This window comes from Haliotis rubra, unplaced genomic scaffold (assembly GCF_003918875.1).
Source record: "Haliotis rubra isolate DU_JTF1 unplaced genomic scaffold, ASM391887v1 Scf314, whole genome shotgun sequence".
Taxonomy (NCBI): Eukaryota; Metazoa; Mollusca; class Gastropoda; order Lepetellida; family Haliotidae; genus Haliotis; species Haliotis rubra.
In genome coordinates, this window is record NW_025766985.1 from 71,263 (window position 1) to 132,500 (window position 61,238).

General features: G+C 40.2%; 5 protein-coding genes, 1 long non-coding RNA gene and 1 pseudogene across 7 annotated transcripts in view; 2 read left to right on the forward strand and 5 right to left on the reverse strand.

Annotated features, from left to right (window-relative positions):
* LOC124283390 overlaps positions 1-261 on the forward strand; it is an 860-nt gene extending 599 nt beyond the window's left edge. The window contains exon 3 of the mRNA XM_046719442.1: positions 1-261. This exon is cut by the window's left edge and continues 128 nt beyond it. Coding sequence (XP_046575398.1) covers positions 1-123 — 123 coding nt within the window. The 3' untranslated portion in view covers positions 124-261.
* Positions 262-295: 34 nt separating this feature from the next.
* Positions 296-2,169, reverse strand: LOC124283396 (annotated as a pseudogene).
* Positions 2,170-22,459: 20,290 nt separating this feature from the next.
* On the reverse strand, positions 22,460-23,287 carry LOC124283397 (sporozoite surface protein 2-like). The gene has a single exon (XM_046719448.1). It carries the CDS (start codon positions 23,285-23,287, stop codon positions 22,460-22,462), a length of 828 nt encoding a protein of 275 aa, XP_046575404.1.
* An 8,808-nt stretch (positions 23,288-32,095) lies between these two features.
* On the reverse strand, positions 32,096-48,231 carry LOC124283364 (kyphoscoliosis peptidase-like). The gene is given in 5 exon segments (XM_046719399.1): positions 32,096-33,977; positions 34,423-34,539; positions 37,356-37,471; positions 38,648-38,823; positions 48,096-48,231. Coding segments are annotated over 5 exon segments (1,851 nt in total). The 5' UTR covers positions 48,226-48,231; the 3' UTR covers positions 32,096-32,665.
* On the forward strand, positions 40,861-43,428 carry LOC124283365. 2 transcript variants are annotated; one of them, XM_046719401.1, is made up of 3 exons: positions 40,861-41,004; positions 41,288-41,403; positions 42,423-43,428. In XM_046719401.1, the coding sequence occupies exons 1-3, from the start codon at positions 40,875-40,877 to the stop codon at positions 42,579-42,581; spliced, it is 405 nt and encodes a 134-aa protein (XP_046575357.1). In that variant the 5' UTR covers positions 40,861-40,874; the 3' UTR covers positions 42,582-43,428. The 2 variants fall into 2 exon arrangements, with proteins under 2 accessions (XP_046575357.1, XP_046575358.1); XM_046719402.1 differs by lacking the exon at positions 42,423-43,428 and adding an exon at positions 41,568-41,941.
* LOC124283367 lies at positions 41,955-44,752 on the reverse strand. The gene is made up of 3 exons (XR_006900334.1): positions 44,625-44,752; positions 43,435-43,623; positions 41,955-42,341 (listed from the first exon to the last, which is right to left on the reverse strand). It is a non-coding gene; the product is annotated as an uncharacterized LOC124283367 (long non-coding RNA).
* Positions 48,232-50,994: 2,763 nt separating the features above from the next.
* Positions 50,995-56,767, reverse strand: LOC124283398 (kyphoscoliosis peptidase-like). Its single transcript, XM_046719449.1, has 4 exons — positions 56,456-56,767; positions 55,122-55,237; positions 54,461-54,577; positions 50,995-53,875 (listed from the first exon to the last, which is right to left on the reverse strand). The coding sequence occupies exons 1-4, from the start codon at positions 56,765-56,767 to the stop codon at positions 51,829-51,831; spliced, it is 2,592 nt and encodes an 863-aa protein (XP_046575405.1). The 3' UTR covers positions 50,995-51,828.
* Between the last annotated feature and the right edge of the window lie 4,471 nt (positions 56,768-61,238).

The following is a 61,238-nucleotide window of genomic DNA, read 5'->3' on the forward strand; positions in this document are numbered from 1 at the left end:
GAGGAGAGAAGACAGGCTGTCGAAGAAAAGAGACTGGCTCTCGATGAGGAAATTTTGAGTTTGCTAAGAAGTAAATCTATAAGTTCTCCTTTCAGCCTGTCCCCCATGATAAAATTCACTTAGATTGCACATGTATTAAATGTAATTTATGACATTTTCATTCATAGGGAATTGTTAACTGTATCTTTTAAGAAATAACATCATAATCAAGTGGTTTTAGATGATTTGGACACAGTCAAATTCACTGTCATGTATACAATGAAAATTTAGAAACATAAATTATTACATGTAGGATTTAGGAAAATTTATTCTGAATTAATTCCTTCCTCATCCTGTGGCCACCATTCTGAGGTCCCTGATAAACATAGTCAATTTCTGGGGCACTTTCCTCTTCAAGAGCAAGGGGATTGTCCAGCCTTGAATCTATGCAGAAATTATGCAGCTTAAATGCTATGATAATAATCTGGGCACATTTTGTGGGGGTAAATTGAAGGCACCCTGATGACTTGTGTAAGCATCTGAAAATAATTCATGTATGGTAATTAATGCATTATTTTCTAACTATAGAATTCAGATATTAAAAGACTTTACAAAGAAGGGTATTTTAGTATTTATATTAACCATACATTAATTTTTATTTTGTCTTAATAATAACATATAATTTTAATTGTCTCTTCATGTATCATATGAGGTACCTTAATGAGTCTCAAAGTCTCATTGTTTCAAAGACATCGAAACGTCTAGATTTACTAGATCTTTTCAGACAAGCTTAGGAATTTTTTATATTTGTTTACCCAAAATTTCTCACCTGAACCTTGATTTCAGAACACCAAATGCCCTTTCAATGGTGTTTCTAGTCTTCATGTGGGCTCCATTATATCTTTCTTCTTGCCTTGTCTGAGGATTATCTATTGGTGTTAGGAGCCAGGGCCTGCATGCATATCTACATAAAGATAACATACAGTCAATAAATTTTTCATTTAGGTATTAATGTCTGTTTAAAATCTGTTTCATATGTGCAGTTACTTAGTGAAATAAGTAGCCTTGTTGTGACTTCTAAGCTTGACACTGATGTGACATGTGTATTTGGTGGTTGTGGCATTCGTAAATATTTATAATAAAAATTAGACAAACCCTGAATCTCCCAACAGCCATCCATCTGGAGGAGAGAACTCGAACGACTGTCCCAACAGGCTGTTCTAAGGATCAATGAGTCATGACTCGCTCCAGGCCACCTTGCAACAACATTGCTGAACCTGAAGGAAATAATCGAGGATGTACTTAGTTTTATGAACATCACTAATAACATTACTATAAGTATACACTGCTTAACATAATTTTATCTCACTCAATGCTAAGATTTTACTGCAACAAATTCTTATTTAAGAATATCTCCCTGTTGTACTCTATTTTCTACTGATGTGTGTGTGTGTGTGTGTATCTATACTAGTATTTTACAATTGATTGCAAATATGTTTACCTATTCATCTTGTTATATGCAATTCAGACATATTGTAATGAGATTACTGTATCTCAAAATAAACAAAAGAAATTCGTTAAAGACTCCTGGTGTGATGTTTTTAATTACCAAAATGCAGCATAAAACGTATACTGTTAATTTTACAGGCGCTTCAAAATATTTCGGTCTCCCATAATATATTGTGAAATAGAGTCGTAAACTGAGAAATACATGAGTGCAAACGAGTTATGACGTTTTGTTATTTTCCAGAGAAATCGTTATGGTCATGTCATAGACATAAGCAATGACTTTAGTTACTTTATTCATCAAAATCTTGGTACGCTGAAACCTTATTCATCCCCAATCGTGCCTCTTGTTGTAACCCATTGAAGGCTGCTGACTTGTGATTGGTCAGTCCCAAGGTAAACACTGATCAGCTGTGCAATTCACCGTAGTAAATTAAGCATGGTGGCCCATTTTCATGCACATACGCTTTAGTGGTATCATTTGATAACAAGTGCAAGCAAAAGACGTATTTGTCGTCATTTTGTTTCAATAATAATGTGTTCTTACCTAAGGTTTGAATCACAAACGGCTTGTACATTGATGGCGTGGAACCCCTTCCTGCACACGTACGCCGATTCATCGTCACCGCTTGGTCGTTTGATAGGTATAAGTGTGCCATCAATGGCACCAATCACTCGGGGCATCTCAGCGATTTGGTGGAAATCTGACATTATGTGCCGAAAGGACGCTGGGTCAGGAAAGTTTATGTTGTCGAGCATACTGCTCATTGCAGACACTGTTCTATGAAAACACCTCGATACACTAGACTTGTGTACTCCGTGGAGATCGCCTATTTCGAGCAAAAAGCCACCCTCACTTAAAAAGCGCCTTGTTAAAAGAAACTGTGTCTCTGGGGTATGGGCATGTGATCTTTTTGTGGGGTGCTCGATTAATGGACGTACTTTGTGCAGTAACTGGAACAACGACAAACGAGGCATTCTGTATCGAGCATACAGCTCCTCGTCACTCAGAATGTCGAGCTTCTTAGTTCTGTCTCTGAAAACCCGTTCTCTAAAAATCTGTCGTATTCTTTACAAAATAGAACAGTACTCGTGTAACACTATGGATGGAGGCTGTGTAGACAGGCAGGCTTGTTTTCCATGGAAGATAAAAGTCGGTCAGTGCTGGTCAACAGTGGGTGATGATAAGGGCAAATGGACCAGGGCCCACTTGCACAGAACGATCTTAGCGCTACAATTATTGTAAATCCTTAAGATCGCGATCTTAGGCTTCGGCTGCAATCGCCATCCACTTGCACAAAGCGATTGTAGGCTAAGATCATTGTAAGTTACAATCGAAACTTAGAATTGGTCCGGACCAATTGTAAGGAGCTAAGATCATTGTAGTCAAGTTAGTGACTGTTTCACGCAAATAATCAGCTTTACGTTTGGAGATTGCTTTTATATTGCATAAAACTGTATGATTCGCCTCAACACTTCAACAACACGGAGAATGCACCACCGATTTAACATCAGAAACATCATTATTTGCGGTAGTGAACTACATAACTATCGAGTCGATATCATAAAGGACTATTCCCACCCGGTTCTGTGTTGGAAGATGTGTGAAACAGCATACCTTTTTGATAATCAAGGAAAGGATAGAAACGAAAGGTGCCTGCATGCGAATAGCAATGGCCGTGACCTTTTCAATAACTCAAGGGCAGCTAATCTTACTGTTTACGCAAGATGGGAGTGGTTTCCCTTGGCATGTTATGTCGCTGCCGTAGACTCTGCCATGCCCAATGCATTTAATGTTGTGACGTCGGAGATCTCCACATATATTTTTTTCCGGTCACATTCGTGTCTTTGAATTTGTCTTAGTTTATAATTAAAATAATCTACAATGAGATAACGTGCAAAATCAAGTTTCTTTCTCATTTTTAAATATACAATTAAGTCAGACGAGAGACGAGGGTTTTTAATCTATGCATTTTAGATATAATACAAGTATTCATCAAACAGGAAATGACACTTGCTAATGCATTTGAAATTTGTGTAAAAAGGAATTTCACAATAAGAAAAATAATTATTAAGTCACTAAATCTAGACCCAAATATATTACTGTATTATTTCGTAATTCAATATTTTCAAAAATCACGGGTAGGTATTTCTGGAGTTGCAATGTCTTTGTTCATAAATCAAGACAGTTAGAATGTAGAAAAATGTGTGTTATCTTCACGTAGTCGTTTCCTTCAAAGACTTGTGGGATTTTTTTTCATGAAAATTCTGCAAGGTGCGATTGAGGGAGGTATGTGTTGTGTGCAGTAACCAGTTCCACTCTTTATTTGCGCAGTATGCTATGCGCACTTGCAGACAACTGTACACAGGAGTCGAGTTCAAGAAATTCCTACCTCCACCGTTGAAGAGTTCGATCTTGGTTAAGATCGCGATCTTAAATCCATGCTGTCTTACAATCGCGTTAAGATCGGCTTTGTGCAGATCTACACGTTCCTCGAAACTGTGTGCAGTACCAGATCTCCTACATTAACCTCCGTAGTGAATGCAATCTCTGATCTCCTACTAGTACCTCAATACTGGATGTAGTACCAGATCTTCTACACGTTCCTCCATATTGGATGTAGTACAATATCTCCTATATTAACCTCCGTATTGAATGCAATACCAGATTTCTTACACGTTCCTCCATACTTGATGCAGTACCAGATCTCATTCACGTTTGGCGTGGCTGCCACGTACCCCAGAAATATTTATTACTGTCACAATAACAGGAAAGAACATACCAGACCATCTTCTTTAGACGCCATTTTATTCAAGCCCACCAAACGCTCCTTCCTACAACGGAGGTAATAAGACTATAAGTTACGTTAAATAAAGAGTTGTCTCCCTTAGACTACTAAACTATCTAATTTAGAAATGTGTTTGAAATATGATAAATATATCTACGCCACACACGTTTCCCCATACTGGAGGTAGTACCAGATCTTCTACACGTTCCTCCATACCGGATGTAGTACCAGATCTCCTACACTTTCTTCCATACTAGATGCAGTACCAAATCAACCATGCTTTCCTCCATTGCAAATGGGGCGGTGGGTTAGCCTAATGGTTAAAGCGTTGGCTCGTCACGCCGAAGACCCGGGTTCGAATCCCCACATGGGTACAATGTGTGAAGCCCATTTCTGGTGTTCCCCGCCGTGATGTTGCTGGAGTATTGCTAAAAGCGGCCTAAACCCAAACTCAGTCAGTCAGCCCATTGCAAATGTACTGTAAGTCCCCATGGTCCCTAGTATGGTGATCTACATTCAGTCGTTGGCAATTTATAGCCTGTTGTTATATTGCATTGTCATTTATAGTTGAATTTTTTTAGATTTAGTCACTAGTATTAGACACGTGAAGATCCGTGGTAGAATAGGTCTTCAGCAACCCATGCTTGTCACAAAAGGCGACTATGCTTGTCGTAAGAGCTGACTAACGGGATCGGGTGGTCAGGCTCCTGACACATGTCATCGGTTCCCAATTACGCTGATCGATGATCGTGCTGTTGATCACTGGATTGTCTGGTCCAGACTCGATTATTTACAGACCGCCGCCATATAGCTGGAATATTGCTGAGTACGGCGTAAAGGTAAACTCACTCACTCACTATTTTTAAATGGATATCCGTGATACACTAGTAATTTTACTGTTCTTCGTCAACAGGTTTTAAAATTTTTAACTTTATTGATCTTTCATATAATTATAAATTGTTCTTGTCACAATATGGCTGAAATATTGCCGATGTGACGATAAATAATAACTCACTCACTCACTCACTTTCCTCCATTAGTTGTTTTTTTATTAATCGTCATATTATGAAAGGTAAGTTCGATTGTACCCGCCATAAGATGGGAATACATTATTGGTGCGACGGATCAACACCAAGTTAACAAAAATGATGAATGGAAATAAAGAAAGCATTCCATTCATTTGTCTGTTATGTTCAGTCTCCTTATTCCAGCTATATGACGGTGGTCTGTATATGGCAGCGGTTTGTAAAATAACCAAGTCTGGATCAGACAATCCAGTGATCAACAACATCGATCTACGCAATTGGGTTATGCGGATATGTGTCAACCAAGACAGCTGGCCTGACCACCCGAACCCACTAGTCGACTTTTAGGATAATGATGGGTTCCTAGGCACCAACTGTAACCCGGATCTTAACGAGAAGCAGTATTAGTAAACCTGCCAGTCTGATCGTGACAGTATCTCACGAACACAAACATGCTCATAGCCGGATCTTCACCGATAGGCTCACATTCAAACATTCGAGCCCACTATACACCGTGTCGCCTCCCTACACAGCAGCTCGTTGTATCGAGCTTCGGGACACTGCTACTATTGAAAAGGCTTTGACTACGACATACGCGCAGGCAGAAATACCTCCTTTACTGTTCATTTCTGTCCATTCACTGCATAAGCGGCCTATCGAAGTGTATACCTTTCACGTCCAAGCAACAACTGAATATGTCCCGGTGTTCAGGCTACACTAGTGTGTGGTTGCAATTATGTGTGTCTTTGAGCGCGTTTGTACCTAAGTACAACAGAGTCGCTTATACTGTTTTAGTCCAGCCATAGGATATATAGTTATATATACCCAGTGCCTAACAACAATGGATGTCTTTCCTTCATAGGGGCAATGTAGCTCAGGACGAAACCAAACAAGGTAAGGCTATATTTTACTGTTAGGATATATCATATCCTTTAATGCTGACATGTCGCCATGTTTATCAGTGTTAGTGCTAGTTGAGCGTGGACGACACATTTCACTCGTCATGTCTGGAATGTGTCAGACTGACAAAGCTTCATGTGTTGCCCATCAGACAAGGTAACATGCTTGTTTCTATTCGCGTTGTTGTTTCATTCGGCAATATTCTTCACACTCTGTTTAGTTGTTGCAATTGCCATATACAATTATAACAAATGTTCTTTATCAATAAACAGTCCATTTATTATAAATACATAATAATACATTTGCGCATTCAGGCCAGTTACAATAAATCATGTGAACATCCGTTTCTAGTCACAATATTTGGATTATATAATGCTCTTGCTATGGGCCACTCGCCTTCTTCTGTTGGTTACCCAGTCGCATTGGAATTTGTGGTAACACAAGGGCTGATTCTGCTGTTAGCACCAAGTCTGTGACAACACTTCTTATATCATACTCCGATTGCAACCCGGTCATTAGATGTCACATCATTGATACAACGCAAAAGAAGTGGAACACCCAAGTAGGTATCAATAAGCTACATGTCATTAATCGAACTATTAGACATGCTTAATAGGCTGTCAGTCCAGATTGGACGAAGTCATTTTGAAATGATGCAGTATGGGCCATTGCAAATACATTCATGAAATAAATATTCGAGGACCCTCCATTTATATCCCCTGTGAAGTACGAATCAAGCTAAAGCATGTCGAGTTTATTGAATGTCCCAGCACAGAGGATAACTATTTCAAGGATCTTATTAGCTTTGCGTTTTTAAGGAAATTGATTTAATTCATAACTTTTAGTGGTATGCATTTTAATCAGTAAGTGGGTTTCAGTTTGGTGGAATAAACATGACTGTTATTTTCGCTACCGTAGCATAAGATTATTGCCTCTGGGAGGGTATTTTGGTGCCATTTATGCCAGTGATTCTAATCGCAACATATCTGTTAGTTTTAACCGTTTGTCTACACTGTGTACTAATCGCTCGTTGATAGACAGATGGGGTAAATGCGGCTGGGTAACGTGATGGTAGTAGCTTTTCGGTATGTCTCCATGGTCCTCTGTGTTGTGATCTATAGACCTATGGCTGCTGGTGATCTATAGCCCAGGGTTAAACTGTATTGTTAATAGTCATATTTTAAAGCTTTGTTTTATATTAGTATGAGTGATTTTCTAGTTTTACAGTTCTTCGTACAGTCCTTTATTACCCAACTCTCATAGTCAGGATACGGCTAAAATATTGTAGTTTTAAAGATATACTCACCTGCCCATTGAATTGGTGCTAACAAAGTTCAAAACGTTACCTTGTAAATTGTGTTTTTTGCTTCCAAATATTTAAAAGGTTCAATACAAATGTCTTTAAATGTGTGGTTGTATTATTTGCTCTGTTTTCTTACAGGATGCATCATGATCCTGACCAGATAGTCCTGTCTTCATTGTCTGTAGAGTCAGGTTTCCTATGTACAAGTAAACTATCAAGGTGGCTACCATCAGTATTAACTGACACTGTCTCTCTGCTGAAGTATACGTACAATCTAAGGTACTGATAAGTGACTGTGTTGGAACTGTTGTCAGAAGTTTGTAACATCTTTGGTTTGAAATGTACGGTATGAACTCGATCAAGTCACAATATGGCTGAAATACAGCCGACGTGACTTAACTCAAACTCACTCACTCATTTATGTGAAATACAATGTGTGACTGTAACATCACAGATTTGGGAACATGTGAGACCATTTAGTCTGATTATTGATAACTGATATCTTCTCTCCGCAGAATTGATAACACTGTTCTTGTTGTAAAATATATTATATTTGGGATTGCACTTTCTCAGCAAAGCTCAACAGCATGAGAATCGCAGTTGGGATACGATGACATGTGACAACCAAGTCAGCGATTCTAACCAGCCGATCCAGTTAGTCGTCTCTTACGACAAGCATGGGTTACTGAACTCTAACCCGTATGTTTATAGGGAAGGGCTATACTAACCATGTGTAATACAAATAACACCATATGTTACACTGCAATAAATACAATCAGTATTAACGATACTGAAATACGATGACGTGAATTTCACCAAGTCAGCGAATCTGACCACTCAATCCCTTTAGTCGCCTCTTACAACAATGGTTCTTGGATCTTCACAGGGGATAAGTGACGCGTGACGGTTATATCAACTGACGTTCATTCAAGAAAACTTCACTTTATTTACACATGAGCATTAATTAAAGACCCAATTTTAAAATGTTGGTCCAGATAGTTGGATAGTAATATAGTACCCTTGCCTACTTGAAAGCACGTGTAAAGCACCACACAATATCTCAAAGCCATTGCTATTGCTTTTTTTTTCATAATTGGTATATGCGCAATATTTGCACTACAGCTAAACCCATAGTGGTGGCGCAGTGATTGTTGTGTTTCGTATGATATCAAGATGGAAGTGCTGGATACCACCGTGTGCCACATTTTGACAACCATCAATTTGCCGGTCGTCCGGAATCAATGGATGACAACGCTTAACCTCATCGTTCTCGACCCGTCATTGCGCATTTGCAAAGCAACGCCATAGACGGATATAAACCCCATCGAACATCTTAGGCACTATCTTAGACGCCTAGAGATAGAGATCCTCCTTTTCAAAACTCTTGATCTGCAGGAATTTTTGCCTGAAGAATGGCAGGGATTCCGATGCTGAGAATTCGACGCTTAATTGCCAGTCTGAGGGGGATGTCTACACCAGGTACTGATGTGGTCGCCACTGGTGGTTCATACACAACACGTGATCAACAGCATGTGCATCGATCTACGCAACTGGGATACGATGACATGTGTCAACAAAGTCAGCGAGCCTGACCACGCGATTCCGTCAGCCGTCTCTTACGACAAGCATGGGCTGCTGACGATCAAACTCAACCTGAATTTCCATGGGTCCTCCAGTTGGGTATGTGCAGTCTAAGCTGTCTATGAAAACAGGAATATTCCGAACAAAATCTGTATCACGAGTGGGACGAGTGGGAATCTCGGAAGAATGTAATCAAATATACAACAACGTTGCTTGACTTCATCTGAACTGTGACAAGTGTGCTTTATCCAAGGAGGTTGGGCCGCCACATTCTTGATATGCATTGTAGTGCTGATGTTAACAGGGTGTTTTAGAAAGGACTTGATGACAGGCTGCACGGTAAATGTATTCCCTTTGTTTCAGTAGACTGTAGACGTTGGCGGTCATCTCAGTAGGAAGAATGGATCCACCCGATCAAACTATCTACATTGAGGAGTAACTATGAATTCATTTGTGATGATTATTTAAATACATTCAGTTCAAAACATTAACCTGTCTGACGATCATATGAAAGTTCCATTTGCAAACAAAAAGTGATATTTTATATGAATAACTCACTGAAAGTCGATGATGACACCAGCTGATCGCGAATGAACATTTATTCCTCCAAGTGATTGGCAACGTAAAGAAATATTTCTGTATTACATGTCGGAAATGGACATTCATACCATACTTGACCTAAACTGAATATTCTAAAATTGTTGTACGAGGTTATTAGGAACTTGGTATGTCTTTAATAACAGAAACATGTGTGAGGTGACTGTGTCTTGGTTTGGCAGGTTGGAGACGTCCGAAAGAAACACGATACAATTTGCAGGTGTGTATATAGCCCTGGCTGAAATTAGTAAAGGAAATTTTAAACTGTTTATTTACCTTTATCATGATCTGTCTGGGAACAGTCTTGTCACTGGCCTTGTGAAATTTGTCCTCGACAGGAATATATCCGTTCCATATCTTTCCTTAAGCTTATAATTTTAAACAGCCTTTTACCTGTAATAGGAGCATACTGACCAAGAAGACTGATTTAAATTATAAATGAACTTAACATTTTTACTTTCCCAATGTATTCATCTTGGAAAACGGAGCGACAGAAAGCATTGATTCAGACTGTGTTTGAATTTTGCCATTTATGCTGTCCTGGATTCGTTCCAAATTATTTTCTTGAAGGTGAAATACAGATGTGTCCTTTATCAACACCCGGAACTGTGCCTAACACAGACGTTCTTTTCCAACGAATCGAAGAACTTTCCAGAAACGGCTTAGCCTATATTACTAGCCGACCATTTGACGATGCCACTGGAATAAAGCCTGCTGATGCAGTAATGAATGTGTTCCTGATAATACGGGGCATGCCGGTTCTTGTGTTGACATTGCCCATGAACAAGGATATAGATCTGGACAAAGTAAGCGCGTATAACAAAACTCTCACTGACAGAACAACCAAAGCCTTAACAGATGCCTACCCCGAACGTTTCAGTGTAATGAATGGAGTCCTGTCAGAATTGGACATAGCTTCAGCGATACATTTTGAGGACTTCATTGACAACATTCTCAGAGACACTTCTGAGTATTTGGATCAAGGACATGTTGTTTCGGAAGAAACGGGGATGCATATCGTAACTATGTTTTTATCATCTATTGCTCTAACGTCTTCCATTGTCAGTAAGGACAATAATGATGCTCTGTGGTTTCTAAAACAACAGCAGTTTTGTTTGGTAACTGAAACCATTGAGAACCAGGCTGTCATTGTGAAAATGCGTCCACCTAATGGCACTAGGGCGCTCTTGAGGGACGTTGTCGGAACGTTGAAGACTTTGGGGTCAACATTTGTGGTCATGGAATCCGAGGGAGACCCAGCAGAGTGGAAACTGACCCAGGCATCTAGGTAACATGAACTGTTATATGTGTGATGGGGTTAGTGAACACTGTAGTGAGTGGAAGTTTAGCAATATCTAGCAACCAGTGATTGATAACATGAGCAGCGACCGACCCTGTCGGGGCATGGTGGCACACATTCAGTCACAACAACATATCCGATCAAGTCTTTTTTTCTCAGACGATCAGTTGTCTTAACAAGTGTAGGGTACACCCAGTTATCTTTTCACCAACCTATTGCGATTCGTTTCTGAAAAGAGACTCTTCACCATGATGGGGGACAATTTAAAAGTAAATTAACTTTTCACTGAAAGGAAACAATATATTGGTATATCTTGTCAGAGAGACTACTGTCCTCGGTCTGTGGACAGTTGTCCATAATTACACTTTCTCAGTAAAGTAAGAGTAAACTAGAGTAAGACCGGGTTCGAACCCGGATGAGAAAATGTAAACTCAGAAATGTAAACTCAGAAAATGTAAACCCAAATAACATATCTTACGCGAACCAATCTATGTATGTTCCTTAACGTGGACTGATCGGATGCCCGCTTGTGGGAATGCCTTGTAACATTCTGCTCCAGCAGACAGACATGCTAGTATTTCGCGGTCCTTACCTGGACTGAGACTGACCCAGGCTTAAACTCTTTCCTCTGGACAAAGCTCATGTTGGGAATGCTTCTTGTGGTAGTCTAGTGCGGGTTTGAGCTGAAATTAGATGACACCATGGAACTTATTGGTGGCGTTAGTGTCAAGGTAACTCTGGCCGAGACTAGGTGTCTGGGAAATTGTGTATACACTTTCCAAAAATGGTTCGTCCCTTCTATTTAATGCCATGGTGCATTAAAGATTCATTGGAATTGTATCATCTAAACTATATTTTATTTTTAACTGTTGAGGGATTAGCCCACAGGTTAAAGGGCAAGTGTACACGAAAATTATCCTTTTTGTCTTGCACTTTTTCCTCATAAAAAGTGTTTATCAAGTAGTTTTATATCCAAACCTGTATATATTTCAGAAGTAACTAATTTATTTTTTGCGTTATATCAATTCATATTTTCAACATTTACTGAGAGTTCTATGTCCACAATAAACACACCATGGCTTATGTCCCTTGGAAATGACGTCATTGGTGCCCGAACGATAAACAAATGACGTCGTTAGACCTTATTAGACCCATTTCACGTGGTGCAGGTATAGACGTGGTTCTTGTGTCTCGATGCGCAGGCTACTGTTTTAATCCACCTGTTGCCTAGCCGTCAGCTGTCTATGGGGTCAGTTGTACACTGTAATGACGTTGCTGTTTTGAAAACGTATACATTGTACTAAATGTGTTACCACGTAACCAAATTGTATAACATTCAACCTGAGTCGGTCGCCTTTTCAACAGTATCATTTTTCACAAACATTAAAACGTGCACTACATCTAGCTTGCCATCTGTGAATGTGCCGGCATTCAACGTTTGTTACTAAAATTCCTACTTAATCGTACAATATGTCCCTCCTCTTCCACCTTCACTTTGATATCGATACCATATCCAAATACATCACGAAGATAAATGCAATTTGCAGTTTTGAACTCTGTTTGAAATTCGTTTTTCTATGATAGATCTATCATCCGCTCATTGTAGATCAAATATACTGAAAATTACATGCATCGTAAATCTCGCCAGTTTTGACACATTACTAAATCACCATTAACTGCGTTTTGCGTAATTTATTGTATGTCTTAATTCAAATGTCAAATTTTACTGGGAGAATCGAATTTAAAAGAAAAAGACGTATCATTGTGAAAAGCGGTAGTTTTGTTGTATGATCAAATCACCAATGCTCGTTCTGAAACATTGTCGATGAACCGAGAATCGCTGAGAATGTTTTGGAAAATACGCAAAAACCAAAGCCATATTACAGAGTGTTTATAAAATCACGTCACATGTATGTTGGTTATGTTTCGCCCATAAAATCAATAAAATTGTATAGTTCAACACCATCTTCCTGACACGAATCCCTGAATTCCTCATATATTTCAAAATAAACTGGCAAGTGGACTTTGTCACCAGTTCGAAGTGTTTCATTGAAATCGAACGAAATATATCTGATACAGCGCTGGGAAAGCACCACATGTTTGAAATGTAAACAAAGCCAATAAGATTTTACACTGTGTATCCGTATGCCTACTTGTTGCATAGACCAGGGGCCCGTTTCACAAAGCCCTCTTACCGGTACGACCTCCTAAAATTAGGAGGCTTTTGTGAAACGCGGGCCTGCTTATTAGTTTTAGAACATGTATGGGAAAGGTATCGTAACAAGCGATATTTAATTAAAATAGGTGTATTCTTGTGATTTTCTAGATTCATCACAACATATTACAGTTTCTGAAAGCGTGACGCCATGACTGACACAAACTCACGCACAACGATGACGGTACTTCTCTTAATTTCTGACTGTTTCCCTTGGTCACAATGAAAACAAACAAAATAACAACCAGCAGACTGACATAATTTTCGGACTACTTACATGTCACATTTATGCATATACGTTGCTTGAAACAACGAAAATGTCTTCGAAAACTCCGGCGTACTCGTGTCAGTGAACACGCCATTTTGAAAAAAGTCGCTTCCCGATAGTGATGTCATACGGACGTCAACATTGTTATACACATTTGTTATTTTCACTGAGGTGAGGTTATGAATGAAAATACACACGATCAATCTGTCCTGCTGCTTACACTTTCTGTTCTTATGCTTCTTTCGAATTTTCACAAACTTTTCTCACGTGATTAATTTCAGTATAATTTATCTTTTGATTTGGGTCTAGACAGGAGACCAGTTTAAAATCAAGTGGCACCAATTACGTCATAATCAAAGGGCGGTAACTCTGGTCTGTTTTAGCTCTGCAAACAAAGGCCTCATATTGGCGTAACATATCAGCACTTATTTTGAAGGTTATACTTACATTGTAAGAAAAATGAGTGTATTTTTTTTTAAACACTGGTATTAACTAATTAAAACAGTTCAGTTTGATTCACATAAGAATAAATGTGATTTATTCGTGTACACTTCCCCTTTAAATTGTTCGCGTGATTAGATTCCTCACACAGATACAAGACTGATGTGTGTTAGGTTCATTTGTGTAGTTCCCCGTCACGATATTGCTGGATAGTGCTGAATGAGGCGTAAAACTACATGCACTCACTTTCAACTACCATCATATATTCTCAGACTGAAGAGCGTTTGTTCCTTCATCATGCCGCTAGCAGAATGGAGGATGAGACTCACAGATGCAAACCATTTCCCTGGAATCATTCATTTAGAAGTCGACTTGTGTGAGCCTTCTTCTGTGTTAACCAACAATGTCAAATCATGGATATTCATTTCAGGTTTGTCCATAACCCTTTTTTCATTCATAGATTGTATGTTACGATGTGTTCATATCAACGAAAGGGGATAATGTGTCTATGTATCCTTCCGTTGGGTACATGTCTCTTCTTCAGTTTTCAGATACTGTTACCACATTCATTCCCTGTGGAAATTTGTCATAATCCCATGAGAGGCGGCTAACAGGGTCTGGTGGTCTGGATTGCTGACTTGCTAGACACATGTCATTGTATCCCATTTGAATTGACCCATGCAGGTCCGGGTTAGAATGTGCCTTTAGTAACCCATGCTTGTCGTAAGAGGCGACTAACGGGATCGGGTGGTCAGACTCGCTGGCTTGGTTTACACATGTCATTGTATCCCAGTTGCATAGATCGATGCTTATGCTGTTGATCACTGGATTGTCTGGTCCAGACTCGATTATCTACAGACCGCCGCCATATATCTGGAATATTACTGAGTTCGGCGTAAACCTAAACTCTATCACTCACCCATTTTAATTTGAACGATGCCAACCATGCCAAACACTGCTTTGTCTGGTCCAGACACGTTGTTTTACAGAAAGTCGTCGTATAGCAAGGACAGTGCAGAAACTGGCGTTAATCACCACACAAACAACAATATTAACAAGCAGAGGCTGGAAAGAGTGACGTACTTGCCCTCATATCGTTACTTTCAAAGACATGACGTTGGCCCCATGTGTGATACATATTCACATGCATCATTTGAGTATATTTACGACTGTTTCAGATGGAGCTGTGCAATATGGCGATGACCCTCAGAACTATTTTGAAGAAACCGGTGAAACAACTGAGAACGAAAGTTTCAATTCCCACAGGCAGATGCAGTATGATGCTAGTGTATGTAAATTGCTTTCTTAAGGTTCCTTAAATTGACTGTCATTGGAACATATGACATAAGGATGATTGTTTTACAATGCCTGTTTTACCTCCTTGTGATGAGTGGTTAGGCGTAATACTAGTGCAGGTAAAACGTGATGACAACTCAGAACATAAAGTGATTAACACAGTCTGAATCATAATGAGGCATGACAAGTGTTTCACTATTGGCACTGTTATCCAGAGACATTTCAGTGTGATTTCTTGTTAATCATATATGTTAACTTTGTTATGCATCAACATCTTAACAGATGGAATCTAAAATCACATCTAGAGTTTCAACTCCTGAAGTGCTTGTATCAGTTAGTCACAGTGTGAGCATGGACATCTGTGCAAAAATAGCATTTGCCTGTCAGCACAACTATTGTTATTTGAACAAATAATTATCTCGAGACGCTGTTTTAATAGATCCATAGATCTCTCAGCTGTTCATTATGTTTCAGTCGCTCGTGTGGTCCTCCCGAGAATGGTCTAAGGAAGATCTTCTTGAAACCATTGATGAAGAAGAGGAAGATGGTAAGTCGTAAACAGACTATGTCTCTCAACATGATATCCATTACTTACTTCTGGTTTCTGTAGACGTGAATGAATGTTGTGTGATGCCACTCACCAGCACTACCACAGTAGGACAATAAGGGTCACCGTCAAAGGAAGGTAGTATTGTGAAATACCACGGCACGCAGCAAGTACACACAGAACCTTCTGAAACACATGCAACCATACCAGGTACTGTTGTAACAAGCTGCTAATTTGTCAAGCCTCTCATCATCATTATGGTGAATTATTCCCATAAGACGATGACATTATCACATTCACTTATTTGGAAACGAAACCCCACACTCGTGCCTTTTGATATGACATGTATATCGATATTCGAAAACCCAAAGGAAATCTAGACTATCATTCAATGTAACCTTGTTCGTGGTTTATGCAATATACAGTTGAATATTTTAGACTTGTCTGTGTTCTATTTTGCTGGTTCAAGAGGGAACTCTTAAACATTTTGTCACATCAAATTATTAACCGTAAGATGTTATTCACTGTGTCACGGTAACCAAGCACTTTGTTCAACTTTCCTTCTACTTTTAGACGTAACGATGGCAAGTGGAAACGTGTGACATGCAGCACCATCCAGATCCCCATGTCCCGTATGAGCCTTATTATCGCCACATCCTCTGCTCTTCACACTACTCGGATCCCCGGCCGTCGTACAGGTTGAGAACTGGGATGGTTTCACGATGACGTTGACGGAGGTAGGGGGCACCGAACAGATTTAGCAGCACAATCTGCAAATCCTGCTCTGGATATATGCTGCATCCGGGTCTTAATAGCTCTTTCACAAGGCCATCTTGTTTAGTTCGGATATAGTGTGTTCTTCACAGAGGCAGGGCTGCGTTTACTGACTTGTGATGTACAGATGAGACATTGAAACAGAATAACTTATTCATCTGATGTTCCGTCTCCCAGGTTCTCAGGTGTTGACCATGTGGCTGATGCGTGGCGAGAAGATCAGCAGGTGGAAGAAGAAGAGCAACCTCTTATTCTCTGTTCGCACATGATGGAGGAAGAGATGGATAGTGAAATCACCTTGAAGATTACAGTGGCAGTTGTACAAGGCTTTCTCGATACAAACTTAACGGCAGGAAGATCTACGTTTGGATCAAATACCGTTGTCTCGGACTTTGATGTCTCGAATGTAATGTGGTCTCTGAGTAAACGTTTGGCCCCTGTGATCACTTTGCGGTTGTGTCGAACATCATCTACCTCGAAGGTCTCTTCTACTTCGAGCACTATCTAGAGCATAAGTGGGATGTCATCAACATCCTGGCAGTGGGAGGCATAAAATATAAAGTGTTGAAATGCATTCACCGAGAACGAGTTAACTAGGACAGAGGCGATTGGACGATGGGTAGAATCAATATATAACAACTTCTAAAATGCCACTCAAACAAGGGTAGAATCAAGTGACACATCAGATGTTATCGCTACAGATATAGGAAGGAACACAAAATACACGAGAGACACAGCCATAATAGCCATACTGGCAGGGGACAGACTGAAGTGTGTTGACAGAGGAACATACAATCACTGTAAACGTGTTGACACGAGAAGGAAGGGGGTAATCTGTAGCACATATGTAAGATATGACACATACAGATATTGGACAGGACACAATGGACGGCTAGGTGTCGGCAGAGACTCTGCATCCTGTCAAAGGACAACAGAAAATAATATGTGTTCATGTGATAGAGAAAACATAACAAATGACGGACTCTGGGCAGTATACTGGATGCCACAGATGCCACACATTATTACACACGCATCTGTCACCCGTTTATGTGAAAACATGACATAGGAAGGTCGCGAAGTCTGTTATATGATATAATAAGTGACTCAAAAACAACATACACAGGACTGATTAGTTTGTTTTCATGTTGTTTGTGTGATTGTTTACACTAATGTCTTCTTGTATATTTTTACACATTGTAGTTGTAAAACATAACACTTCACATGTTTTATTCCTTTCATGTAGTCATTACAACATCATCAATTGTGAACAACGGTGTCGAAGGATTGCAAGTCTTGCTTTAAGTTTTTCCATCAGTATGGCAAAACTCAAGGCCTCAGTAAAGTTTGCAAGTCCTTCTTAATTAATCCTGATTAGATAACAAACAATTGCAAGTGACACCTTCAACTCAATAAACCCTAATTAGTTTACACTACGATTCATGCCGCATCGTGTGGAAACGTGTGGAAAAAAAACCCAGTGGGAGAGATACTTGCCAATGAAAGGTAGGTGAATATCGAGTTTCTCTGCAAATATCGAGTTAAAAGGGTAATTTTGCTTGTTGGGCCATGAAACTGTTATCGAGATATCCGAAATATCGAGACATCCGTATCGAGTTAAAAGAGCTTGAATAATGATACATTATGAAGGCTTTTGCGGGGACCGAGATGTTATATCGAGACAACCGAGACATTGAGTTATCAGAGTTCAACACAACGGTGCTCGACTGTAAATGATTTATGGTAAACATGTGGCTGACATTTCCAAATCGATGCAATTAGCAGGTTTGACCTGCCCCTCTGTTTTATCAGGTACACAATTGACCTGCCTCTGTGTGTGTTTCGTCAGATGCCATCAGTTTGGGAAGTATCGGTCCACATGTTTGCAAGCACCTGGTATTACCACTATTCGATGATGATTGATTGAATTGTTAGAATCGTACAGATGACTCTTGTTCAAGACGAGATCCTTTGTGTCCTGTGGGAGCCGTCTCTTGCACACTTTGTAGTTCTTGTAGTGTGGACACTGGTTGGAACAGGGAGTAAGTCAGCAGTTTATCTGTGTGTAAATATTGTCACGGATTTCGATTGTAAAACGGATACGTCAGTACTGACTTTGAAATAGCCGCACATTTCAGGTATACACAGAATCGTGACAACTAACTGCCATTATTTCTTCACATGTGTGATGATTGTTGGTTATGATTATACACCACTGACATCACCAATATGGTATGAGAGACGACTAATAGGACGGGGTGGTCAAGCACAATTTTATGCTACTGTATCCCACTGATGCGGGTCAGTGCTCACTGTGTCAATCACTGGTTCGTATGGTCCAGACTTGATTCTTTTACGATTCATTTTCCTGTAACTGGAATATTGCTGAATTTGTAAACCAGAACAACAAAATATGCTTTGACAAGACAATTAGTTGTCTTTTATAATTGCCTAATCTAAATCTCCGCGATATAGCTGGAATATTGCTGAGTGCGGCGTTAAACAACAAATAACAGCAACTAATCTAATCTACTCTCACATGATCTTTACCTCTAACACAGACCCTTAACCCTACCTTAAATGAAATGAATTAATGGGCTCCAATTTCTTAAACTATGAACGGACGTGGTCCTCGCTGTTTGCTATAAGGATTTGTTTGTTATAGGTAATAGTGTGAAAGGAAAGCCCGCAAATGCATATCGCCAGTACGAAAAGACGCCCGGTTGCAACTACTCACAAAAGCAGACTAGTTAGTTAAACAGGTACCAGAATTCATACATGTCTGAAACCATTTTATCATTTATTTCCCTTGCCACTGCATAGCACACCACTGACAAAGGCTTACCAACAGTAAGGTATCTTATCCATTCTTCAATACCTATACTCAATATTTCTGTTTACTGTTCAAAGAAATGGTATGACGGAATACATTGTGGTTCAGATTCAGAAATAAGAAATGATCAATTCAGAAATTCTTCATTTGCGTTTATCGGAAACAGAATACGACTTCAGTCCAACACCATATGTGTTCGTAATGTTTATGAGTTGACATTTCATTGCGTTTAACATTCCTATGCAATAGCACATTCGGGGCCCTATAGTCGACTCCTCTGCTGAACAGACCTACCGACGACCGAAACAAATGTCAGTTTGTACGAAAACACATGAAAATACATCAAATCATCTGGACGGACTGTCTGTAATTTCAACAAGATTTTCGTCATTATCTATGGATATATTTAAATAATCACTTGATGAAAACATCCAAACAGTTCGTGTCTTGCTGACCAAAGTGACGACACTTTCTTAACTTTCGCAAAGGCAAGTCCCTAGCATGGTGATCTACCTTCGGTTGTCGGTAATCTATAGCCTGTTTCTATATTGCATAGTCATTTATAGTTAAAATGTTTTAGATTTAATTACTAGTTCTAAATTTATGTCTGTGATAATCTAGTTGTTTTACTGGCCTTCGTTAACAGAAATGACATGTGTGATGATACAGTTTTGTTTTGTAAATACGTTTTGGTCTCCAATATGAATGGGACTTGTGGAAACGTTCCTGCTCAGTAACTCATAATAACTCTTGACTTGTAACCATTGAGAAAATGTAATCCCAACTATAATGTGTGTTACACTTGCAACCATTAGTACACAAACTGTCACCACCTTCTGTCACTTTGTTCCTGTTTGTTACTTATTTGTATAATTGTTTCTTTGCATAAAAAAATACTTTAAACCAGTGACAATCGAAATTACAATTTTACATTTATGATTAGTTATTGAGGTTGTTTTCTTGTCCAGTATCCCCATAGAGTATATATATGTAAACCTTGAGATGCTAACAATGAAACGCACCCAGGATCATAGCTAATATTGTCATCAACAAGAAAGGTATGATACTTCTTGTATGTCAACTTCTTTATTTAATGTCAAGCAACGGTATGAGAACCTATACGTCGCATCAAAATACATTAACGAAGTTGTCATCCGTAAACTATCATACCTATCTTAACATTCATTAATTTTTAAAATGCCAATGAAACAGATCAGGCGGAAAACTTCTGATCGGTTTGTAAAACGTTTCACATCGCGGTAATTGCCTGTGAATGAAAGACATGGCAACTTCAAACTGGTAATTTGTAGAAAGGTGTTTCGGACATTGTTGGTTTGAATTATCCAATAAAGACATTTATAACTGAAGAATTTAAGGAGGGTTGCTGTCAGTACCATGTTAAGAAAATACAATTTTAGTTGAATGCGCGATAAAAACCGACAAAAAAAGAATGACTCATGATTAATAATGTCAGAGTTTCTTATCCATGACAATAAAGCAGGATGGGGGCTGCTTACACTTTCAGTAAATGCATTTATCGATATGTGCTTAACAAGGAACACATAAACTCTCAAAGCATAGAAATCATCCAATCACTGCACTTATATTATTGCGTCAAGCTTATCTCGGGCAGCGTGTTTTGTCTCAAATTCATTTCAGCGCCGCCACAGTGAACGTTGTATGTTTACAAAGTTGACCTACTCGCAGAGCGATTGAAAGAGTGAGGCGAATCCTTCACAGACACTGGATCCTCGTTTCAGCACAGTTTCAGCATCCTGAGGACCAGAGTTGCCGTTAAACAACCCGGATACGTCGTAACTGTCAACGAAATTAGCATTTGAGATGATGAATAAGGAAGAATGTGGGTTTAGTTTGCCAACAAGCTTAAGAAATAAAGCAAACAAGCATTTTTTTTATTTTGGGTAAGTTATACCTTAGGTAGGATCCCCAGTTACACTAGATTCCTATGCAATGCAACATATAGGATGCTCTGTGAAAATTCAAAATAGAATTTTTGGTTTTCCATGCTTATCGTGAGGGGGGACTAACGGAATCGGATGATTGGGCTCGCTGACTTGCTTGGCGTCATCCTTACATCGTTGCTTAATCACCTGTTTGGTCCAGACCGAATTAATATTATAGGCCGCTGTCATTTAGCTGGGGTATTGCTGAGTTGTTTAACACTAAATATCACAATAAACTACAACTACACACACCAATCCTCTGTCAAACACACCTGATATTGTCAGCAATCCATCTGTAGAAGGCCCGGACTTTTTCCTTGTCATTTGAAGCTGGTTTCACCAGGTACTGTGCTAGAGAGGTCACGGATGTGCGGACATTGGCTGTAGCCTGGACAAAGTCGATCCATTACATTACGGTAACCCGCAACAGATCAACACATTTTTAGATTGGCGTCTGTAACTAACTCACGGCCTTCCTTGAAACCAGCCTCCTCGGACAAACGGGGTCCGGTGTTGTAATTTTACTGTACCGATATTCGGTAATCAGGGCTTCTATTAATTCTGCAGTTCGTGGGTGGTGTTTTGCATGATTTCTTCGTATGCAGTGTTACCCTCTAACGTCACCAGATAAGTAGTACATTGAACTGGCAACATTCTGTACCTGCATTTCTGGGTTTGGATAAAAATATTGTAAAGATCGTGGTCCCTAATCCTTTCACTCATGCACGTGTTGATGTTAGCGCGTTTCCTATACCTATAATAGTCAAACAACTAAAAGAATGCTGAAACTCGCTATAAACAAAAGTTTACCCAGAATCTGTATGGTTTTGTTTCAAGTATCTCATGCCTAAATTGACAGATTTGAACCTGCTAATAGACGCAACTGTCGGACCCTGCTCCTGGGTGTCTGCTACAAGTATATCTCCCGCTACCAACAGTGCACACAATATTCTTGACAGAAGTCTACCCGGTAGGGCTATGGTACAATTGTCAATATTATCCAAGCCGCAAGGAGTGAGGACATTTAGCCTAGCAAATTAATGTTGCACATCAGGACCCCAAGCAGTGCATAAAGCAGTGATCACTATATGTTTCAACACATGAATACACCCTGAAATACTTACAACACAGAAAGTATGTACACTCACCGACATATGCTATGACACATCAGCTGGCACACAGTCATTTCAACAGACCTTCTGTTCATTCTCACCTTCAACGTATGGGCATCGATAGCAGCAAATGCTTCCGGTGAAGGTACAGCGTCTATCTTCTTCGTATTAGGGGGTTTTAATGGGGGGTTAATAGTCTTGCCCGTGGAGTCTTCTGGAGAACGCGCTGGGCGTTTATTCAACATTTTATTGGGGTTAAATGGAATGTAAGGGTCGTTGCTTGTGGGTTCTGCTGCGGGTTCTTCCGGAGAAGGTAATGCGTCTTCCTTCATATTAGGGGGACTAACTGGAATGTAAGGGTCGTTGCTTTTGGATTCTTCTATGGGTTCTTCCGGAGAAGGTAGCATGTCTTCCTTCACCATATTAGGATGACTAACTGGAATGCAAAGGTCGTTGCTTTTGGATTCTTCTGCGAGTTCTTCCAGAGAAGGTAACATGTCTTCCTGCTCCATATTAGAGGGACTAACTGGAATGCAAGGGTCGTTGCTTGTGGATTTTTCTGTGAGTTCTTCATGTGAAGGTAGCTTTGCTTCCTTCTCCGTATTAGGGAGGCTAACTGGAATGTAAGGGTCGTTGCTTGAGGATGTTTCTGTGAGTTCTTCCGGTGAAGGTAACATGTCGTCCCTCTCCGTATGAGGGAGGATAACTGGAATATAAGGGTCGTTGCTTGTGGATTGTTCTGTTTGTTCTTCCAAGGGATTAGGGGGATTAATTCGGGCGTTAGGGTCGTTGCTTGCGGGTTCCGCTCGACCAGAGGCTGGTTCAAGCACGCCGACTTGTTTTGATTTTATGCATCCCATTATGAAACCTGAAACGAACGAATATATTCGAGCTTAGTCAAGTAGTAATATGCAATGAATAGTTTGAAAACTGATTGACACCATCGGGATATGATAACAGAAACATACAGCCGAGGGGTTGCACATAACCGTAAGTCAGCACAAGCAGATGAGTCCCTACCACATCCTACAGTCAGTACAACCAGCTGGGACAGCCTCAACGGTGAAGTGGTTAGAGCGTCCGCCCAGATAGCGAAAGGTCGCGGGTTCGATCCCCGGCCAAGTCATACCAAAAGACGTTATTATTTGGTACTTGTTGGTCCCTGCCTGGCGCTAGGCATTAATGGGTGCAACAAGGACTGGTCTGCTCGGAGTCGACGCGTCTGAGTAGGGTATGGTATCTCAGTGAGCCAACAATATAAAGCCAGCTTAAGTCTGGGCTAGTACATACACACGCATGCACTTCGTCATATGAGCGAACTATTCTTAAGTGCGACGTTATATCCCATTTCACCTCACCTCGAAACCTGGAATGCCAGTTTTCGATAAGTTGCAAGAACAATACTAAGCAAACGTGATATTATCTGTACCTCGCAGTTACCTATCGAAGTTCATTGATTCCATCCACTGATCTTATCATACCAAAATACATTAAATGAATGCACTTGCGTCAATCCGGCAGTCAGTTCAAATCATTAGAATGTCCCAGTGGGATATCCATGTTCATCCAGCCTCATGTAAGAATGTTGAGTTTTGATTGGTTCACGTGACTCTCATAAAATACCATGTACACCCGCCACGATCCGCGATCAGGGAGTACAAAAGTCATATTATCCCGCCACGCCTCGGTGACCACGCGAAATGAGAAAAACGTGCATCGCTAAGCCTTTAGTAACGTGCGCTGCATTGAGGCCAATCGATCAGCTGGTGTCAACATGGCAGCAAGGAAACGTTTTGCCACATCAACTGAGAATGAAATTAGAGCAAAACATTCGGCTAGATAAATGCGTTATCACATCGTGTCGAGGGGAAATACGGGGTTTTATCAGTCCCTCGTACTCGGGGAATACAACCATACTCGGGACTGATAATACCCCGTATTTCCCTCGACACGATGTGATAACTTATATAATCTACGCATGGTATCTCAGTATGTTAGCTCAATAAGATCCGAATGATCCATTGAATGATGGAGCCTAGACGCAATTTTAATCTCCATTTTACCTCACGTAGTCTTGGTTGCAAAGATTATCTTCTTTGCCAAATCATATTATTACGAAAATCTCCGTTTAGCTCTTCCCTTCAATATAACAACAGATAATCAGTGTCAAAATACTTTATTTTCCTCATGTTGGTTCTTTGTAAGAACATGCAACCCGGAAACAAACTAAAATTCAAACAGAAACAAGGATACCCTTGCGATTAGACGTATGTGGGTTGCTGTTAAGAAGAGGTTTACAGCAACCCATGCTTGTCGTGATCAGATCCCTAACGGGATCGGGAGGTTTGTTGGTGTTGCTTGCTGACCGCCGTCCATGTTACTGCCGTCCAACTGCATACATCGATGCTCATGATCACTATAACTGTTTTATCTCGTCCACTCAACCATTAACAGACGGCAGACACATTGATGTAATATAATTGAATTCACATTGCATGATGAGTTTCACATATCCATTGTAGGTTGTCACGGGAATCGAACGTGAATTGCCTGTGTGTAGTTCCGATAACCTTCAAGTGCGAAATTGATACCACATAATATTTTCTGTCAACGCCAACACAGTTGGTGACACGAACAAAACTTGCTTATCGATTATCCCAAAATACTTCGATATACATTACATTATGTTTACATTATGTTTACTTGGCTCGTGTAGACTAAGATGTTTATGAAATAATTCTCAATGAGAAGGCTCAGCGTGGAGGAAGTGTTGTCATGATAGGGAAGACACACACTCACGCACATCGTGTTACGTCCACTGGAGTGGAAGTCGACCTAATGCAGCTTAGACATATACTCAAAGGCAAAAGTTAGTGTGATTTACCTAAAGTTGGATATGTGAACCTATGCTTGACACCTGTGCAGGTGTGCTGGACACCTGTGCGGGTTCGACCATTAGCGCAGTGCAAGAGGAATCAGGACTAGTCTGTGAAGAGAACATGTCCGTGTGCAGCCAGACCTTGGCGAATCGTCCTTGGCGATAGCCTGTTGACAGCGGGAACTGTTCGGGCAGTCATTGTGGCTGGGTGGACAGTTCGAATCCAACGATCGTTGTGTGGCATGGTTACAGGTGGGTGGCCACTTCTGGGACGGTCTGCAACGTCGTTTTGTTAATAACGTCTCCACAAGCAGCATGTGGTGTTCCTGTGCACGTTAAACTGCTGTTTCGCCATCTTTCATTTTCAGTTATCCGTGGCATAGAGAAATGCAAGCAGATTCTTGCAAAGATTAGAGCCACACTTTTTAAAAAGGGAAGTTTTATGCCTATTTCTGTGGAATCTTGAAAGCACCATAAACGAATGAAAACAAAGACTACCTACAGGACCCTGTTTGGGTTATGAATTAAGAGTATCATAAAGAATATGAAAATGCGTCATAAAAGATTTCTCATTTATATGAACAAATGTTTTGATCACACTAACTTTTACTTTTGATCATAAAATCTGTAACAACAGTGAAAAAAATACACTGGTTCATGTTGACACGGCAATAAATATATTGCTATGACAATTATGGTTACAGGTAGGAAATATTAAATATATAATCGAGTATTAGTTTTGATGCAGGAATATGATGTTTTTGCTTTAAATAAAATCACATATTGGTTTATACTTGCATTATTGTATTCAGACAAATACTTCACATTTACGAAACTGTTGTTGGGAGCGACAGAATTCACACTCATCAAGTAAAATTAAGCTTTTCTAAACAGTCTCGACTGGAGAAATGAATGTGAATTTTACGGTTTATTACGAAGTAGTTTCAACAAAATAACAAAAGTTAACAATCGATATACACAACATAAATAGCCACCTGTTTTTGTTTTGTTTTTTTATGAATGATCATCGTGCAGCAAAAATATGTACAATTTATGTTCAGCTAATATACAGTTTATGTACGGCCTCCTCTTTGTGAACGCTTCGCCAGGCACAAGAAGTTATCGCCTGATCATTGCTCCGTCACTTGCAAAACCCCTTTCTATTTTGCAGAGCGACAGATATTGATACAGTGATTGCATTAATTTTTGTCACATAAAGCTGGAAGGGAAACGTACATCTGCAAGTTAAGATAACTCCTGTAGGTCAAGAATCACTTTTCGTACCTTCAGAAACAAACGTCTTTCACAATTTAGTACATGTAAATAAAATATTATAGTAGCCGGTTGTGTACATACCTGATGATTGTGTGTATTTCCGACTTAATGCAGAATATATTTTAAAGTATACATATCCAAAGGAGTTTCTCATGTGCAGTGATTGGCCAGTTGCATGCTGAGTTGACACCAGTAACCAACAAACAGACGCCTATCCAACCGGTGGTTGACGTTGTTATCTATAGACATGTTGCATATGTCATGATCTGCCCTTAGATGTTATCATGAAAATCTGTTACAGCAAGACATCTACAAGTCTTGACATTCGAAAATCTGAGTATGGGAGGGAGCTAGAGGTGACGGAGGGTGGGCGATCTTTGTTGGAGTAAATGGGATTGTGTGTAACAATGTAAGCGATATCCCGATATGGCCCGATTGGTTCACCCGTTTATCAAGCAAGTACAAAATAATGCTTTAATCGTTAGTAACGGATCGAGCCGATGATTAATAGGAAATAATATCAAGCCGACATTATAGGACGACATTTACGATACTAATATCCCGCTGATTACTTGTTGATAATAATTGATCACAAGCAGTGGAAAATAGTTCTTAATCACACCGTACGAGGAAATGGATTAACAGTGAATAGACTACGCTCCAAAAACACGCAGGGATTTACTTGAACATGTCAGTTTGCATTTACATCTATACGCTGACAGTATTAACCGCCTTCTACATTGCATAGATTGTACATTCACATTTGCAAGTAACCTAATCTTAATTTATTTGAAAAACAATTAATATCTTTGTGTTTGTTTACTTTTATGAGAAATAAAGAAATAAATAGTCATTTAGGTCGTATCTTACCACTTTAGGTCAGAACGCGTTGGGAAAAACACTTTGTCTCCAACATGGAGAACGTGCATACGACCGGGTCACTCATGACATGGGGTCCTTGTCAGTAGTTTATATTGCAACGTCTCGACCAGGAAGTGTTGGTAATGAAACGTTTATGTTATCATAAGGTCAGTACTGGTTGTACGTTTTGCAGACGCTTTCCAAAGCTTATCACTAAGTAGTTTGTCAGTTGTCAGTCAGTAACTAGAGACGAAGTACTATGCATTCGTGGGAGGTTTGTTGGAGACAGATATACCAGGTACTCCATACTAGATGCAGTACCAAATCGCATACACGTTTCCCCATACTAAGTGCTGTACCCGATCTCCTGCACTTCCTCCATACTGGATGCAGTATCAGATCTGCTACACGTTTCTCCATACTAAATGCAGTATCTGATCTCCTGCACTTCCTCCATACTGGATGCATTATCAGATCTGCTACACGTTCCTCCATACTGGACGCAGTGCCCGATTTCCTACACGTTCCTCCATACTGGATCCCAGAGCTCCTACACGTTAATAAATACTGAATGAAGTACCCGATCTCCTGCACTTCCTCCATACTGGATGCAGGACCAGATCTCCTACACTTACCTCCGTACTGGATGCAGTACCAGATGTACTGCACTTACCTCCATACTGGATACAGTACCAAATCTCCTACACTTCCTCCATACTAGATGCAGTACCAGATCTCCTACACTTACCTCCATACTGGATGCAGGACCAGATCTTCTGCACTTACCTCCGTACTGGATGCAGTAGCAGATCTCCTACACTGACCTCCATAGTGAATGCAGTACCAGATCTCCTACACTTTCCTCCATACTGGATGCAGTATCAGATCTGCTACACGTTCCTCCATACTGGATGCAGGACCAGATTTCCTACACATTTCTCCGTACTGGATGCAGTACCAGATCTCCTACACTTTCCTCCATATCGGACGCAGTACCCAATTTCCTAGACGATCCTCCATACTGGATCCCAGATCTCCTACACGTTAATCCATACTGGATGAAGTACCTGATCTCCTGCACTTCCTCCATATTGGATGCAGTACCAGGCTAGCTATTGTCGAAACCTTCGTAGCCTTACGAACGTCTTAAGCCCATTCTTAACACATTGGCTACGATAAAAGTTAAGAATTCTTAAGGCTACGAAAAAGGGCCCATATCTCCTACACTTACCTCCGTACTGGATGCAGTACCAGATGTCCTACACTTTCCTCCATACTGGATGCAGTACCCGATCTCCTACACTTACTCCATACTGGATGCAGTACCCGATCTCCTACACTTCCTCCATACTGGATGGAGTAGCAGATCTCCTACACTTACCTCCATACTGGATGCAGTACCAGATCTCCTACATTTATCTCCATACTGGATGCAGTAGCAGATCTCCTACACTTACCTCCATACTGGATGAAGTACCCGATCTCCTACTCTTCCTCCATACTGGATGCAGTACCAGATCTCCTACACTTACCTCCATACTGGATGCAGTACCAAATCTCCTGCACTTACCTCCATACTGGATGCAGTACCAGATCTCCTACATTTATCTCCATACTGGATGCAGTAGCAGATCTCCTACACTTACCTCCATACTGGATGAAGTACCCAATCTCCTGCACTTCCTCCATACTGGATGCAGTACCAGATCTCCTACACTTACCTCCATACTGGATGCAGTACCAAATCTCCTAGACATTCCTCCATACTGGATGCAGTACCCGATCTCCTACATTTACCTCCATACTGTCTGCAGTACCAGATTTCCTACACATTCCTCCATACTGGATGCAGTACCAGATCTCCTACACTTACCCCCATACTGGATGTAGTACCGGATCTCCTACACTTACCTCCATACTGGACACAGTACCAGATTTCCTACACACTCCTCCATACTGCCTGCAGTGCCAGATCTCCTACACATTCCTCCATACTGGATGCAGTACCAGATCTCCTACACCTACCTCAATACTGGATGCAGTACTAGATTTCCTACACATTACTCCGTACTGTATGCAGTACTAGATCTCCTAAATTATATCAATACATTACAAGTGATAAATATTTCAGTGCAAACACAGTTAAGGATCTTTTTAGCAGTATTAATTAAGTATTTAAGTTTAAGAAACTAATTGATACATTGTCATGGATATGTTTTGTATATAGAAATATATTTTATCATTGGTAGTTAAATTAGCATCTTCGATTGTTAGGGGCGGTATCCTCAAAGGAGGTTGGCATAACGTAAAATCATCAACCATTACTGGGGCACGATAACGTGGATTATGCAATGTCAGTTTTTTTTGTGTGTTTGTTTGTTTGTTGTTTAAAGCCACACTCAGGTTATATTACTGCGGTCTGTAGATAACCAAGTCTGGACCAGACAATCCAGTGATGAAAACCATATGCATAAATCTACGTAATTAGGTTACGCTGATATGTGCCAACCAAGACAGATAGCCTGACCACCCGATCTCGATAGTCGCTTTTTACGATAAGCATGGGTTGTAACCCTGATCTTCATGAGAAGCAATATTAGTGAGCCTGCCAGCCTGATCGTGTCACTATCACCCGACCACAAACATGCACATAGCCGGATCTTCACCGATAGGATCACATTCAAGTATTCGAGTCTATTATACAACGTGTCGCTCCTTTCACTGTAGCTCGTTGTATCGACCTTCTAGACAATATTACTATTGAAAACGTTTTGTCCATGACATACGCGCAGGCAGAAATAGTTCTTTTATCGTAGTGACATAAACATAGTTGGTGTATTGTTCACTTTTGTCCATTCACTGTATAAGAGGTTTATGGATGAGTGTAACTTTCACGTCCAAGAAACACATAAATATGTCCCGGTGAATATGTTGAGGCTAAACCACAGCGCGTGGTTGCGACTTTGTGTGAGTCTTTTACACCTTTTTAGTCCAACCATAGTATATATAGTTAAATATACCCCTTGCCCAACAGGTTAGTGATTGAAATGGATTTCTTTAATTCATAGGGGCAATTTAGTGTAATGTTGTATCAGGGCAAAACCAAAGGAGGTAAGGTTATATTCTATTTTACTGTTAAAATATATCAGATCATTTAATGCTGGCATGTTTTTTTATCGGTATCGGTGGTAGCTGATCCTGAGGACGACACATTTCGCTCGTCATGTCTGGAATGTGCCCGAGTGAAAATGCTTCATGTGTAGCCCGTCGGACAGGGCGGCATGCTTGATTCTATTCGCTTTGTTGTGTCATTCGGCATATTCCTCACAATGTGTTTAAGTGAGAAAATGAAATAGGAATGTCGCGTTATTTGTTATATGACTCCAGAACAACATACATAGGACTGATTAGTGTGATTTCTTTTCTTTGTTTGATTGTTTACACTAACGTCTTCTTGTAAGTTTTTTACACATTGTTGTTTTAAAACGTAAAAGATTACATGTTTTATTCCTTTTAGTTTAGTCATTACAACATCATCAACTGTGAATAACTGTGTCGCAGGATTGTAAGTCTTGCTTTAAGATTTTCCATAAGTGTGGCAAAACTCAAGGCCATAGTAACGTTTTCAAGTAAATGTTTCATGGTAAACATGTGGCGGACATTTCCACTGTTTTATCAGGTGCACAAGTGACCTGCCTCTGTATGTTACGTACTGATGCCCCCAGTGTGGGAGGTATATGTGTTTGCAAACACCTGGTTTAACCACTATTTGATGATGATTGATTCAATTGTTAGAATCGTACATATGACTCTACTTCCAGACGAGATTCTTTCTATCCTGTGGGAGCCGTCTCTTGCACACTTTGTAGTTCTCCCTACGTGCTTACTGAGGGAACAGGGAGTAAGTCAGCAGTTTATCTGTGTGTACATGTTGTCACGGATTTCGATTGTAAAACCGATATGTCAGTATTGAAACTGAAATAGCCGCACATTTTAGGAATACACAGAATAGTGACAACTAACTGCCATTATTTCTTTACATGTGTGATGATTGTTGGTTATGATTATACACCACTGACATCATCATATTGGTATGAGAGACGACTAAAAGGACGGGGTTGTCAAGCACGATTTTATGCTACTGTATCCCACTGATGTGGGTCAGTGCTCATTATGTCAATCACTGGTTCGTATGGTCCAGATGAGATCCTTTTACGATTCATTTTCCTGTAACTGGAATATTGCTGAATTAAACGAGAACAACAAAATATGCTTTGACAAGACAATTAGTTGTCTTTTGTAATTGTCTAATCTAAATCTCCGCGATATAGCTGGAATATTGCTGAGTGCGCCGTTAAACAACAAATAACAACAACTAATCTAAATCTACCCTCACATGATCTTTACCTCTAACATAGACCCTTAACTCTTCCCTAAATGAAATTAATTAATAGCCTGCTGTTATAAAAAGTAGTCCACGCTCATTGTTTACTTGCTGTAAGGAAATTGCTGTAGGAGCGGGAGGAAAGCCTGAACATGATATCGCCAGCGCCAAACGACGCCCGGTTGCGACTACTGACAAAAAACCGATTCCAGTTGCTGTGAAGGGCAACACTAGTTAGTTACACGGATACCAGAATAGACACATGTCGAAACTATTTTATCATTTATTTCTGTTGTCATTGGATGACAAACCCCCGACACAAACCTACCCACAGTAAGGTCTCTCATTTATCCTCCCATGCTCATACTAAATATGTCTGCTTACTGTTCAAGGAAATTGCATGATGGAAGTCGCTGTGGTTCATTATCAGAAATACGAAATTTAGAAATTCATCATTTGTTTTCATCTGACAGAGAATACGACTTCAGTCCAACACCATATGTGTTCGTAATGTTATGAGCTGAAAATCTGATGGCGTTTAACATTCAAATACTTGTAGCACATTCGGGGGCCTATAGTCTGACGTACCTACGAACAAAACAGATGTCAGTTTGTAAGAAAACACATGGATGTAAATCAAATCATCTGGACGGACTGTCTGTAATTTGAACATTAATATATTTCAATAATCACGGGACGAAAACAACCAAACATTTAGTGTCTTGCTGAAGAAAGGGACGAAACTTTTCAATAGTATCTTAACTTTCTCAAGCGGTCAAGGAACACAGCTTCAAGCCAGTTCAGTGCCTTTCTTCCAATGTCCATAGAGACAATTGAGAGTTATACAATGTTGTACACGTAAAGGCCGTCAAAGCTTGAACTTCCCCCTGAGGTACCAAACACACACAGCTCTTCGCCTGCTGACGGCGTTCTAAAGGTAAAATTAAACTCTTTACCTTCCTTTTCCTTAACTTGTTTGTTAACCATTAACGTAGTTAAACTGTCTGACCTCAGTTTAATTCGGACATCCTGATTGGCTGGAAGATCCCCCGAAAGAGGCTCGTGCAGTTGGCAGCCATACTTTTGAGCAGCGGTGTAGGCATTTGGGAAAGGAAGAACGTTGCTCACAGCTTTCTTGCTTTCGATCAGAAAATCGGCAACATCGTCCAGCGAAGATGATTCAGAGTTTTCGGGACGTTGTCCAAATAATGTTAGTTTGTAAAAGCCAACATGGGATACTCTTGCTTTGATGACGAGTGTGTTGCCTTCATAAAAACCAAACACATACCGATCCAGATCATGATTCAATTCTGCTTGGGCGAGACGCAGTGAAATGGGCACTAATTGTGACGTCTTTATACGGAGCTCTGCTTCGCCAGTCGATGTTGTAATCACATCCTTACCCAATATGTCGCTGGTGAAGCCATAGTGAATGGCGTCGTCACTTGCACCCCAGCATCCTTGCTTATCGGGGTATGGACGGATATCTTTGGCGACAGACTGACACCTCAAAACAAAGGTGATCATCCAGTTGTGTGTAGGACCTGATGACGAATCTGGCTTGCCATAAATACCAAAGTTGTATTTGCTTTCTTTCGGTGGTGTAATCTTTGCAGTATACTTGTCTCCCTGTTTCCTTAAGAGGACATACTGAGTGTATTCTTGTTGTGTGTTCTTCTCCTTTAGGTGGCACATTAATCCGCTGAGTTTCACATTTTGGGTTTTGAAGCTGATTTCACATTCCTTGTCCACTGTAATAACTTGGGTTTTGTGGCTTATACATTCAAACCTCCATTTGGTACCCTCGACCGTTGGACAAAGAGCATTGTTGAACTTCTCGAGAGTGTACGGGTTTTTCAGCAGCTGTAGAGGGATACTAGTTTCCACGTTTTTGTCAACATATGGGAAATGTTTGATGACAAAATCTTCAGGATCGGTGAGGAAATAGAATTCTTCAAATTTTTTCTCGTACGCACGGTTGTTTGTCATGTACCCTGCTCCCCAGGTACACTCAATAGGACGCCACTCACCCTGGACATACACAATGTTCCAGGCGTGGTCCGTTCGTGTGTTTAGGGTGAAGGGGCTTTCAGGGTCGTGGCCGAATGCCTAGGAGAAACCGGAGACCTTTTTGCAAGGTATCTTGCATTCGCTGGAATAAAGGTAAATTGAATTGTTATTCGCCTGTCTGTGAGGTATATACAGTTTTCCCAGATATTATTGAGAAACTCTTTGTATCTTAATAACCGATAATATAACTTTAATATAGTGTGTCGTTAGGTACTGAATATGGGAGGCAACTCTTGTAGGCTTCAGCATGAACCTTACTACAGTTTGTTGACACGGCAGATTTGACAGCAGGAGAGAAAAGAAAGCTAGTCTTGGATGATTGTGAAAGGTAACGTAAGTTATGATGTGGAGTTTGAAAATATAGGTATGTTTACGGAGGTTTACAGTGAAGGCTTTTATCGATATTTGCTTAAGTGAGAACAGCTCAACTCACAGTACTCAACCAATGTTTCAAGTGTCAGTTCAGCCTGGTAATGGTTAACTAAGCTAAACATTTCGAAACGTGTGTGTGCTTAAAGTTGACCTACTCGCAGAGGGATTGAAAGAGTGAGGCGTATCCTTCACAGACACTGGATCCTCGTTTCAGCACCGCTTCAGCGTCCTGAGGACCAGAATTGCCGCTAAAGAACCCGGATACGTCGTAACTGTCAACGAAATTCACAAAGAAGAATATGAAGTATAAATCATAAGCATAAATCATAAATCCTAATGAATAGATTCCTAACAGCACAATCTTGTACCAGGGGCGGTATTCATAGAGAAACTAAGATTTTTCCTAAGTCCAAACTTAAGTTTTTTAAAACTGACTTAGCTAAGTCTGAGACTTAAGATGCTATTCATAAAGCTACTAAGTCAGAAACTTAGCTAAGTTTCCAAAGACAAACTAAGTTTTTTTCGTAGTGCATACCCGCGTGATCACTAGGTGAATCCGAGTTATTTTTAGACTTCCGGCGGAACTCTTTTATAAAAAGGTGTGAAAATGGCTTTCGTTGGGATCTCCCTTTTGCTATTTACGGCAGACGACACATTGAGATACCGCGGTAATACATTGTGAAAAATATGTCGGAGTCTGAGATAAAGAAGAGAAAACCTAACTTGACTAAAGACGAGGTCCTGCTTTTGACAGAACTCGTGAAAACAAACGCCAGAGTGTTGGAAGGAAGTTTGGTCCGGGCGTGACGTCGGCGAAGCGGCAAGAGGCGTGGCAGGTAATGTACACATTGGGTCCGACTGTCAAGGTGTAGTCAGAAATGTCTTAGACTACGTGCCACACATAGTTTTTATTTGTTTTGAATAAGTACGATTTTCTGTTCTCTTTTCTGAATTACATTGGTACGCCTATGAAACAGCCCAAAATGCATCAAACTCTGGAAAAATGTAGTGAGTGTAGGTGATGATTAGCCGAGGTCACACGACGAAGGAAAGGAACATGTATGAACGAAAAAGGTTTTTTAAGCGAACATGACCTCATACAAATAAATAGTTTGATGAGGCTACAGCATGTAGTGTCAGGAATATTTGTAAAATTTCCTGTGTTTTGTTTACTAACAATGGAAAATTTTAAAAAATAGGAAATCCTACTTTATAATTTTTTATAGGAAATCCTAGTTTATAAATATATGGGGGCGGTGGGGTAGCCTAGTGGTTAAAGCGTTGGCTCGTCACGCCGAAGACCCGGGTTCGATTCCCCACATGGGCACAATGTGTTAAGCCCATTTCTGGTGTCCCCCGCCGTGATATTGCTGGAATATTGCTAAAAGCGGCGTAAAACTAAACTCAGTCAGTCAGTCAGTTATAAATATATGACTAAATATGAAAGCTTTGAGTGATATCTATTAAAGGAATTATCATCATAAGTGTAATCAACTTTAGAACAATTGATTTCAAGATTATACGGGAAATTAAAAAAATAGGAAATCCTACTTTTTATAAAAAAAATTAGGAAATCCTATTTTATAAAAATATCCTTTCTCCCAAATGCTGGCGACGAATCTAATGCCATTCCCATCTAGACGGTATCGCCGAATTAATTCTTCATCGCTGTATTCAACGAGACTTTGTCTTCTTTGGTGAAATGAACGACGCCTCAGCGCTACGGCAGCCATATTGTTTACTGACTTAAGTCAAACACCTTCCAGTTAAGCCTACCCCTGCCCAGTCTTAAGATTTAAGTCGGAAATCGCCAAAACTTAAGCCTAAGTTGCTTTATGAATATGACTTGAGTAAAATCTGAAAACTTAAGTCAGAAAAAGTGAAAAACTTAGTTTTTTCCAAAACTTAAGTCATATTTCAGACTTAAGTTCTTTTATGAATACCGCCCCAGGAGACATAATTGCACATCCCTGTGAAGACCCGGATGGGAGTTGGTCTCCAGCTACTCATGCTTATGGTTACATATGACTACAAGACCTAGTGGTCAGACTCGCTGATTTGCATGTCACCGCATCCCAAGGTATCCTCCCATTTGTCAGACATCCCAATAGTCAGACAGGTTAAAACAACAAACCATCTGGTTGAGTGCTCAGCTAATCCCCTGCCTGTTACCTCTAAATGAAATGGGAATGACCCATAAAATGCATAACAGAACAGTAGAGAACTCTATTACACTCAGGCCGATATCATTGACATATGAGGCACAAATGACAATATAATTATGATAATATTACGGAGGAATAGTTGTTAGCCGGACGATTTACAATTTGCATGATATATTTACAGAATTTACTGAGATTTTTCATAACAAATATCTTTTTACATGTAAAGAGTGATTTAAATTTTAACACATTTGGTCTCTTTGATAAAGGAAGGTGGTACATGTATATACATTGATATTTTTTTTCTAAAACATGTGCATTTAAGAATATAATGAAACTCATCACCCACATCATTCATAAAACATAATTTACTTTCATCTATTGGCATCCTATTCCATCTTCCTTTTTCAACTGGTAAATGGTGGGGTGGAGTACGAAAATTCAGTAAGGTGTTATGTACATTTTCGATTCGTTTTAAATTAACATATTTCCAAATTTCACAATCGTACAACAAGATTGGTTCCGCCATTGAATCAAAGAGATATGGTTGGCATTGTAATGATAAGTTTACCATTCGACTTCTGCGTAAAACAAAATACATGGCTTTAGTAGCTTGTTGTGAGAGATTTGATATAGATAATTTGAACGAACATTTTCTATCAAAAATAACTCCAAGGTATTTGTACACAATAACAGTTTTCCTTAGGTTCAACTAACTGGTTGAAATATCCAATTGGGACATTCCCATTTATATATGGTGTTGCCCTAATTAATCCCTAGTCCAGTGTCTGACAATTGGGATGTCTAACTAATGGGAGTAAATCCACCCCAAATGTCAATCACTGTTGTGTCTGTACCATACCCAGTTTACAACTGCAATAAACACCAAACCACAACCCCACACAACACGCCTTTACCGAACACACCTGATATTGTCAGCAATCCATCTGTAGAAGGCCCGGACTTTCTCCATGTTATTCTTAGCTGGTTTCATCAGATACTGTGCTAGGGAGGTCACGGATGACCGGACACTGTGTGGAGCCTGGACAAAGTGTAAATTCAGTTACATCACACTTACCCTTACAGTCAACAGGCCAACAAAGTTTTAGATTGGTGCCTACATATATCAGTAATCACTGTCATTGAGATAGCCTTCCAGAACAAAGGAATATCATTGTACCTGTTATCAGTAATCGGGAATTCTATTAATTCTTCAGTTTCAGTTTCAGCCTGTGCATAAACTGTTTGCACTATGCAAGGGCCTAAAGTCACCAAGTCAATTTTCCAAAGGGCCGCTTTACTGCTCTGTGTCCGCTATTTTGGTGTCCGATTTCAATAATCGTGACCTGTTATCTTTCAACCCAAGCTCGTGTGAGCGTTCCAATATTTCCTACCCAGATAACAACGACACCAGTGAAATACTGATCAAAGCTACAACCCCCAACCGAATCACCTTGTACCGGTCTGTAATTAAAACAAGCTGGTTGTCTTTTGTATGTAATATTCTCTTCTCCGCTTTACAGGTAAACCAATCTGACAGATCCTGTACCTGTTTGTCCTTTAAATGTGTATTTACCTACACTGTTTCTGGCAGTGAGTGTGTTACACCCACTCTGTGCAACTGCCAGTTGCGTCCATTGTCCAGGCCGTTTGCCCAAAGTATGCAATGTGCATTACAATGAGTAGTCGCACAGATTGGGTGTTGCATATATACGGCTAAATCCAAATGACTCACTTGAATAGTTTGTCTTCTAACAAAATGTCACGCTTAACGACCGTTGCTGTGCTAATGTAAACGTTTTCCGGTTGTTGTACCTGCTTTTCTTCTGAAGTTATGACATACGCAGCTGCCGCTCCAGGTAAAAGTAGTAAAATCTAACTGACGGATCATCTACCTGATCGACCTTTGTAAGGTTTTTGAAACGTAACCGCAGCTACAGGTAGTGCGCAAAATATTCCTGACAGAGGTCATAACCCGTAAGCCCATAATAAACTGTCCATGTCTGCCCAGCCACAATGACTGAAAACATTTATTCCTGGCAAATTAGAGATGCGCATCATAACTCGAACATCCGGACTAGAAATAATGAAGCAGTGGTCATATTGGTCTTCAACACTCTCAAATACTAATACCACAGAAGGTAGGTAAACTGGCCGGCATATTTTAACACAACATCTTGCATACAGTCATGTCAACACACCCTCTGTCGATTCTAACCTTCAATGCGTGCGCATCAATAACAGCAAACGCTTCCGAAGAAGGTACTGTGTCTTTCTTCTTCTTTTGGGGAGGTTTAACTGGAGGGTTGGGATCGTTGCTTGTGGGTTCTGCTCGGCCGGAGGCTGGTTCGTCCACGCCGACTGTTTTCGATTGAATGCACCCCATTTTTAAATCTGAAACCAAGGAAAGCATGCCACAGTTCAGCGTAGTCAACCATAGTCCACATAGTCATAGCGTCTGTATGGCCATCTGAATAAAGAGCCAGGTCCTCCAGTCAGTACATCCAGATGAATCCCCAGCACACCCTACAATTAGTACATTCAGCCTATTGCCCGGCCACATCCTACAGTCGGTACTAAGGGTTGTATCCCTAGTCCATATCCTGCAGTCAGTACACCCAGCTGAATCCCAAGCCACTTCCTAGTCAGTACATCTAGCTGAATCGCCAGTTACACCCCACAGTAAGTACATTTTGCTGAATAGCCAGTTACATCCTACAGTCAGTACATTTTGCTGAATCGCCAGTTACATCCTACAGTCAGTACATTTTGCTGAATAGCCAGTTACATCCTACAGTCAGTACATTTTGCTGAATCGCCAGTTACATCCTACAGTCAGTTCATTTTGCTGAATCGCCAGTTACATCCTACATCCAACTGAATCCACGACCACCTCCTACAGTCAGTACATCCTAATGACTCCCCGACCACATCCTACAGTGAATAAATCTAGCTGAATTCCCGGGAACATCCTTCAGTCAGTACCTCTAGCTGAATCCCCAGTCACACCCTACAGTCAGTACATCCGGATGATCTTCAGTCACACCCTACAGTCAGTACATCCAGCTGAATCATCAGTCACACCCTACAGTCAGTACATCCAGCTGAATCATCAGTCACATCCTATAGTCAGTATATCCAGCTGAATCATCAGTCACACCCTACAGTCAGTACATCCAGCTAAATCATCAGTCACATCCTATAGTCAGTACATCCAGCTGAATCATCAGTCACACGCTACAGTCAGTACATCCAGCTGAATCATCAGTCACACGCTACAGTCAGTACATCCAGCTGAATCATCAGTCACACGCTACAGTCAGTACATCCAGCTGAATCATCAGTCACACCCTAAAGTCAGTACATCCAGCTGAATCCCCAGTCACACCCTACAGTCAGTACATCCAGCTGAATCATCAGTCACACCCTACAGTCAGTATATCCAGCTGAATCATCAGTCACACGCTACAGTCAGTACATCCAGCTGAATCATCAGTCACATCCTATAGTCAGTACATCCAGCTGAATCATCAATCACACCCTACAGTCAGTACATCCAGCTGAGTCATCAGTCAAATCCTATTGTCAGTACATCCAGCTGAATCATCAGTCACACCCTACAGTCAGTACATCAAACTGAATCATCAGTCACATCCTATAATCAGTACATCCAGCTGAATCATCAGTCACACCCTACAGTCAGTACATCCAGCTGAATCCCTAGTCACACCCTACAGTCAGTACATCCAGCTGAATCCCCAGTCACATCCTACAGTCTGTACATCCAGCTTAATCATCAGTCACATCCTATAGTCAGTACATCCAGCTGAATCATCAGTCACATCCTACAGTCAGTACATCCAGGTGAATGCCTAAAAGTTAAACTGCGCATGGTATATCAGTGCATTAGCACAACAAGATCCGACATAAGTCCGAACGAGGAAAAGGAGACACACAAAGTTATGCAAGTGTATATAATACAATAAATGACTGGACATGAGCATGATCATAAACCCCATTGTACCTTACCTCTTCTTGTTTTCAAGGCTTATCATTTTAAAGCCAACTTAAGGTGCGTTCACACGTTGCAACTAGTTTGTTACAACACGTTGCATACAACAAGTTGCACGTCTTGAGTTGCGTTCACACACAGGCCAAGTTGTATACAATTTTCGGTATCGTGAGATCTCGTTTTACATGTTGCTTAGCAACGCACTGTAGAAACTAGCATACGGTCATGGCGTCCCTATACAACAGCGATAGTGATGACGATGTACTGGAAGCGGCGGTTGTCGCAATGCTCGTTGATTTTAACCATGGCAAAGCCGACCGTTCGTGCTGGGTCCGTCCCCTGGATTGCAAGAAGAAGTGATCTAGGAGCTTATAAAGCTTTAATGAGGGAACTTGAAGCTGAGGACACAAAACGTTTTGTCAATTTCTTACGCATGGACAGAGAGAGTTTTGATCAACTGCTGGGCAGAGTGTCACCGATGATAACCAAAGCTGATACACCCATGCGTGATTCTATACCCCCTGGAGAAAAACTCGCCATCACACTTCGATATTTGGCCACAGGTAGGGCTATGAACAGTCATAATTTCATGAATTATAGTTAATGTATCACACAGATCACCTACTGTTTGTCGATCAGCTGTTTTGTGTTTATCAATAAGCGTGGCAATCTATAAATAAACCAACCACTCCTGACTGCGTTAGCACCAAATGCTTCAGTGCAAAGCCGCTGTCCCTAACCCTGTAAAGAGTTGAATGAGGCTCCCGAAGGTGTGCCACATGTATACGCTCAAAAACTTTTTGATTATTCAGAATGAATCATCTGTGTGTTTTTTTTTTTATTTAGGTGACAGTTACAAGTCTCTAGAATTCTTGTATCGGGTACCAAAGAACACAATTTGCAATTTCGTCCCTCAAGTGTGTGTGGCAATTTATGAAACTCTCAAGAAGGACTTTCTGAAGGTGAGGTGCATGTCAACACTTGAATTCTTGATATTTTTTCCCCATGTTTAAACGATGACTAAATAAATCAATAAGCTGTAATGAAACACAATTTGTATTTACTTAAAGGTTTAACTTCTGTAGTTCTGTGTAAAAGTTATTATGACTTCATGACTTTTTTTCAGATGTCCAAGCATTATGAGGAAAAGGAATAAATCCCATGTGATTTATCGAAATAATAATATTCATACTCATCAGCTCAAAGCACTCTTGTGTAAACATAATATTATATAAGATAATTTTTTCACCTGTAGGGCTTTGTAATGAATCGGTTTGCTTCACTTGGTGTAAAAATCTACATAAATTACTGTAACAAAGCTAGCACACTCCCAGTGATATTTGAACACCACTCACACTGAAGTACAACAGAAAAGCCTTAATAACATGAATTATAATTTATTATTTAAACTGGCTGACAAATGTCTTGGGAAAAAGCTTTGCAGCTGACCTGAAATACATATTCTTTGCATATATTACGATTTCAAGTCAAGAGCTTCATATAATTGTCTTAATGAGTCATCATTAAGGACAGATGGCATGTGCATAATACATATAAAATCTTATTCTTCATTTTGATATTCAAAAATAAGTTGTTGAACTTTAATTTTCAATTCATTCCTTTTACTTAGATTGGAAATTCGGGCAATCTCTGATGCCAAATATTTGGCAAAACATAGTTCTCCATTATTTTCACTTTGTGATCTTCTGTTTTCAATTGACTTAAGAGTAGCCAAAACTTGGAGGGGAACACTGTCCTGTCGCTTTCTTTTAGATGGAGGTGGTGGAGTACAATCCATGGTTTCAGCCTGCACATTGTCTGGTTCCACATTTTCCTCCTCTTGAACCACTTGTTCCACTTGACTGGGTCCATCCTGCTCAGTTGACAGTGTGTTGGTTTCCTGTCAGATAAAGTTGGTATTGTAAGTATATGGTATTATTTTCGAAAAATATATTTTTAAAATATCTCAAATTGATTTCAGGTGCCACAGTCAGAAGAAGAATGGCTGCAAGTCGCAGAGGGATTTGAGGAGAAGTGGCAGTTTCCACACTGTATTGGTGCTTTGGATGGAAAGCATATATCTATAAAATCACCTGCCAAATCAGGATCACTCTACTACAACTATAAAAACTTTTTTTAGCATTGTACTCCTAGCTCTTGTTGATTCTAACTACAGATTTGTGTATGTAGATGTTGGTGCAAATGGTAGGTCATGTGATGCAGGTATATTTGCCAATTCATCACTGTATCAGGCACTGAACAGTAACTCCTTGAAAATTCCAGGTCCAAAGCCATTGCCTGGAAGATGTCTTGATACTCCCTATGTGATTGTTGGGGACGATGCCTTTCCACTAAAAGATAACATCATGAAGCCATATCCCCACCGGGACTTAGTTATGGAAAGGAAAGTATTCAATTACAGACTTTCCAGAGCCAGACGTGTATCAGAAAATGCTTTTGGTATACTGACCAACCGCTTTGGAGTATTTCAAAGGAGCTTATCATTAACACCTGAGACATGTACAAAGGTTGTTCTTGCATGTATTGCTCTACACAACTTTCTGTGTACAACAAAAGACAAAAAATACACAGAAACAGAAGTTTTTCCACTGGATAATGGAAGCAGGCCCCAATCACTACTTCAACAGGGTGGCAACAGGAGTGCCGATAATGCAAGGCAGATTAGGGAAGAATTTGCAGATTATTTCTGTTCTAATGGCCAAGTTGATTGGCAGTGGGATCACATTGTCTGATTCTATGTATGAAGTCAAATGAAGTGTTCATATGGAACAAGCTATTTTCAGCCATACCTGCAGCTATTTTCCAATTCCAATACAGTAAAATGGCACTTATTATTGTATTATTCATGTTCAGCTTATGTCAATGCCGACCGTAAGTTGTTTTATGTAATTAATAAAATTTTGCAATATATATCTATCCATACCAATGGATGTACAAGGTTTATTAAAAGTTTACATTCTCACAATACTAACCAAGTTACTTATAGTTGTTTTTTTGATGAACCTGGCTTCTAAGAAAAGGATCCAACAGCTTAAACCATTCCCAGGTAGACTCATAGATATCATCTCGACCAGCCCCACTTTTCCGGGAGAGGGTTTCCTTCCTTAGTTCCTTGCAATAGTAGGTCCGCAGAGCAGAAATCTTAACTGGGACCTGATCCGCTATAATGAAAAAATGAAATTAAAATATTTTCATTTGACATATAATCATGATAAATGTATACTTTAATGCAAACATTTGTGTAACCTAAAAAATATGCCTATTTTCACTTTTTACCCTGACCATGCTGACAGATCTCCAATAATCATGATAATATAAAATACTGTAGATGTTCCAATGAATATTGCTGTAATGCTCAACTACTACTGATAAAAAATATCACTAAAATGTTAAACTTTAAAATAATACATGTATAGTTTTTGCCCAAAAGAGTGAGGCACTTTTATCGTTGATTAAAATTCAGATTTGTCTCACTTTTTTGGGGGTGGGGGGTGTGGGGGTTTGGAGCTATACATCATGTTAATACTCAAAAATAGTTAAGTTTAATAGGAAAACGTCTTTTATAGAAAATTTATAGGCCTAAACGTCATCATTGGTTGAAAAACAGTCAGAAGAATGTCCAGTTATCTTATGTTCATATTTAAAACCAATTTACTTAACATGATTAAACATGAACAAGAAATAAATTTAGAATAAACATTTAATGTAAATATTCAAGACCAACTAATTACCCCCGGTTGAAAGCCTCACCAAATATAGGTCATTCTGCGAGAACCACGTAAACTGACAGATACTCGGTCAATGTTTTCGGTAAAATGTTGCGTTATTATAATAAAATGAAACCTTTATAAATGGATCTTTTCATATTGTACATATGTTTTATTTACCAAAAAACCATCAACAATGCTTCTAAATTGCCTAAATTTGTACTGATAGCAGGCTGTGGTTCAATGTTTGTGTTTTGGTTGTACAGTCAGACCTCGTCTATCCGAACTTCCGATGAATGATCGAGATTATGGATCGTGACTCTGGTTCGCCATCGATGATAATGTGGGCGATACTTCATGACCAAATTTAGGTAAAGTCATACTAAATTTGTTAAGCAAAGGAGTAAGATTACTTTATCAAATAGAAGCACGTCGAATATATTTCTGTCACTCACCTGTCATAACACCGTTCATCAGTTCGGAAATGGAAACGTAGGCGGCCTGTCTGTGTTCCCGTTTTGAATAAAACGAACTAGACACATTCCAAAGACACTCGTGGGAATGGTAGTACGAAATAAACCTTTCAATGTCATGGTTGCTGAGGTCAATTCTTTCTTTAACATTTTTCCGGCGTTGTTGTGTCGTCCGTTGTTGTGGTATCGCCATGTTTGATGTCTGCGTAAATATAACGTGACTACGAAACGCGATCTGATTGGCCAGAACCGTACAACTTGTCGCATGGAAATAGAGCAAGTTCTATTCCTTGCAACTCGCTTGCAACTTGTTGCATGCAACAAAAATCTGTCCAACTCCCCTGTTCACACTGTGAAATTTGTTGCATGCCACAAGTTTTATACAACTAGTTGCAACGTGTGAACGCACCTTTACATGAACTTACATAAATTGAACAGAAAGCCCATGTCATTATAATATGAGTATGTTCATCATGCTATTTCATTGACAGAATATGCAACCCGGAAACAAACACAAATGCAAATATAAACAATAATAACCGTGCTATGACACGACATCTGTTTGCTGCTGTTCAGCCCGCGAAGATCAGCAACCTATGATTGTCGTAACAAGATCACTATCAGGATCTGGGTTGTTGGTTGGCTCGCTGACTTGGCTGATGCATGGTATCGTATCCCAACTACTAAGACCCATGCTCAAGTAGTCTGTAACTGTTGCATGTTGTTCAGACAACCACTAACAGACGGCAGACACATTGATCTAACATAACTGAACGCACATATCAAGATGAGTTACACATAGCCAATGTAGGTTGTCACTAGGGCTGGGACGGGTAGGAAAAAATGGAATCGAGTACCCGCATGTACCTACCCGAATCGGAATCGAGTACCCGTAAATGTAAGGAATAAAGCGCTTCTGTCAACTTTCTGAATATCCAATCACGAGTTGACAGAGATTTTTATAGAAAAACTTGAAATGATGTCAATAAGACACTGAAACTGAACATGGGCTATTTATTTTACGTCTGTCTAACCAGGGAGACTATATGTGTTGTAGAATACAGAGAGTAACACCATTACCGCTGTTACTGTAACTTGACCTCACTGCTCATGCTCAGATATATTACAGTCGTTAATAATAACCTCCATTAATCGGACAATGTCAATGATGCAAATGTGTGTTACGTCAATAATGAAAAAGACAAGTTATTGTCTGCCCTTGCCATTACAGAGTTCTCTCCTTTTCCGGGTACTCGATTCCTAGAAATAGGACTCGATTCCAGGTGTACCCGACCCGGATTCGAGTACCCGAGTACCCGTCCCAGCCCTAGTTGTCACGGTAGTCGAACATGAATTTCCTCTGTGTAATTACGATAGCCGTCAAGGGCACGATTGATAACACGTAATAGTTTAGTCAACCGAACATCATGGCGACACGAACAAACTTGCTGCCTGCTGCCGCTTATCCTGACAGACGTACCTATTTAAGAACCCACTATTCGACAATAATGGGGATACATTACCTTATGTTTGCGTGGCTCGTGTAGACTGAGATGTTTATGACATGATCCTCAATAGGAAAGCTCAGCGTGGAGGAAGTGTTGTCATGATAGGGAAGATACACACTCACGCACATTATCGTGTTACGTCCATTAGAGTGGAAGTCGACCTAATGCAGCTTAGACATATAATCTTAAACCACAGTCAGGAAAACACACAGGGAGATATCTGGGTCTTGGTGACACGGCAATAAAGTATATCACCATGACAATTATTGTTACAGTTAGGAAATATTATCGAGTATTCTAAGATGCTTTGCTAAAAGATCAAAGGCACCGACAACACTTTATCTGGTATCAGGTACACTTTATCAGGTACAATTTTTGCATGTCGTCACACTGTGTTGACGTCACGACGCCATTCTCGTCTGCCCCCTCGTTATCAAAGTGACCGACGTCACGATGCATGTCAGTTGCCATCGCCTCGTATTGCCTCCAACTTTAACTATAATAGTTCAGGACAAAGGTGTGCTTTATGACACTATACATGGTGTTAGAGCGAACTGTATTTCTTACTAAGTTGTTATGTACGGATATGATCTTGCTTTGAATAGACTTACACAGTGTTTACACTTATCATACGTTCATTAAGGTAAAAATCAATAGTGTGAATTACAACACTGAGAATCCCTCTATGTCAGAGACTAAACTCACACATTAACTTGCCAAGCATGAATACTTTGTAATTCTAAATAAAATAAATGATGGTTTATTTTCAGAATTCCGTTTTGTATTCATACAAATACTGAACATTTACGAGATTGATGTGGAGAACGACAGAATTCACACTGATCAAGTAACAAGAAGAGTTTCCAACCGTCTCGACTGTAAAATGTAAAATTTACAGTTTATTACGAAACGTTTTCAACTAATAAACAAACAGTAAGAATCGACATTCACTACACACATGGTCAGCTGGTTTTATATAACTGATCAATAGCTAGAGTATGTACAGTTTATGTATATTTTATGTACGGTTTATGTACGGTTTATGTACGGAATCCTCTGAGTAAATGCGTCGTCGGTCACAAAGGGTTATCGCCTGATCATTTCTTGCAAAACCAACTTCTTTTTTGTGAAAGCTGGATCTTGATATTTTAGTGATTGTATTATGTGACAGAAAGCTGATTATGTGACTTTGATCCGCTGCTTAACGGAATTCTTGTAAGAAAATGATTCAATAAGTGTGTGCAGTGAAATATTAACTCGCTGTTTACAGCAATAAAAAAACAAAACAATTTTGTCGTCAGAAAACACGTCTTTCACATTTTGGCATACAATAAATACATAATACCTAGCTGTATACATACCTAAGATACTTCAACCCTGAAGCCTGAAGGTATTTCCGACCTATTGCAGAAGATACATGTCACACGGGGTATTAATGGTATTAACAAATGCCTGATACTTATGCGAAGCGATCGACCTGTGCACTAGGTCTGAGTTGTCACCGCGGTATCCAACAAACACGCACCGACACTGGGCCAGTGGCAAATACGCCAACAGTGAACCCGGATGCACACAAACAGTCAATAGATCAATAAGTAATTGAAGTAGGAACAGTCCAGGTTAATTTCAAATTCTGGCAGCGACTCGTATAAAGATCCCTGAATAGATAGTGTCTGAATGGTTGATATTGTTACCTATAGATATGTTGCATACATCTATTCATGATCCACCCTTTGGTGCTATCATGGAAATCTGCAACAGCAAGAAATCTACAAGTCTCGGCTTTCGGAAATCTGAGTATGGCTGATAGGTGGTGGTTGTGGTGGATGGTGGGAGATCGGCGTTGGGGTAAATGGGGTTGTGTGCAACAATGTAAGCGATATCAATGCCCGGTTTGGTTCACCCATACACATACAAAAGAATGCTTTAACCGTTAGTAACGGACCGAGCGGAGGGACGATATATTCAGCTGCCTCTACAGCCAGTGTAGGACCAACGCAAATCCATTTCTCATCACAGTCGGGTCCCTGGAACCAACATGTGATATGTCTTCCGTAGTTACTATGGATGTTCATGTAGTGTTCACACCTAACATTCCGAAAGATAGGCATGTGTCGAACACCCATAGTCTCGTGTGTAGAATATACAGCCAATGAACGATAGGGATCCGAGCACTTGAATGTTATCAATAAGATGTACATTACAATACTGTGGAGTTGATTATGAACGTACGAGTTTGCTTTCGAAAAAAAACCAAAAAAACTCATGGTTCATTCCCGAAATTAATGTTACAGAAATTCATCTCTTTTCGCCTAGACGGGGCGGTGGGGTAACCTAGTGGTTAAAGCGTTGGCTCGTCACGCCAAAGACCCGGGTTCGAATCCCCACATGGGTACAATGTGTGAAGCCCATTTCGGTGTCCCCCGCCGTGATATTGCTGGAATATTGCTAAAAGCGGCGTAAAACCAAACTCATTCAGTCACCTTGGCGAATGGATGAATTGATTGATGGATGGACGGACTGACTGCGGGATGGATGTATGGATGGATGGACGGGCGTATACATGCACGCTAAAGCGATGGGATTACTAGGAATTGTTATCATTTGATATCTAGGACGACATTCACGATACTAATGCTCCGCCGATTACTCGATGACAAAAATTGATAACAGTGGGAAATAGTACTAAATCACACCGCAGGAGGACATGGATTAGCAGTGTAGACACTAAGCCCAAAAACCCACAGGGGTTTACTTGAAATGATCAGTTTGTGTTTACATATATAACACACAGAGACAATATTAACAGTCTTTTACATTGTATGGATTGTAAAAGTAAAACTTATAAACGTGTTACACATACACATTCACATTTTAAGTAACCTAATCCTAATTTAAGAATTGAAAAACAATTAATATTTGTGTTTCGTTTTACTATTGTTAGTATACAGAAATGAAACGTCATTTGGGTCGTATCTTACCAGTTTAGATCAGAACGCAGAGGGAATACACTTTGTCTCCAACATGGAGAACGTGCTTACGACCGGGTCACTTATGACATGCGGTCCTTGTCAGTATATAGCAACGTCTCGACCAGGAAGTGATGGCAAAAACAAACACGTATCTTATCACAAGGTCAGTACAGATATTAGTATGTGATAAGCTTATCACTAAGCTGTTGTCCGTGTTCATCCGGTTACATGTAACAACAATCGAAAAATAATGCATTCGTGGGAGGTGTGTGCTTCGGGTTTAGATTTCAGAGGGACGGATCGAGGGTGATTGGTCATAGGTGTTATGGAACACCTTGGCTCACTCACTCACTCACTCACTCACGCATGTTCACCTACATTGTCCGGTGTTCATGTCGTCGTGGGAACGTCAATGTGACAAGAGTATGTAAATGAGTGAGTGAGTGAGTGTAGTTTTACGCCGCACTCTAAATTGAGCACTGACGGTCCCACATACTGTCGTTTTATGTTCACGATAAAAATGTGTTTTGGTAGCTTTAATCCACTGTAAGAATCCGTATTTAACGTAAGTTATAAGATTTTGATTTGTTTGTTGTTTAACGTAGCAATATTCTAGCTATATAGCTGCGGTCTGTAAATAATCGTGTCTGGACCAGACAATCCAGTGATCAACAGCATGAACATCGATTAATTCTAACCCGGATCTTAGGGTCGAGACAGGAGTAAGGATGTACATAGAGCCGAGGGGCGTAACTCTAGTCAAGGGCACTCAAGGCAGGTCTAAGGCACTCCCACACCGGACTGTGCATGCCCTCGACCAGACAATGCAGTGACTGATATTGTGGAACCGTTAGGAATACATAGTGACATTTTGAAGGATCGATCAAAAGATCTAAATCGATTAAGTAAACAGAGCCTGACTAACGATCCATTTAGTCCTCTCTAACACGTATTGGTATGTTGAACCATAAATGCAAACCACGAGCATAGGTCTTATTCTGGGTTCGAACTCAGTCATACGATTTCACAACGAATAAGGCACGTCTAACTGCGGCGCTATCGTGATATCACAATTCAAATATATTCCTCTAATGCTGTTTATCTTTATCAGGTAGATGTTAGAAGTTCTACCACGTATGCCCTCTGTGTCAATTTGCCCACTGTGTCAACGCCTCAAAGGCTGTATAAACCGTGTGACCGCCTCCGTGGTGTAGTGGTTAGAGCGTCCGCCCGGAGAGCGGAAGGTCGCGGGTTCGATCCCCGACCGCGTCATACCAAAAGGCGTTAAAATATCGTACTTGTTGGTCCCTGCCTGGCGTTCGGCATTTATGGGTATAACAAGGACTGGTCGGCTCGGAGTCAGTATAATGTGTCTGAGCGGGGATTCATGCTTCACTGCGGCATGGTATCTCAGTGGGCTAGCACTATAAAACCAGCTTAAGTCTTGGCTAGTACAAGCAGCCGCACATACACATACACACGCATGCACGTCGTCATATGAGTGAAATATTCTCAAGTACGACGTAAAACCCAATTTCACCTCACCTCACCGTATATACCGTGTCCATCTACCAGCTCGACCACACCACACTAGCGCAGACGCTGCGGTAGTATGCTATTTATTTTAATAGCAAGTAAAGTGATGTAGTGGTTTAAACTATGTCCTGTTGATACTGAGTGTGGGTCTGTGTGATAAGATGTGAGTGCTTTGCTGATTGTTTATTTTCGTGTCGGTGAATGTTAATAATAATTAATAATATAAACAGGGCCAACATCACTCTACAAGGTCAGGGTTATTGACAGACGCGCAGCCCTACACTGTGAGCATACATAATTTACTGTTTATGAGTAAGAAACGCCGATAAGTCCTACCACCATTAATTTGTTGTTTATTTTCATATGGTCCAAAATTGCATAATGATATAAACTGACACGACGCCGAAGTGAATATTTTAATTACTCTAAAACATTGTTTCTCGAATTGGAGACAAAGTTCTTTTCGCCATATATGATGACGTCACATCGCCAGGATGGCCTTTCATAACAATGTTTTCAATACAGGGTTCACTACCTCGAAATCACGACGTATTATTAATACAGATCCTGATATTTCTTACGATGGGTCATCTGGCTCGTACAAGATTCTTCAAATTGCTCCACAGTCTCTATCTAACTAGCAGTGATTTACTCGTCTACATGCCCAGTAAATGCGACACGCCAACGCCGAGGAAAATCATCTCGATTATCCAACAAAACAGATTATATTTGGCTTAAAAAGCACAACAGCGTTGAAAATGACATTATTATACATCAATGGACATCAGCGAACTGTTCAGGTGATCGCTCAAAAGGTAAGCATGTATCGCCCTACTATTAAACAAGCTAGTGACATACGTTTCCATTTCAGCTTCGTATTGCCAGAATTGTTGATTGAATGATTGACGTCCATCGCCTTCGAGGTACAGTGACCGATTCTCTATTTCCTTTCTAGTCAGCTCGTGCAAATGCCATCAGTTACAATTCTGAACACTGTCTAACGTTTTTCAAGCACCGAAAACCAAATATTTCGTCTAAGGAAAGCTCAACACAGTCATGACGTCAAGACTTCGCCCGTTCACAAGTGTCAACCTATTGTGGTATTAGAGTAAACCTACACTGTACACATCTGCATTTCAGTGGAATACATTTCGAGTAACAGTTCGCACGTTACACACACAGGAACTTAAAGAGACTATTTAAGTTCCCTGATTCTTCCGAGCTCCCATACACTGTAACGGAATCCCCCTTTCTTGGAGCATTAAAGGTGACGTCAAACTCGTCATTGTCTCCCTTTCTGTACAACTTTTTGTTGATCATTATCCGTAACACACTTTCTGACGTCATGCGCAGTCGGACTGTTTGATTGGCTGGAATATCACCACAGAGAGGCTCAAGCAGCACGCAGGCATAATCATTGGCTGAGGTGAAGTTTGTAGGGAAGGATTTGATTCCTGGCATATCGGTTTTACTTTCAATGAGCATGTTACCCATATGATCATATGATGCCCCACCATCTGCATCAGGATGCTTCGCAAATACAGACAGTTTATAAAATCCTGACTTTGGAAATCTGATTTTGAGAACAAGAATGTCATTTGTGATGTAGGAAAATACGTATCGGTCAATGTCAGAGATATCCTTCTCAGAGTGAGACAGCCTAAACGTTGTCGACACAGTGGGATCCACCGATAGCTTCATCTCTACCTCAGCATCACTTGTCGTCAGGGAACTCTGGGAGAATATATTCGATGGAAATCCGTACTCCCTAGCAATCTGTTTTATTCCCCATGTTCCATAATTGTCTGGATACAGTCTTAGATCTTTACACGGATCTGAACAGCCTAGGAGATAATGGCCAATATGGTCCGTGCTGTCTTTTGTTGTTTGGGTAAGGTCTTTTGCAAATACGTTCAGCTTGTAATATCCCACTTCCGGTAGACGCGCGGAGATATGTAGACAGTCGTCTTGAACATAGGCCATCAGCAATCTGTCTAGGTTGGCAGGTTTAGCAGTAGCATGCTCCAGCCTAAATGACACGGCTATGTTAGGTTTGACTTTGAACTTCATGCTAATATTGCCGTTTTCGGAAACAAGGATGTCTCCGGCGTAAGGCACCGACACAAATCCATATTTGGTTGCTCCTGGGAAAAGGCCCCACGTGGAGTGCATTGTGGGATACGGGAGGATATCTTGATTGGAGTCCTCGCTTTCGATGAGAATATCCCCTAGATGATCACGTTCCTTTGATGAGACAGCGACGCTTTGAGCAAATATTGTAAATTTGTAATACCCCGACAGAGGAAAACGAAACTTTACATTCAGCACTCCGTCTTTTATAAATGCCATGAAAAATTGTGTGAGGTATTGTCTTTTGTCTTGAGAATGAACCAGATGAAAGGATGGGTTAACATCTGGTTTAACCATCATGTTTATTTCAGTTTTTCCACTTTTTGCTTTAACCAGATCAATTTTGCAAGCGTCCAACTTGAAGCCATACGTTTCCAGATCGGCTTTAAAGCCCCATGTCCCCGTGTGTTGTGGATAAGGCTTCACGAGCTGGAACACTGAGTGGCAGCGTATGGTGTAGGTCATGAGACACTTATTCTGAGTGGCGCCTGGCACTTTCCCGAACAGCAGCAATTCGAACTTACCCGTAACGGGAGGTGTTACCTTAATAGAAAAACAACCACCGGGTGTCTTCCTCAGCAGCACATGTTCTGTTAAAGATTTCCCCGTTGATTTTTCTTTCAAGTCACACAATAAATCGTGTAAGGTGACTCGTGTGGTTGCAATCCGGATTTCACATTCTTTGTCCATATCCACCACCTGACCGTGGGTTTTGGACTCGTATCCCCACTTGATTCCCTCCACATGAGGACATATTGCACTTGAATATTCCTCAATCGTTAAAGGTTTAGCCAGCAGCTGATAGCAGTGACTTTTGTCGTGGTCTTTGTCTATATACGGGAAGTGTTTAACCACAAAATCATCAGGATCGGTTAGGAAATGGAATTCATTGAACTTTTTAATGTATTTAAACTTCTCGCCTATGGACCCCGCCCCCCATGTGACTTCGATGGGTCTCCAGTCACCGTTGACGAACACGATGTTCCAGGCATGGTTTGTGTCCGTGTCGTCCGTGATCTTCACCTCGGGGTCAAACCCATATCCTTTGGCTATTCCGGAAACAACTTTGCAGGGTATCTTCACTTCCCTAAATGGACAAAATCACATTTATGTTTTGAATTATAAACAGTTTTAAAGATTATGGAAAATCGCAGCCAAACGTATCTGTTGACAGTTCTTTAATGTGTCAGGAGAATAATGTTCGATACCATGGTCTTGCATAAGAACCTCTGCATCGAACTTACCCGTGAAGGTCCGGGTTAGAATGAACCTTCTGTAACCTATGCTTCTCGTAAGTGGCGACTAACGGGATCGGGTGGTCAGACTCGGTGGCTGGTTGACACATGTCATCATATCCCAATTGCACAAATCGATACCCATGCTGTTGATCACTGGGTTGTCTGGTCCAGATTCGATTATTTACAGACAGCCGCCATACAGCTGGAATATTGCTGAATGTGGCGTAGAACTAAACTCACTAATTGCATCGAACTTGAGATAATTCGACAGAAATTACATGTATCTCACGGGCTGATCTGTTGCAAAAACGGTAAGGTAGTCAGATGCAAAATCTCACCATGGTAACTCACACGTTTCCAGCAATCACGTTCCACTCAATCATATCCATTTATATTTCTTAACAAGTAAATTTCTGCCGCTACTAGGAACCAACCTGCAAAGTGCCAAGAAGAGCGAGGAGAAGCCAGCACACACAGCCCTCTTGTACCTCAACACCGAGTCGGCGTCCTGGGGGCCGCATTTACCCTTCCGCAGGATGTTGGTGTCATACCTGGAAACACCAGTATGTTCTTAGAAATTCGGAAGATATTTCGTATGTACCAGTGCTACCATAAAAAATAATTTAATAGACGTCGACAACGGGTGAACAAGATGATAGCAGGGGCGATCATGTGAGAACTGGTCGGCAACCCATACTCGTCTATTGGTGACGTGTCGGATCGGGTGGTCAGGCTTAATGACTAGGTTGTTCATCCATTCATTTACCCCATTTAGTAGCCTGGTGTCCATGATGTCCATCACTCTATTGTATCATCTGAGTCGATTGTTTGAAGACCCCTGCCATATTCCTGAGTGAGGTGTCAAACACACAAAGTAACAAGAAATGTTGTTGGGACCAGGACTGGTGTTCGAAGTTTTATCTCAAACGTTCCATCTATGTCTGAATGAGTGTGGTTTCAGGCAGGCTGCTGTGAGCAGTACTCCAGCGACATAGTGAAGGAAGGCATATGCTTCACCGTTAACGTATTGACGTCGTCTTGAAAATGTGCCATACCACCTGAGTATCAATGCTAGAATAATGGCAGCACGTCTACCTGACATTGTGAGCAATCCATCTGAAAAATGCCCTGATTTTCTCCATGTTATTCTGGGCTGGTCTACTGAGGTACTGGGCGAGGAAGGCCACTGATGACTGGACGCTGTCCGGTGCCTGAAAACGCGTAAACAACATTAGCTTCACATTTCTTAATCTGAAACTCCAACGGGTAGATGACGTAGAGGGAGAAGAAGAAGTTTATTAAGCTGTAGGCTCAATTACAGGACATAACAAACCAAAACTACATACAGCATGCTGGTGGGGTTGGGGGTGGTGGTTTGAAAGCTGTACATGTGATGTGTATACGATCAAATTAATGAGGAACATATAGGTACAGTTTCTTGTACATATTTTGAAAATTTGATTAAGGTCTTTGAATCATCAGAATTGAAAGTATCTATAGCGTGTCTTTTGTATTATACTGTATGTATGAAAAATATTCAATGAACACTTTACAGACGCATACAAATCTAATTCTAGTGATCACTTATTTTCGAAAACCATGTTTGGACATAGCATGTTTTATTATTTTCGGATATTCACTAATAAACAAATAATCATTATTCCCCACGCATTGATTTTCCAAAACAAAACCAGATCCATATGAGTAAAGTAGTTTTCTGTTTTAAATATTTGAATCCCATGTACTCTCCAATGGTGTTGATGTCGTCTCACTAACATTCTGCAACAATCTTTTTGGGTATTTCATCAATGAATTTCTGGCAAAATATGTACATATATGTCTCACAACAGGGTGAGAACAACAGACTATTTTATAGAATTCTATATCAAATTCCAGAATGTCTTCACACATCAGCCACTGATTCAAACATATGGAATCAAAGTGAAGCATCCATGGTAAAATGTTAAACATTATTTATGATAACAGTTTAACACAGCAGCTGTAAAGTTAGCATTTCAGAATATTACGATTGTTTCAGCGGAGTTAGACAAGGTTTTTATTAAGTTCTGTTTTAACTTCTTTGAGTGGCATTTTAGAAGTTGGGAGGTACAATATAGGACAAACTTTATGGATAACAACCAATAAAAAGAAGTTGTTATCCATAAAGTTTGTCCTATAAAGTTCTATTTTATCTATATATATTGCAAGGTTTCAACTACTTGGTAGTAGGGGGACGTTTGTTCTATGCCGATTAATGAATGCTGTTGTTTTCTGATTCGGTATTTGGTTTATAGCTGAAAGTTGATGAAGATTCATTATTTAGGAAGTGGGGCGTGGGGGTAAACTACATCCAAACTGAAATCCTTGTATTCCTTAATGATACTAAACTAAGACAATATTGAAAAGTGGGTGATGTATGTATGCTTTACCTTAAGAACATATTCGTCAATATGAGCGAAGGCTTCAGGTGGGGGTACTGCCTCTGATTTCTTCTTCCTCGGGGGGATGATGGGCGGATTTGGATCCCCGTTGTCATAGCTGTCAGTTTCCTGCAGGTCGTCCGTCACCTCACGTTCCCAGGGACTCACGTTGACACAGGGACTCCTTGGTGTGTTTGAGTTCCATCCGTCGCCATTACCAATGGGGCTTATATTTTCTAATCGGAATTTCTCCGTCGTCACAGTCGCCCACGTGATGCTTGTCGAAGAGTCGACCTCTTGTTTGGAATTGCCACAACCCATGGTACAGGGTAGGCAGACGGTTCCTGCTCACTGTAATATAATATATTCTATGTGTCATTGTTCATGGGTCATGTAGAATTAATTTGTAGTATGTACTTTTATAGCGGTTCATCCACATCACTGAGGGACATGTTCTAAGCGCACACAAGTCAAGTTCATTATTATCCCGGATAACCCAAGAATGAGAAGGTGGTGAGTGGGTGAGTTTAGATTTAAAGGCCCAATTTTCCAGTATTGTTACAGCGGGTGACACTAGAAATGGGCTTCGCACATTGTGCCCATGTCGGAACCAAGGTCTCTGGCGTGACGAGCGAACGACTTAACCATTAAGCCAACCCACCGCCCTTGAGATTACAACAGCAGACTTCAGCGGTGAAGTTAAGTTGCAGTTGCAACTGGAATGAACCATTTTCCAACAACATTGACTGATATTTTTTTGTGTTATCCCCGTGTGACTAAGATTCCATCACCTTCAATCTTGCATATTTCAAGGCTTCGACATTCACAGAACTATTGGCGCTTATTGGCAAATGTTCATGTCAGACGATGACCTGTTTTGGTTAAGCGAGTAATTGAATGTGAGTGAGTATAGATGTGTGAACGGGAGCAGTAAGAGTTTTGAGTGATTGGGTGTGACTGAATGGACGATATATACATCTAGATTGAAGATTATATTTCACTTCATGATATTGCACTTTACCCACATGAGAAGCAAAGGAAATTACGTCTCTCATATTTACATTTTTTGCCAACTGAAAATACAATTTTCCAAAACATGAACTGTAAGTCAACACTTAGGGCAACCTTACGCACAGGTTTACTTTTATAAAAGATAATTTGATTCTTAACTGAAAATTACAAAGTATATCATATATATATTAAATATAAATATATTTACAAAAGTGTACACAGTTACTGATAGATATCTTATGCATCAGGTTTGGGAAATTCAATATATTGACTCTTTTGCAGTTAGGTAGGCATTTACAACATTTCAAACAGTATTGATCGTGTCTATAATTTATTATCCCAGTCTTCACTGAACCAATTTTCTTTCTCCAAAATTCACACCTACCGATTACTTTTCGGAAACTTTTGAAGATAAAAATGGTGGTCAATGGATCTGTGTGGACTTGACTTCAGGCTCATTTTGGAGCAACATGTTTGTAAATTGTGATTTATCTCAACTACTCTACAAAGAAGCGTTATACTCACCTTCTTCGCTCACTCTGAGCTCATATAGTCTTCTCCGGTCTTCGACTCCTGTTCATCATAGCTAGGTTGTACCCTGTACATCTCCCTTCGCTGTCGACAGTTGGTGTCTGCCGCACAAATGGCCGAGTAGGTTGCCTAGTTGCATTGTAAATATTACATCACAGGTCCGGCAGGATATAATAGGATAACATATGTACACTAATCTGTATATCTATATGTGGATTTGTCATATACGTTAATCTGCACCTTTTAAGAGATTAATTCACGTCACGCTTAGTAAGCTGATAATTCTATGTATCCGCATAAACTGACGGTTTAAAAACGTATACACATGGTTGTTGGTGACCTTAACACGATGTATTTCATACTGGTATGTTAATGTGGTTTGGGGGCTAAACGTTGCAATGTTTCGGTGACTGATTTTTAACCTGAAGACGGGTTGTATTTTTTTTGTAATTTTAAGTCAAAACTTATAATCAGTTACAATGTGCCAGCCAGTGTAGTTGGACATAATATGAATGGTGTGGCTTGGACAGTCTGTCCGTATATGGCCCTGATTATCATTAGAAACATTTACAATGTCAACTTCTTTGAGAGGCATTTAGAAGCTGGGGCAGTAAAGAAGGATAACTGTAAAGAAGTTCTTCATCCATATATTGTTATCCTTCCTTATTTACAATGTTGTTTGTTTGTTTGTTTTTGGACATTTTGGACAGACAGATATAATTATCACGATCTTATAGAAATTTCTTCGTTAATTATTTTCACAAAACATAATTTGTCACATTAGGATTTTAGGTTCAGAAAACTTTGTTCGAATTCGAGCACATTGCAACGATCCCAGGTTCGAACTACTGTGAACATTTGTTGGGTTTGCTGAACAAAATTACCAACAGTCGTTGCAGTGTACGATCCGACTGTATTTCATCGTATGCCCATTACTTGGATGGTCGCTCATCCTGTCAATTAAACAGACCTAGTTGTGAAGACAGTCTGCCTTTGAACGAAACCTGAAACGTTTTTCTGCTACTCACATGACCATCCGGCATTCTGCCCTCATTGTAACGACTTTCACCTTCTAACAATATAATAGGATTCTCAAAAAGAAGCTGTTGTAACAGCTGAGGGAACCCAGTCTTTTTGCCGACCTTGGATAAGGCGTTAAATGAGATTGTGATGTTATGTAATTAGGCTTATGTTGTGTTAATCAATAGCCCATTATTCACACAAAACATGAGGCGTTAATAATGCGGCTTTGTTATCCACCATAGGATCGTGGCATGCTATCAGTGTTACAATCTTGGTTTATTATCCCCTGTATGATCTTAGTGTAGTATCCACTGAACGACCTTGGTGTACCGTATACCGGGAAATTTTCAAGGTATTAAAATTTCGAGGTTTGAGACCCCCGGCCAGAGCTTTCGAGGTGATTTAAATTTCGAGGTTTGGGGACCTAAAATATATAAATATTTTAGACAATGTTAATTTCGAAGTTAGAAGAAAGGGGCCACAAACATCACTTACCGGACCAATACTCACTGAGCTATCGGCAAAACTCCTAGTAGCCTGTGATAACTGCTGTCTGACTGTTATAACAACCGGTATACCAGTCCATGGTAGCAATAATAGTAATGAAAACAAACATTTGATCCTTTGTTGTGATAAATGGCCCATAAAACATTCTAACGGCAGAGTTCAAACATGACGACATTTTTTTCTCAGACGATATTGTTTTCTTAACAACTAATTATAAGCATGTATGCATGGGTCTCTGCTGAAACTATGTTGTTGTTAGAAAGCTGAGAAGTTGAACTCTTTTGTTTACGATAGTTTATTCATGTAAGTAGCTTGACTCAAACGTGCCATCGCACGAATAAAAGTTTGTTTCAGTCGATGTCGTTGCATTTTAACGAGACAAAATGAGTCTAATGGTTGTAGACAGGCATTACAGAGTTAATGCGCATGTCAGGAAGTCATTGTTTGCCAGCAGTTGAAATGCTTATCGATAGGAAATCTAGCCCAAAGGTACGAAGTTCGGAAAAATTCATGGATATAATATTTTCGAGGTTGCGTTTCTAACCTCGAAAATTAGATACCTCGAAAATTTCCCGGTATACGGTATCATAAACTCGGCGTATTATCCACTGTATGATCAGAATATATCATCCACTATACAATCGTGAAATATTATCCACTGGATGATCTTGGCGTATTATCCACTGTACGAATATAATGTATAATCTCTCCTATACATCCATTAAATATCACCCACTGTACGATCATAACGTATTATCCACTGTACGACCATGATGTATTATCCACTATACAATCGTGACATATTATCCACTGTACGATCTTGACGTATTGTTCACTGTGCAACCTGAATGAGTCATCCATTGAATGATCGTGAAGTATTTTCCACTGTACGATTTTGTCATATGACCCTAGAACTTCTGTTATTATTTCCACTGCATGACCTTTATGTAATATTGTCTAACGTCTTGGTGTAAATCGCGCGTACGATCTGTAAAGAATACACCCTCGTTGTATGATCTACTGTACACCTGGGTGTACTGTACGTATACACTGTTATGTAATCGTACATATCATATGTATATTTGTGATGACTGAAAAAAATAGCAGGCCATAAAACGTCAAGTATCCTGGTAGCTGGTGCTGTTACTCTCACGGTACCTTGTGTAATAGAGTTATTTCCCTTATGTAATTAGTTAGTCAAAGTCAAAGCGTCGTCCACCTCTCATGTGTTACAACGCATAGCCCGACTATATTATCCTTAGACACTTGGGTATATCAACCAGTGTATACTCGTACTCAGGCAAACATGGCAAGTACACAAGCTGTGCTGTACATTTCAAGTGCACCTATATTATCAGGTTACTCTTAGTTCGAGGACACATAAACACGTCTAGATTTTATGTATTCTTTACTTTACAGCCCAATAAAAGCTTTGACAATGAAATCATAAACTAATAAACGTACTGTTTGTCGAACAGGCATTGTGTATAAAATATGTGAATGTGTTGTAACTGTTTTCAGTTGGGTGTCCTATATTTCTGTTCCTTTATACATATTAACAAGAACGAATATTATATACATCGACGCGACCCGTTGAGATCGGGGGTAGAATTGGTCTTCATCAACCCATGCTTGCCACAAAAGGCGACTATGCTTGTCGTTAGAGGCGACTAACTGGATCGGGTGGTCAGGCTTGCTGACTTGGTTGACACATGTCATC

Excerpts from the sequence above, each read along its gene's own strand:
- LOC124283397 (XM_046719448.1), bottom strand. The coding sequence starts at position 23,287 with ATGGGATGCATAAAATCAAAACAAGTCGGCGTGCTTGAACCAGCCTCT.
- LOC124283365 (XM_046719401.1), top strand. The coding sequence starts at position 40,875 with ATGGACAGAGAGAGTTTTGATCAACTGCTGGGCAGAGTGTCACCGATG. Across the intron at positions 41,005-41,287 it reads ACTTCGATATTTGGCCACAG|GTGACAGTTACAAGTCTCTA; the intron begins GTAGGGCTATGA and ends TTTTTTATTTAG. Across the intron at positions 41,404-42,422 it reads TCAAGAAGGACTTTCTGAAG|GTGCCACAGTCAGAAGAAGA; the intron begins GTGAGGTGCATG and ends AATTGATTTCAG.
- LOC124283398 (XM_046719449.1), bottom strand. The coding sequence starts at position 56,767 with ATGGGTTGTGGCAATTCCAAACAAGAGGTCGACTCTTCGACAAGCATC. Across the intron at positions 55,238-56,455 it reads TTGACGAATATGTTCTTAAG|GCACCGGACAGCGTCCAGTC; the intron begins GTAAAGCATACA and ends ACGCGTTTTCAG. Across the intron at positions 53,876-54,460 it reads CTCTTCTTGGCACTTTGCAG|GGAAGTGAAGATACCCTGCA; the intron begins GTTGGTTCCTAG and ends TTGTCCATTTAG.